The sequence below is a fragment of the Spea bombifrons genome, chromosome 1 (assembly GCF_027358695.1).
Source record: "Spea bombifrons isolate aSpeBom1 chromosome 1, aSpeBom1.2.pri, whole genome shotgun sequence".
NCBI lineage: Eukaryota > Metazoa > Chordata > Amphibia > Anura > Pelobatidae > Spea > Spea bombifrons.
Window position 1 is genome coordinate 2,418,747 of NC_071087.1, and position 72,089 is coordinate 2,490,835.

Genomic DNA, 72,089 nt, shown 5'->3' on the forward strand with positions numbered 1-72,089 from the left:
AAAATGTCCCCACTATGCTAATGGTGGATGTCAGAGCTGGATAATATGAATATAACTAGAATACAAAAGGTACATTCACACAAATTGTGCATTTCTGTATTAAATCATATTATTTAAAATTCAAATAGAATAAAATCATATCCAATCAGAAAACCTCCGTCAATTAAATTTTAAAAAACCATGACATATGCAGAAAAATCAATGATAAATTAAAAGTGCTGAATAACATTTACATCTGAGAAAACGATAAATATTATTAAAGGACATAAAACTGCCGATGAATGAAACTTCCTTCTAAAACTAACCAATACTCTAAAGACATTAAAGTCTGTGTTTGTATATTTCTGTCCATGCAGACAATTACCGGCGCTCTGCGGTTTTCTTATAATTTAAAACCAACATAGAATTGCGATCCCAAAACACAAAGTCCTGCATCTATATTGAGACTCCATTGCAATGAATGAGACCGCACTGTATAAAAAGAGCCGAGATGTTCAGGTTCATTACAATGATATCAGATGCAGCAGATGCCACTGACCCACACGGTGCTCGATTCCACCGAACCCGGCAGACACTCTCTGGCACTCGGCAGGTTACTGGGCTGCATGATGCTGATCGCTGGGTCTCTTCCATTGAAACGTCTCGTTTGTTTGTTGCTCCTGTGTGTGACGCCCTGCAGATCTGAGATCCAGAGCCCAGCACTGGCCTGTCATCTGCAAGTCATCAAACCATTTGAAGACTTTGAGTATTTTAAAGATGGGGACCTTATAATTGGAGGAGTTCTCACGGTGAATAATCAAATGAGGAATTTTTTTTTTTCTGGAAAGGATCATTTTTCCCCCCAAATAGTCTGTGTCACGTAAGTTCCCACAACTAACCATAAAAATAATATCTGCAGAACAAATTCATTTTATAGAGAGCCCAAAACTACTAAGGGAAGTGACTCTGTTAAGCAGTAAATCCAGTTGCTGTCCAGCTGTTTTCATACATTACATTTTTTATTTCCCCCTGCGTGGTATAACTTGCACACATGCTCTAGTGCTATTTTGAGGTAAATATATACATATTTATGACTTTTTTTATTACTTTTTATTAGGCTGTTTTGTGAAATTAACTTTACACAATGTATGATGTGTTTTTTTTTCTTGCAATATTATGAATTTTATGCTATTGACTTGATTGGGAGAGTTTATATCTTTTTGTAAATCTACCCATATAAATTTTAAAAAATATTATGAGGATATTGGAGAAAATACGTATCTGTAAAACAGAGGTCATTGTGTTTTACACTAAGGAGCTGACATCCCCTTTTGAGAACATGATAAATGCATGATAATGGCTACAAAGGTTAACCGAAATGTTGACTATTTTTTATTTTATTAAACCAACTCTTGAAACATTAGGGCTGACACTATGTAGAATTGGCAAGAAAATGAAAACACATTAGGAAAAGAAAAAGAGATTGAGAGTTTGAGGAGGGAACAGACAGAAATAGAGGGACTATACTATGTACCTCCCAAGGATTCCTGTATTTCATAAGATTTTTCTCTTCAGAAGAAGTGTATAAGGTGAATTTTCGATGTCTTTTTTATGTAGATTCGTCTTTAAAAAAAAAAAAAAATAGACATTTTTAATCTGTGAAGAGGGGCCACATGTTGTACTGGGTGGGACCAGACTCAGCCATGACCACCACTCTCCACTGTATTCAGACATTTGCACCCATCTCAGGCAGGACTAGGAATGGGCTTGAGACAAAAATATTTCACAAAGGTCCTTGATTTATCTTCCGGAAGACATGTCCTACATTAAATAAATATGTGAGGGTAATTACGGCACTCACGCTAGTACTCTCTACTGACCTATGGCCTGTTTTGCCATTCGTTTAAATCTAGAACCTTTGCCAGTTGATGGTAACATGGTATTCCTACAAAGTCTTAATAAGTGTTTTTATCTGGCAGACCTCTGACTATGTTCTTCTGCTTTAATCTAATTCTTCTACTTTCACAGCCCAAGCCCCATGTATTACATCAATTTACTGGTCTTTCTTTTCGCCATTGAAACATTGAACAACGACCCAAACATTTTACCAAATATTACCCTGGGTTATCATATATATGACTCCTGTTTAGATGAAAGAAAAGCTGTGAAAAGCATTCTTCAGATTTTGTCTGGCCGCGGCATGACCGTCCCTAATTACTCTTGTGCGAATTCTAACAACGTGGCTGGATTTATTGGCGATCACCATTCTACTACTACCATTCCCATAGCACAGTTACTAGGGGTGTATGGATACGCACAGGTGAGTAACCTGAATGGTCTTCCATGTATTGTCTGACATTAGCATTCAGTTTCATGGTGAGATCACAACCATGTCTGACTCCAAGCTGTTATTAGAAACCTTTACCGCAGAATGTTTACACTTTTCTCTTCCATTTTGTAGATCAGTTATGGAGCGACAGACTATGCGCTGAGTGATAGACGTGTTTATCCGCATTTCTTCCGCTCTGTTCAAAATTATCTTGTCTATAATAAAATTATATTGAAGATTCTAAAACATTTCGGATGGACCTGGGTGGGAATTCTCACGGTTGATGACGACACCGGAGAGACAGAGAGTCAGGCTCTGAGAGCGTATCTGACAAGTTATGGAATTTGTATTTCCTTCACTGTAAAAATTATTTTATCACAAGAACTATCTGAAAATATGAAAATGATGTCAAAAACAGTTTTGATGTCATCGGCTCAAATTATTATACTCTGCGGCTCTTTCAGCACCAGGATTATTGATCTATTAACTCTGTGTCTCAAACATAAAGATATAACATTAATCCTTCCTGCTTCCTGGGCTTCCAATGAATATCTCTCAGATTTCTTTGTAGAACCCCTGAATGGCAGTCTGGCCATAGAACCGCATCCTCTAGCGCTACCGGATACCGGAAGTTTCTTTGATAATATCCATCCTTCAAACCGTCCAGCAGACAAACTTCTCGAAGATATATGGATATTGTATCATAGATGTTTATCAGAAAATTCTGAAAAGAATAGGCTTTATGAAGAGATCTATAAAATCTCTCTGTGTAACTGCAGCGGGACACCTAAATTATTTGTTAAAGCTCATGTGACCGTTGGTGTTTCTTCCCGGGTGTTTATTTCAGTGAGTGCTTTAGCTAAAGCTTTGCATGACATGCACTTATTTTATAACGAGAACGCAAAAGGAAATACAATCCAAAACATCTATAAACACCAGGTATGTATGAAATACAGACTGCTTCACGTGTCAGACGCTGACGGACATACAGGAAGAATTTCTAAGGCTTTATTTAAGAATATGAATTCTGGTCAGCCTTTACACCTCATACCTCCCAACATTTCAAAATGTGAAAGAGGGGCACTTTTTTTTTTTTTTTAAATCTCGTGGAACCAATACAAGCAATCACACTTTAGAATGTCGCGCTCGCATCGCCACTTAAGACACACTTTATTTTTGTCAGCAGTCATGCATATTAAAAATAACCAACACATTGAATTGAATTCCCATAAGGCTCAGCCAGACATACTACTTCCATGATGCTGGCTGAGAGTCATGGGAAGTCAACAGTAAAGCTGCAGATGCTAGCTGTGAACTAAAATTTCCTATGATTCTCAGCCAGCCAGGTGTCCACCATAATGCCGGCTGAGCATTATTGGAAGAGTAGTCCACAGCAGCAGAGATTTTTTTTTAATAAAAAAGGCTAATGTTAGCCTCCCTCCTTTGATTTTGGAATCAAAACATTTGCTACTGCAAACATTTTTAGATGAAAAAGTTCCATTTTATTCAGTGGAACAAAACAGAGATCCCATTATTCTTCACAATATTCTTTTCAAGAAACTTTTATTTCTTTATTAATTCATGTTAGGGCTGCAACAACTAATCGATAAAATCGATAATAATCGATAATGAAATTCGTTGGCAACGAATTTCATTATCGATTAGTTGAATCGATTATTATCGATTATAAAATGAGGGTTTTTTCAGAGCAAACGCTCTGAAAAATCCCCCTCATTATATAATCCGTTTAGTCTGACTCACCGTCTCACAGCAGCAGCTCCTACTTACTCCCCCTCCCTGTAATCACTGTGACAACTGGCCCCGCCCCTTCCTTCTCCAGGCCAGAACCACATGGCTGTGACACTCATCTAACTGTAAGTATATATATATATATATATATATATATATATATATATATATATATGTGTGTGTATATATATATATATATATATATGTATATATGTATGTAATATATATATATATATATATATTTGGGCTACTGAAAGTTAGGGGAGGTGGGGGTTAATTTAGGGGCAGTTATGGTTAGTGGGGTGTTTAGGGTTAATTTAGGGGCAGTTATGGTTAATTGGGTGTTTAGGGTTAATTTAGGGGCAGTTATGTTAATAGGGTGTTTAGGGTTAATTTAGGAGCAGCTGTGGTTAATGGGGTGTTTGGGGTTAATTTGAGGGAGTTGTGGTTAATGGTGTGTTTAGGGTTAATTTAGGGGATGCTGTGGTTGATGGGGTCTTTAGGGTTAATTTAGGGGATGCTGTGGTTAAGGGGGTGTTAAGGGTTAATTTAGGGGCAGTTATGGTTAATGGGGAGTTTAGGGTTAATTTAGGGGAATCTAAATCCTGGGGGCAGTGAAGTGACATATCTGGGGGTATAAGGCATATACAGTATATAAGGCATATGTGGGGAGGGCAGTGTGGCATGTCTGGGGAGGACGGAGTGGTGTATCAGGGTGTATAAGGCATATCTGGGGGTAGAGTGGCATATCTGGGGGTAGAGAAGTGGCATGTCTGGGAGGCAGGGTGGCATGTCTGGGGAGGATGGAGTGGGGTATCAGGGGATATAAGGCGTATCAGGCACAGTGGCAGATGTGGGAGGCAGCGTGGAGTGGCAGATGTGGGAGGCATTGTGGAGTGGCAGATGTGGGAGGCAGCATGGCGTGGCATATGTGGGGAGGGCAGGGTGGCATGTCTGGGGAGGATGGAGTGGTGTTTCAGGGGGTATAAGGCGTATCAGGCACAGTGGCATGTGGGGGGTAGAGTGGAGTGGCATATGTGGGAGGCAGCGTGGCGTGGCATATGTGGGAGGCAGCGTGGAGTGGCAGATGTGGGAGGCAGCGTGGAGTGGCAGATGTGGGAGGCAGCGTGGAGTGGCAGATGTGGGAGGCAGCGTGGAGTGGCATATGTGGGAGGCAGCGTGGAGTGGCAGATGTGGGAGGCAGCGTGGAGTGCTGTGGTAGGCAGCGTGGCATATGTGGGGGGGCAGCATGGCATGTCTGGGAGGCAGCGTGGCAAGCCTGGGCTCAAATGTGCATAAATTGGGGGGCTGGTTGGGAAATAAAGACAAGAAATGTATTATCAAAGTTTTTTTTATTCTGCTGTTTGTATTTAACATCATTTGTTTAGTAAATTATTTTAAATAAATGAAAAATTTACATTCATTTTTTTTATCCGATTAATCGATTAATCGACAAAATAATCGGCCAACTAATCGATTATTAAAATAATCGTTAGTTGCAGCCCTAATTCATGTAAACTATTTTTTTCATATTTAATAAAAGCTATGATTGAGAAATTTTTGTTTTTTTATTTCTTTTTATTTGCCAACCTGCCCCCCCCCAGTTATGTACATCTGCCCCCAGGATTGCCACTCTGCCCCCAGAAATGCCTTATACCCCCCATATGACACTCTGCCTCCCTGATATGCCTTATACCCTTCTATATGCCGCTTTGCCCCATGATATGCCTTTAACCCCCTATATGCCTTATACCCCTATATGCCACTCTGATGAGTCTGATGAGACACCAGGTGCGACATTCAGGTGGCAGGGTCATCATTTGGTGTAAACAACAAGAAAGGCTGGATCCATCCTGCCTTGTATCAACGATTCAGGCTGGGGGTGGTGTAATGGTGCGGGGGACATTTTCTTGGCACACTTGGCATTGTTTAAATGTGACAGTCTACCCCAATATTGCTGCTGACCATGTCCATCCCTTTGTGACCACAGTGTACCCATCTTCTGATGGCTATTTCCAGCAGGATAATGCAAGTAGCAAAGCTATCTTCATAAAAATAGGGCTGCCCCATATCTCTGGAATCTACTTTCACCGAACCTTCAGCATTCACCCTCCCACCATTCAAGAAACTTCTCAAAACCCACTTCCCTGTCACTGATACAACCCCACACTACCTCTCACTCTTTATCTGTGCCTTATGCTTGTTCCACCCCATTCCATCAAGATTGTAAGCTTGCGAGCAGGGCCCTCTCCCCTTTATGTATCAGTTAGTCTGGCAATTCTCGTCTTGTCATACCCCTTGAATATATGTATTAGGACATAAAAGATAATAATAATAATAATAATAATAATAATAATCCTCTCAAACTGGTTTCTTAAGCATGGCCATGAGTTTACTGAACTCCAATGGCCTTCACAGTCATCAGATCTCAATCTAATAGAGCACCTTTGGGATGTGGTGGAACAGGAGGTTTGCATCATGCCTTCATGTGCATATGGACCAAAACCTCTGAGAAATGTTTCCAGTAGGGCTGCAACAACTAATCGATAAAATCGATAATAATCGATAATGAAATTCGTTGGCAACGAATTTCATTATCGATTAGTTGAATCGATTATTATCGATTATAAAATGAGGTTTTTTTCAGAGCAAACGCTCTGAAAAATCCCCCTCATTATATAATCCGTTTAGTCTGACTCACCGTCTCACAGCAGCAGCTCCTACTTACTCCCCCTCCCTGTAATCACTGTGACAACTGGCCCCGCCCCTTCCTTCTCCAGGCCAGAACCACATGGCTGTGACACTCTTCTAACTGTAAGTATATGTATATATATATATATATATATAATATAATATAATATATGTGTGTGTGTGTATATATATATATATATATAATGTGTATGTGTGTATATATATATATATATAATGTGTATGTGTGTGTATATATATATATATATATATAATGTGTATGTGTGTATATATATATATATATATATATATATGTATGTAATATATATATATATATATATATATATATATATATATATTTGGGCTACTGAAAGTTAGGGGAGGTGGGGGTTAATTTAGGGGCAGTTATGGTTAGTGGGGTGTTTAGGGTTAATTTAGGGGCAGTTATGGTTAATTGGGTGTTTAGGGTTAATTTAGGGGCAGTTATGTTAATAGGGTGTTTAGGGTTAATTTAGGAGCAGCTGTGGTTAATGGGGTGTTTGGGGTTAATTTGAGGCAGTTGTGGTTAATGGTGTGTTTAGGGTTAATTTAGGGGATGCTGTGGTTGATGGGGTCTTTAGGGTTAATTTAGGGGATGCTGTGGTTAAGGGGGTGTTAAGGGTTAATTTAGGGGCAGTTATGGTTAATGGGGAGTTTAGGGTTAATTTAGGGGAATCTAAATCCTGGGGGCAGTGAAGTGACATATCTGGGGGTATAAGGCATATACAGTATATATAAGGCATATGTGGGGAGGGCAGTGTGGCATGTCTGGGGAGGACGGAGTGGTGTATCAGGGTGTATAAGGCATATCTGGGGGTAGAGTGGCATATCTGGGGATAGAGAAGTGGCATGTCTGGGAGGCAGGGTGGCATGTCTGGGGAGGATGGAGTGGGGATATAAGGCGTATCAGGCACAGTGGCAGATGTGGGAGGCAGCGTGGAGTGGCAGATGTGGGAGGCAGCGTGGCATATGTGGGAGGCATTGTGGAGTGGCAGATGTGGGAGGCAGCATGGCGTGGCATATGTGGGGAGGGCAGGGTGGCATGTCTGGGGAGGATGGAGTGGTGTTTCAGGGGGTATAAGGCGTATCAGGCACAGTGGCATGTGGGGGGTAGAGTGGCGTGGCAGATGTGGGAGGCAGCGTGGCGTGGCAGATGTGGGAGGCAGCGTGGCGTGGCAGATGTGGGAGGCAGCGTGGAGTGCTGTGGTAGGCAGCGTGGCATATGTGGGGGGGCAGCATGGCATGTCTGGGAGGCAGCGTAGCAAGCTTGGGCTCAAATGTGCATATATTGGGGGGCTGGTTGGGAAATAAAGACAAGAAATGTATTATCAAAGTTTTTTTTATTCTGCTGTTTGTATTTAACATCATTTGTTTAGTAAATTATTTTAAATAAATGAAAAATTTACATTCATTTTTTTTATCCGATTAATCGATTAATCGAAAAAATAATCGGCCAACTAATCGATTATTAAAATAATCGTTAGTTGCAGCCCTAGTTTCCAGCACCTTGTGCAAAGTATGACATGAAGAATTAAGGCAGTTCTTAATGCAAAAGTTGGTCCAACCCAGTACTAGCAAAGAGTGTAGCTAATAAAGAGGCCAGTGAGTGTATATACAGATCAGCCATAACATCATGACCGCCTGCCTAATATTGTGTAGGTCCTGACGGGTCGAGGTCTGCTGTTGTATCTGGCACCAAGACGTTAGCAACGGATCCTTTAGGTCTGTAAGGTGGGGCCTCAATGGATGCATCCTGGTGCTATGTTTTCTCCAGGTAAATGACGCATCCGGCCATCCACCTGATGTAAAAGGAAAACGTGATTCATCAGACCAGGCCGCCTTCTTCCATTTCTTCCAGTTCTCATGCTCATGTGTCTATTTTAGGAGCTCTTGTCTGCAGACCAGTCAGGGTGCCCATCCTGACCCCTCAGCATGGGCACCCTGACTGGTCTGCAGCTACACAGCCCCATATTCAACAAACTTTAGTGCTCTGTGTGTTCTGACACTTTTCTATTAGAACCAACAATAACTTTTTCAGCAATTTGAGCTACAGTAGGGATTTGACCACACGGAGCAGCCTTCGCCCCACACGTGCATCAACGAGCCTTAGCTGCCCATGACCCTGTAGTCTGTTCACTGTTTTTGCTTCATTGGACCACTTTTGATAGGTGCTGACCACTGCAGACCAGGAACACCCCACAAGAGCTGCAGTTTTGGAGATGCCCTGACTCAATTGTCAAGCCATCACAAGTAAGCCCTTGTCAAAGTTGCTCATATCCTTACACTTTTTCCTGCTTCCAACACATCACTTTGATGATGAAAGGTTCACTTGCTGTCTAATACATCCCACCCACTTACAAGCGCCATGATAACAAGATTATCAGTGTCATTCACTTCACCTGTCAGTGGTCATAATGTTATGGCTGATTGGTGTATATGGACAGAGGTCTTTGCTGTGATATGACTTTTACATGTATAATATTATCCATACTAAATGATGAACATCAAAAAGTTAAAAGCAAAACCCACTGTTTTGTAGTTTTACATATTTCTTCCACAAGTTAGGTGTCACTGAAGGGAAAATCTTGCTTTATGATCAGCAGCATCCCTTGAGAATATACAGAGATTTTGGTAATTTTATTAGACAGCAAAATCCTATCTTAAATATTACATTATATTGTTTGCAATTTTTGAACTTTGTCTTGGGACAGAGAGGGTTTTTTTAAAGTTATATCTCTAGCCAAAGTACCTTGTTTGGTACCTATTTTAAAATTTATTAGTATTTAATATTATTACACACATGGTACAGGAAGAGGGGCAATCTTCAAATTGAAAAAGGGCATGAAAAGGCTTAGGGTATTACACATGCAGCATTAAAGAGACGTGAAATAGCATTTAATGTCTATGAGTTCCTTGCAAATGATTGCAACGTATTAAAGGCCTTTATGTTGTATATTGTTGTATATTTTATATAATTGTTACTTGCGGCCTCTTAAGTTATATCGCCATTCCAACACTAATTGCAGCTCACATGCAAAATCCAACGAAGAAAACTCTCCTACATTGTGACTGTGAATGTCCTCTTGTTTTGTTCTAAATCATTTTTAACAGTTGCATCGCTATATAAAAAGGATAACATCTGCATCTCAATTGGGCCGCACATTTTACGATGAACATGGAGAATTTGCATACCATAACTTAATTATAAACTGGGTGTTTTTATCAAATAAGTCTGCATTTAAAAACTATGTGGGTAACTTCACTGAGTGGGCTCCAGATGGTCAGCAGCTAATGATTGACTCGCATTTAGCAATATGGAGGAACAAAGACAACCAGGTAAGAGGGGGATTATTGTTTTTGTTTTCCTACATTAGAATTAAGCTACATTTCTATAAACTTTACCGGCATAGAGTATATTAAAAATAATTTAACAGAAATGATATAAACTCACCAGCACCATACATCCTAAAGATGGTAAAACAAACCCACTTTGACAGTGTAATGGTTCTAACTTAGGAAAAACCCTGTAGCATGAGAGCCATAAACGTCACACTTAAGACTGACCATCCTAAACACCCACTAACCAGACCTCCCAGCCAGACCTCCCAGCCAGGCTCTGGAAAACCTCCCCCAGACAACACACAAATGTCCAGGCAAGTATTTCCTTCCTTACCTCAGGGATACCTCAGGTCTTTTTTAGGGGATCTCCTTGTCCTGGGAGCATAGAGGAAATTCTTCTTTCCACAACAGTCTCTGATCGCCAGGCTCCAGGTTTTAATGCCCAGCACCTATGCCTGATGCAGACCACATAGGAATCATAGACTGGATCCTGCAAAGCTCTAGTCTCTTGGAAAAGCTGTCAGTTAGTGATGTCGGGATCATGAACGAATCGTTCATTTGATCCAGTTCTTTTTAGTGATCCGGATGAATCGGTTCAGTAGACTGAACGATTCATTTGTAGCGGTTCAGTCTGTGAATCATTCAGCTGTAACCTGATCCTAGAGCTGTGACTCATCTGCAGAGCACTCAGACACAGACTCTAGGGTCAGGTTACAGCTCATTCATTCACAGAGGAACGATGACTCATAGAGTCAGAGACTCGTTCAATGATTTGAATGATCCGAAGACTCGAATGATTCAATGATTCAAATGATTCAAATCTTACAGGGATCCGGATCTTACAAGGATCCGAATTTTACAGAGATTCCAATCTTACAGAGAATATTACTGATACCATACTTTTATAAATAAATACATTAATAATGTTCACACTGCCCCCAGGATTTAGATTCCCCTGAGTTTGCCCCCCTTTACCTATAAGTGCACCTACAGTTAACTTTATTAAATTAATTAAATTAACCCTCAGTCATCAGCATAAAATTAACCCTTATACCCCATCAACCATAACTGCCCCTGAAATTAACCGTAAAGATCCCATTAACCATAACAGCCCCTGAAATTAACCCTAAATACTCCATTAACCATAACTGCCCCTAAATTAATTGCATGTACTCCAGAGAAATTATCTAATAGATTGGTATGGTTGATGGGGTCTTTAGTGTTAATTTAGGGGCAGTTATGTTTAATGGGGTGTTTAGGGTTAATTTAGGGGCAGTTATGCTTAATGGGGTCTTTAGTGTTAATTTAGGGGCAGTTATGCTTAATGAGGTGTTTAGGGTTAATTTGGGGGCAGTTATGCTTAATGGGGTGTTTAGGGTTAATTTGGGGGCAGTTATGCTTAATGGGGTCTTTAGTGTTAATTTAGGGGCAGTTATGCTTAATGAGGTGTTTAGGGTTAATTTGGGGGCAGTTATGCTTAATGGGGTGTTTAGGGTTAATTTGAGGGCAGTTATGCTTAATGGGGTGTTTAGGGTTAATTTGGGGGCAGTTATGCTTAATGGGGTGTTTCGGGTTAATTTAGGGGCAGTTATGCTTAATGGGGTGTTTAGGGTTAATTTAGGGGCAGTCATGGTTGATGGGGTGTTTAGGGTTAATTTAATGGTGAGGGTTAATTTAATTAATTTAATAAAGTTAGCTTAAGGTGCAGTTGCAGGTAAAGGGGAATGTAAATCCTGGGGGCAGTGATTATTAATGTATTATTTATAACAGTATGGTGATATTCTCTGACTGATTCGAATCCCAATGAAGGCAGAGAGTCGTTCAAAGATCCGGATCTTACAGTGATCCGGATCTTACAGTGATCCGGATCACTGTAAGATTCGGATCCCTGTAAGATCCAAATCTTTGAACGACTCTCTGCCTTCATTGACATCACTGGAGGCAGGGGGGAGGATTAATAATGAAAGGGGCGGGACCAATCGTTAGTGTGCCTGCACGGAGTTACTGGAAAACAGTAACTCCTGTGAGTCACACTGAGTGATCCGAAGATTCGGATCATGAATCGGATCATTTCAGTGAACGAATCGAAATGATCCGATTCACTTTAATGATCCGAACTTCCCATCACTACTGTCAGTATATACAGTCCTAAAAAAACACAGCAGCAAGCTTTAATGAGGCTTTAACCCCTTCGTGACAAAGGCTGATTTTACTTTTTGTACCCTTCGTGACAATGGCCGTTTTAACATTTCTGCGCTGCTCGTGTTTAGCTGTAATTTTCTTCTTTCCCGTTTACTGAACCCACACACATTAGATATTGTTTTTTTCAGGACAAGAAGGGCTTTCTTTAGATGACATTGTTTTGATTGTATCATATTATTTACTATTAAAAAAAGTATAAAATATGGTGAAACATTTAGAAAAAAATGACTGTTAGTTGAAAAATCTTTTACTCATCTATAAAAGGTAATAAAAAAAACCTGCTAAACAGATTCTACTATTTGTCCTGAGTTTAGAAATACACAATGTTTTTATGTTTTTTTGCTTTTTTCTACACATTATTGGGCAATAAGTACAGGTAGCGTTTTGCTATTTCAAAGCCATTTTTTCCAAATCTGGTAATTCTTCCCCCCCATGTGCCATTTCGGGTATCTTTGAACCCGGCCAATGCAATTTACCCCATCAAATCATATATTTTTGAAAACTAGACAGCCCAGGGTATTCCAAATGCTAGTATTTTAACCCTTTCCAAGCACTAATTCTACCATCAGCCTTTGTCAAACTTTGTGGTAGTCTTTTTTTTTGCATTTTTTTTTCACACACATTTTAGTTCAGGTATGAATTAAAAGGTTCTCGTATATGTCACTATCACAAAACACCCCAATATGTGTTCAGCAACATCTCCTGAGCGCAGTGATACCCCACATGAATGATTTTGCCTGGCTGTTTGGGGGCAAAAGGGCCACATTTGGGGCATGCACATTTTTCAATGTTGAACTTTGGCATTTGGGGATCCACTGCCCATGCCCTATTTGGTACATCTTTGAGCCGGGCCATTTCAGTGTGCCCAATAAACCATATATTTTTGAAAACTAGACACCACAGGGTATTTTAAATGCTGGTATTTTAACTCTTTGCATGCACACATTTTACCACCAGCATTTTTTCAAAGTTTGCACTAGTATTTTTGTGCGTGTATTTTCCCCCCCACACACCTAATTTATGTATGAATTTACAGCTCCTGGTATATGCCGCTGTCACACGACACCCCAATATGTGTTCAGCAACATCTCCTGAGTACAGTGATACCCCACATGGGTTTGTCATTTTTTGGGGGAACTATAAGGCCACATTTGGGACGTGTGCATTTTTCGAATTGGAAATTAGATGTGTGGCCATCCTTCCCCCTGTGTTAATTGGGACCTTGTTGAACCTGGCCAATTCAATTTACCACATCAAATCGTAATTTTTTTAAAAGTAGACACCCCATGGGCATTTAATATGCCAGAATTTTAACTCTTTCCATGCGAGAATTGTTTTAAGCTAATATACTAATTTTAGGACTTGCTCACAAAAATATATTTTTTATATATATTTTATTTTTTTTGCCTTTTTTTAACAATTTTTTTTCAACTTGAAGGTTCCCCTGATAGTGAGATCAGTGGGAAATTATTTTTACATTTTACTGTTTTTTTACTATTTTTTACTAAATATTAATTTTATTTTTACTAATCACACTGTGATTAGAAAGCTGGGCTCCATTGACTTGCATGGTTGAATGCAGTACCTGTATTCAACCTGCAAATGGAGCCAGAGTTCTCTAGAGGGTCTGGAGACCATCTAGCGAACTTTTTCGTCTTTATTGTTTTTTTCCCGGGCCGCCGCCATCTTGCTGATGGCGAAGATCACTAGCAGCTGCGGCTGTGACCGCTCTCCAGAGCGGTCACAGTCCATCCCAAGGTAAGTGTTTGGTGTCGCTGGATGCCTCCTGATCGAGGCATTCCAGCGACACCATTTAAGTTTACGAGGCGATCGTTGATCGCCTCCTAAACGCTTTTAAAACTGGCGTTGACGCCCCGGGTAGGGGCCAGAGATGGCCCCTTTGTGCCGATCATGGCGTTGCTGAATGCCTCGAGGTCGAGCCATTACAGCAACGCCGTTTCGGTGCAGAAAGCGAAAATAGATCTGCACCCGTTTAAAGACGTGCCGGTCCTTGATTTTCCGTGACGTGCCCGGATCGGCAATTGTCATCAAGGGGTTAATGAGGCTTTAATGAGAAAATGAGGCCACACCCTCCCCCGAAAACAATGCAAAACGCAACATTTCTGGGACCACATTCACTCACTCTCTCACGCATGCATTTTCTTCTTCGTCCGCATCTTCGCGGCACCTTCAGGTTTATGATTGCACTTTATGTGGAGCCACCACATGGACAATGTCCACTGCATGTGCACTTATTATACTGTCCTTGGAGAACACTTTCAAATGCTGCTGTTTGCACGGTTATTACATAAATGTATTAGAATAGGGAATACCAGGGGCTTGTGATTTAAGGCAATGAATTATTCTGATCTTGTTGAATGATTTTCTAATTACATAATCATCCAATCATGTTCTACTCTTAATGTATTTTTCAAAACAAAGGAATTACATTTATATTTTTGTAGATATATCTATTATTCTGTGATTGTGCTTCTTTACTCTTTATTAATTTATAAGAGTGGCTCAAACAAGAACTATTTTTTTCTGTTTATAGATTCCAAGGTCTCAGTGTTCAGAGAACTGTTTGCCTGGATATCGAAAAGTCCTGAGACCTGGAACACAAATCTGCTGCTACGACTGTGTCCGGTGCTCAGAGGGAGAGATATCCAATAGATCTGGTATAATAGATTATATAGAATCATACACATAATTTACTCATAGTAGGTGTGTAGGAATGAAAGCCTGCTCCTGGTAAGGTAGAGGGTGGAGTCATGGGCGTAGGAACCCCTAAAAATCTGGAGGGGACAGTATTTTTCCCCATCAGATCCCCACTTTCTCCCCATCTCTCACACTATCTACCTCCTCTCCCCCTTCTCACACTATCTAAGCCCTCTCACACTAACTACCCCCCTGGGGGGGATTTCTTCATTATCGGTCTCCCCCTGCATGAGTTACTGGGGGTTCCTACGCCCATGGGTGGAGTTGGGGGGTATTGAGAGCCACAAGGAGAGGCAGGTGTAGCTATAAGTGATCACAATAATAGACAAACAAGACAGGCATGGGTTGACTAGAGCTGGGCATAACCTCCCCCACCCGGGGGGAGCAGAAAAACTACCTGGCAGCCGACAACCAGCTGTGATACCAAGCACCTTACAGATATTATGAGAAAGACCTTTTTACACAAGCTCCAACCTCCATGCTTCTGCACACAGCTGGTTCACTTTCACAAATGCGCCTCAGTGCACTAAAAAAAACCCATTAAAATGGTTTAACCCCTTAATGACAAAGCCCGTACATGTACGGGCTCAAAATGCATTGTTTTCAATGGGTTTAGGAACTGTACATTTACTCAAGAAATCTACTTATAGTGGGGTTTTGTTTTTGTTCCTTGTTTGGTCTTTGAGCTCCTCCGTTATATTTACTTCCATGTGAGATGAGTGGACCAGATTCTTGGCAAAAGTGGTAGAGGTTAGTGCAGCAAGTGACTTGAAACACGCATGGGATAGGTATATGATTCCTGAAACTAAAACAAGGCGAAGGAAAATTGGGGGGATTAGATTTGGGGCTATTTTTGTTTGTTTTTTTCAGTTCAAATGTAAGAAATGTAAACAAAAAATAATTTAACATTAGTTAATATGGATACACTCAGTGGGAGGGAACTATATACTATAGTAGAGCTGAAACAACGAATCGATAAAATCGATAATAATCGATAACGGAAATCATCGATAACGATTTCCGTTATCGATTAATCGAGTGATCAATTCGTTGTTGGAGCACTCGGCTCCTTTTACTTACCTCCGCGAGCGTTCCCCGCTTCTGCTACACGCTCTGCAGTCTCCGCCTTCTAGCTACGTGACGGATGTGACGCGTTCCGGAGGTAAGTATTCTTCATGTCTATGTGCACGGATCGCACAGAGCCACTCGCACAGAGCGAATCGCTCTGTGCGAATGGAGCCACTCGCACAGAGCGGTTCGCTCTGTGCGAGTGGCTCCACTCGCACAGAGCGGTTCGCTCTGTGCGAGTGGCTCCACTCGCACAGAGCGGTTCGCTCTGTGCGAGTGGCTCCACTCGCACAGAGCGGTTCGCTCTGTGCGAGTGGCTCCATTCGCACAGAGCGGTTCGCTCTGTGCGAGTGGCTCCATTCGCACAGAGCGGTTCGCTCTGTGCGAGTGGCTCCATTCGCACAGAGCGAACCGCTCTGTGCGAGTGGCTCCATTCGCACAGAGCGGTTCGCTCTGTGCGAGTGGCTCCATTCGCACAGAGCGAACCGCTCTGTGCGAGTGGCTCCATTCGCACAGAGCGGTTCGTGAGTGTGGGTGCAGGGCAGAGTGGGGGTGGGGGTGCAGGGCAGAGTGGGGGTGGGGGTGCAGGGCAGAGTGGGGGTGGGGGGTGCAGGGCAGGAGACTGGGTGCAGGGCAGAGTGGGGGTGGGGATGCAGGGTGTGAGTGTGGGTGCAGAGCAGAGTGGGAGACTGGGTGCAGGGCAGAGTGGGGGTGGGGATGCAGGGCAGGGTGTGAGTGTGGGTGCAGGGCAGAGTGGGTGCAGGGCAGAGTGTGAGTGTGGGGGCAGGGCAGAATGTGGGGGCAGGGCTGGGTGCAGGGCAGAGTTAGAGACTGGGTGCAGGGGCACAGTGCAAAGTGCTGGGTGCAAAGTGCCAGTGCTGGGTGCAAAGTGCCAGGGCTGGGTGCAAAGTGCTGGGTGCAAAGTGCCAGGGCTGGGTGCAAAGTGCAAAGTGCTGGTGCAAAGTGCTGAATGCTGGGTGCAAAGTGCTGGATGCAAAGTGCCAGGGCTGGGGCAAAGTGCTGGGTGCAAAGTGCTGGGTGCAAAGTGCCAGGGCTGGGTGCAAAGTGCTGGGTGCAACGTGCTGGGTGCAAAGTGCTGGGTGCAAAGTGCTGGGTGCAAAGTGCAAAGTGCTGGGGCAAAGTTTCTTGAACAGTAATAGTCCACCTCTTTTCAGAATGTTTGGGGTTATTTTGTTTCATAAATATTGTGTTTGGGTTCTTGTACTTTGAAAATATTGTTTTTTATTACATCATAACAAAATAAGAATGTTAATGTAAATTTTAAGTTGTTTTTTAACATCCAGTTCATTAAATTCTTTTAAATAAACGAAAAATTTGCATATTGTTTTTTTTTATCCGATTAATCGATTAATCGAAAAAATAATCGGCCGATTAATCGATTATTAAAATAATCGTTAGTTGCAGCCCTATACTATAGTATATTCTATGTTTAATTTACATATTGAGACATAATGTTACTTTGCGTTATTTTTCAGACAGTGAGAACTGCATTGTTTGCCCAAGTGATAAATGGTCTAATGAGAAAAGGGATCGGTGTATTCCAAAATCGGTGGAGTTTCTATCATATTTGGATGCAGTTGCTGCTGTTTTATCCTTTGTATCAATTCTGTTTTGTCTTGTAACTGTTGTAATATTACTGATCTTCATTCTCTTCAGAGATACCCCAATTGTGAAAGCCAATAACAAGAACCTCAGCTTCCTCCTCTTGGTCTCCATCATGCTGAGCTTTCTCTGCGTGTTTCTGTTCCTCGGTCGTCCTGAGGATGTAACCTGCATGCTGCGCCAAACTGCTTTTGGAGTCCTCTTCTCTTTAGCCGTGTCTTGTATTTTAAGCAAAACAATCATGATCTATATTGTTTTCAGAGCCGCGAAACCCGGCAGCTCCTGGGCAAACTGGGTCAGTGTGAAAGTCTCCAATTCTATAGTACTGCTCTGCTCATCCATTCAAGTTATCATTAATATTTCCTGGTTGGCCATTTCCCCCCCATTCCAGGAGCTGGACATGCGCTCTTATCAGGGAAAGATCATCATTCAGTGTAATGAGGGCTCGGTTATTGCCTTCTACAGTGTCCTGGGTTATATGGGGCTTCTGGCAGCTCTTAGTTTTATTATAGCTTTTTTAGCCAGGACATTACCGGACAGTTTTAATGAGGCCAAGTACATCACCTTCAGCATGCTGGTGTTCTGCAGTGTTTGGATTGCGATGATCCCGGCTTATCTGAGCACCAAAGGGAAGAACATGGTGGCCGTAGAGATTTTTGCCATACTGGCTTCAAGTGCAGGACTTGTAGGATGTATATTTATTCCAAAATGCTATGTAATTCTTTTTAGACAGGAATTGAATACAAAAACATATTTACTTGGAAGCAGAATTAAAGGTTTAACCAAATAGTTATAAGAAACATATTCTGAATTATATGTATTATTATCTTATAACTGTCAATGGTCAATTTTAGAAACTTGAATTAGTTTTCTGGACATCAAAAGACATTTTTGCACACAATACCCGATGTACTTTTAAGAAGCATTTATCTTATTTATAACAGGCAACTATTTTAACCCTTCTATCCTTTATCAGTTGCAAGAAAGGTGAGGTGTCCACATGTTGGAAATCACAGAGATAAACTCAGCAGCACACAAAGCAAGACACACACGACAGGAACCAAATAAACCTCTGTAGACATAGTGTAAACATAATGTTTATGCCCATCGTATCAGTATAAATGAGTTAATGACTGCATTCAGAACAATTAAAAGATTCTCTTATTGGAATTCAGATGATGCAGACTTCATGTATCCATCCCTCAGTCAGACATTAAAGTAAACTGAACACAAATCCCTAAATTGTTTTGTGTTTCATTCTGCACTTGATCATTTGCATACTGATTGTGATGGAACCCTCCATCACTGGGGCCACTGGAGAGGCCTGACTGGCTTTGTAAATACTTCTGTGTCACCCCCAGAAGTATATCACCTCATCACTTGCAGAGGGGATTATCTCTGGCAGACAGCCAGGATCTGCAGCCAGGGAGTGACCACCATTGTTTTAGTTTCATGTCAGCCCCCACCCCCATGGTGCACTACTATGTTGTAGCCCCAGTCAAACCTTGAAACTGATTTCGGCCAGTAATAGATAGTGGAGGTTGGGACCCTATTGTACTGTTAATCCCATTACTGCCCCTGTTGTCTCTGGGAGGCAGATTAAGAGGCGGCTTGTATCCCAATATCTTGATTTATGTTAATATGTGGTTTGCTGGCTATTTCCAGTACTGTGTGTGAAAAATAAAGCAGTCTTCATTTTGCTTATACCCTACACTGAGTCTTGGCTAGTGACTGGGAACCCGGGGAAATTGGGTTGTCACAGGCTAAGGAAGCACAATTCAGCGGAGGTAGTTGGTCGGACCACACAGCTCCGTGACACCAATAGTTGAAAATATTTTAAAGGACAATAATATCTAATATAAAAAATATATTCCAGATCATGTTTTTACAATTTGTCAAATCAAAGCTTGGTTGGGCAGTGAATCCCGTCTGATACTACACTTTATTAGGACATCCTTTTATTTCATGGAATAAATACTGTGACATGAAAGGGATTGTAACCCTTCCAAACATAGTCGCATGATAAACTCATCTATACTAATGTGAAGTTATTTGCTAGTATGACCAGAGCTCAAGCCAACTTGGGATGACATTCGTGCCTACTCACATGGATGACCTAGAACTCCATTCACATTAATGCTGAGTCAACCACCAGATTCTTATGGTAACTTCACTGATAAAGCACTAGGATAGGCAAAAATGCCCCCAACTCTCCCAATTTACGCGGGACAGTCCCGATTTTGGGTCCCTGTCCCGCTGTCCCGCCTATCCCTTCCTCTGTCCCGCTTTGCAGGAGCAGAGGAAGGGTGAGGCAAGATCGGTACTCACCTCAGGTGCAGCTGCCAGGGGCGCACAGCCGCCCGATCAGCAGCTGCAGCCTGCAGACTAGCTGGGAGATCGCAATCACCCTCTAGTCGGTTCAACATTAGGGACACTTCAGACCTCGCTTTACTGCTCCCTAATCACTACGTGCCGGCAAATAATGCCGAGCACGGAGATATTACGTCATCCCTAGGCTCGGCAGCAATAGCCGTCACGTAGTGATGAGGGAGCAGACCTTGCGCTCCCACCGCAGGATACAGGATGGAGGCAGGACGGAAGGATGAAGGAAGACGGATGGAGGAAAAGGTAAGAGATTGGGAGAAAGGGGTGTAATGGCAGTGTATGTGTATGTATGTGTTTGTAAGCTTGTGTGTGTATGGGCCAGTGTGTGTAAGAGCAGTATAGGTATTTGTTAGCTGGTGTGTAAAGCCAGTGTATGTGTATATATGTGTGTGTAAGGGCAGTGCATGTGTGTAAGGGCAGTGCATATGTGTGTAAGGGCAGTGCATATGTGTGTAAGGGGAGTGTATGTGTGTGTAAGGGCAGTGTACATGTGTGTGTGTGTGTGTAAGGGCAGTGTGCATGTATATGTGTAAGGGCAGTGTACGAGTATGTGTGTGTAAAGGAAGTGTATGTGGCAATGCAAGCGCAACATTGTAAAGTGCAATTGCTTGCATCAGTGAGTTCCACGAGAGTTAAAAAAAAATTAAAAATCAAAAAATTAAAATCAAAAATGCCCCCAACTCTCCCAATTTACGCGGGACAGTCCCGATTTTGGGTCCCTGTCCCGCTGTCCCGCCTATCCCTTCCTCTGTCCCGCTTTGCAGGAGCAGAGGAAGGGTGAGGCAAGATCGGTACTCACCTCAGGTGCAGCTGCCAGGGGCGCACAGCCGCCCGATCAGCAGCTGCAGCCTGCAGACTAGCTGGGAGATCGCAATCACCCTCTAGTCGGTTCAACATTAGGGACACTTCAGACCTCGCTTTACTGCTCCCTAATCACTACGTGCCGGCAAATAATGCCGAGCACGGAGATATTACGTCATCCCTAGGCTCGGCAGCAATAGCCGTCACGTAGTGATGAGGGAGCAGACCTTGCGCTCCCACCGCAGGATACAGGATGGAGGCAGGACGGAAGGATGAAGGAAGACGGATGGAGGAAAAGGTAAGAGATTGGGAGAAAGGGGTGTAATGGCAGTGTATGTGTATGTATGTGTTTGTAAGCTTGTGTGTGTATGGGCCAGTGTGTGTAAGAGCAGTATAGGTATTTGTTAGCTGGTGTGTAAAGCCAGTGTATGTGTATATATGTGTGTGTAAGGGCAGTGCATGTGTGTAAGGGCAGTGCATATGTGTGTAAGGGCAGTGCATATGTGTGTAAGGGGAGTGTATGTGTGTGTAAGGGCAGTGTACATGTGTGTGTGTGTGTGTAAGGGCAGTGTGCATGTATATGTGTAAGGGCAGTGTACGAGTATGTGTGTGTAAAGGAAGTGTATGTGGCAATGCAAGCGCAACATTGTAAAGTGCAATTGCTTGCATCAGTGAGTTCCACGAGAGTTAAAAAAAAATTAAAAATAACTTGTGTCCCTTTCACATTTTGAAATGTTGGGACGTATGCTTACTATATGTCTTAACTCTGCCACTCTTGGGTCTATTCATAGAAACTGTGACAAACCCTATAGCCCTATAACCCCTGTCACTTTTAGGGGTCCTAAGCACAGTCCTCTAGGGCAATCAGCATCAGGAACAGCAGCTTTGAACAAAACAGCGCTTTATTTTAACCGCCTAAACCCCAAAAACCAAATCATAAAAATAAAACCTAGCTCACATTTGGAGCCCTCTCTAACTGAACTATGCTGGTCCGGACTGACCAGCCTAATCACCCACTAACTCAACCTTCCAGCCAGACCCAGCTACGCCAGGCTCTGGAAAACCTCCCCAGACAGCACACAAAATGTCCAGGCAGGTATTGCCTCACTTGGCTCAGGGATAGTCTTCTTGTTCAGGGCCTCTCCTTGCCCTGGGAGCGCAGGGAACTTCCTCTTCCCCCAACAGTCTCTCTGATTATCAGGCTCCAGGGGTTTTTAATGCCCAGCACCTGTGCCTGACACCGGCTCCATAGAAATCCTGTACTGGATCCTGCAGACTTTTAGCCTCCTGCAAAAGGCGGCATGGATTTTCCACAGAATGGGGGAATGGAGCATTGGCCCATCCTGCTCTCCAATTGCTCCACCCCAGGGACCCATATTTACATTCTGGATAGCACCTGTACCCAAATGCCAAAATAAGCATCTCCCTGGGGTTTACACCGTCACAAAACATAGAATCTGACAGCATATAAGACCTATTTGGTCTGTTTTTTCCTGATGCATCATTTAGGTCTTGATCAGTTCTTGATCTTGTCTTAGCTTAAGAATAGCTTTGTGTCCCTTGTATGCATGCTTCGTTTACTGCTGGCATGTCCAAAGTCCGGCCCGAGGGCCAATTGCGGCCCACGTTCCAGACTGATAAGGCCCCCCAGATAAGTTGCCCAAATATAGATCTGTTTTTTTTATATTAAAGGCAGAGTGATTTAACACCTTGTTTAGATTTGTCATCCAAGTCACAAAATGAAAAGTATGCCGTTTTCAACAAACTTTGCATAAAATAGTTAATTTGCTTTTAATTTTTTTTATTTTTTTTTATTTTTTATTTTATTTTATAAACATAAAATGCAGATTAATACATAACAATTTAAATTCTAATCGTCTTAGCAGCTTAATATCAAAAATATTATCCTTATAAAAAAAAATAGACAATTATCTCTTCTGCATATAATGGACAACAAAAATATTACTTCACATAAACATACAAAAACTTACAGTTGATTCTATCTGTCTTTACTAAATTTAACAAAGGGGCTCAAAGTGTGATTTTTAGGGAGTTATCTTAAATAAATAATTTTTATTTTATGGATCTAGTTTGCCATCAATCACAAGGTCTATCCATTCCTCCCATGATTTATACCTTTCAGGATTCCAAAAAGATTGGACTAATATTCCTTTTTCCATACGGCATTGATATAATAACTGAGATTTTATTTTGGTCCACAAAATTGGGGCCGAAGATCTCCAATTTCTGGCAAACTCTATTTTAGTTGCCGTTAGTAAATGGAGAAGGAATATTGTATTTTTTTTCTCATTATTTGGCAGATTTAAATGGAGTAACGCTCTTTCGGGCGTTAATTTCCAATGTTTCCCAAAAACATGGGCTAATTTGTATGAAATCTGTTGCCAAAGTTTTCGTATTGGGTTACAATTCCACCAAATGTGAACCATATCTCCCCTATCTGCACCACAACGCCAACAATTTGGGAGATTGGTAGGGAGCATTTTTGCTAAAGTAAAGGGGACCAGATACCACCTGTTCATAATTTTAAATTGTAACTCATTTAAATTTAAACAATGTATATTTTTATAAGTGGTATTTAACGCTTTGTTCCAATCTTCAATTTTAATTTTAATATCTAAATCTCTCTCCCATTTTGCTAGTGCTGGAGGAATACATTCTTTTTTACATAGCCTAATCAGGTTTAGGGCTTTAGTCAGTTGTTTCCTGCTATCCTCTCCTTCTACTACTTGTTTAAACAGGTTATATACTGTTAAATTCATATTTTGAGGTAAGGAGTCTAAAAGATAGCTCTTAACCCTTAAATACCTGAAACAGTCCTCTATTGGGAGATTAAATTCTTGTTGGAGTTGATTAAAGGTCTTAAGTGTATCTCCCTGCATAAGATCTCTTATTGATATTATACCCTTTTGTTTCCAACTGGATAGCTTTAAATTTTCATTCGTGTGTTCTATTATAGATAGTGGGAGACTAGTTATTATCAGATTTGCAAGTCCAAGTTTGGCTTTAACCCAATGCCAATTTCTCACAAGATGTTGAAGAGCTAGGCTAGTTCCTGAATCGGTATATTCAATAGCTTTCATAGAGGAGATCCAGAATAAAGACTGTATTTCTTTATGAGGGTATTTCTTTGGAAATTCTTCTCTATACCATAATTCCTGTTGCGCTTTATTATTTTGTGTCTGCATCGCATGTGTAAACAAGGCCGCTAGGGCATATTCTCTCACTAGGGGGAGTCCTAAGCCACCATTATTCTTCTTTTTAGCCATTATTTGCTGTTTTAACCTAGGTTTTTTTGATCCCCATATGAATTTGTTAATATGTTGCTGAATTAAGTCTAACCAGATTGCAGGAACCATATGCGGGATCATCCTGAATATGTATAAGAATTTAGGCAAAATATATGAATTAGTTACATTTAGTCTGCCCCACCAGGAAATAAAAAGTCCTCGCCAATTTTTAAAAGAAACATTCATGTCTTTAATTAGAGGAAGGAGATTAATCTCCATCCAAAGTTTTGGCGTTTTATTAATTTTTATTCCTAGATAGGTTAGAGAGTCTTCGGCCCATTTAAAACCCAATGATTCAATTTGTTGTTTTTGAGTACTATCAAGGTTATAGGCAAGGGCAATCGATTTATCGATGTTTAGTTTGTAATTAGATACAAAGCTGTACTGGTCTATCCAATTCATAATATGATTAACTGATGTTATTGGGTCTTTAACCGTCAATAATATGTCATCTGCGTATAATTTTATTTTTTGTGTACCCTCTTTTCCACATCCCTTGATGCTTTGGTCTGCTCTAATATCCCTTGCGAGTGGCTCCAAGGATAAAACATAAAGGAGTGGGGAAAGAGGGCAGCCCTGGCGTGTGCCATTAGTGAAAGGAAACCATGACGATTTAATACCCGGACCTACCACTTTACCCGTAGGTTTATTATATAGAGCCATAATTGCCTGATGGATTCTTCCAGAAAACCCAAAAGCCTTGAGTGTTTCAGCCATAAACCTCCAGCTGACCCTGTCGAAGGCTTTCTCAGCATCTAACGACAGGGTCAGTTGGGGTATGGTTGTTGTCAGGTTTTTTTCAAAAATACCGGCTAAGGTTCTTACATGACTAACCGCTGATCGTCCCTTGATGAAACCAACTTGATCCACGTGTATTAATTGTGGGAGGACTACGCTCAATCTTTTCGCAAGTATTCCAGCATAAATCTTTGCGTCTAGATTGAGAAGTGATATGGGCCTATAGCTAGTTAGTTCTTCTGGGTTCTTATTTGTTTTTAAAATTGGAATTATATTTCCACGAAGCAGTTCTTCTGGTAATGCACCTTTTTCTATACATTCGTTAAAAACTCTTACTAAATAAGGCGAAATTTCCTCTATAAAGGTATTATAAAAACTGGCATCAAAGCCATCTGGCCCTGGAGATTTATTTTGTTTTAACCCTCTTATTTCATTCTGGATCTCCTCTAAAGCAATATTATTATTTAAGCTAACTAAAGATTCTTTGGAAAGTTTAGGGAAAGATCTATTTGAAAAATAATCCTGTAAATCTGACTCTGCTATATTATCAGGTAAGTTATATAAAATCCTAAAGGAATTATTAAATACTTGGCCTATTTCATCTGGGGCCATGTAGGTCTTACCATTATGTATTATTTTAGAGATGTTTTTCTTTTCTCTCTTTTTCTTTAACTGATTCGTTAACATTTTATCAGCTTTATTTCCTTTATAATATCTTTTGGACTTTAATGCCATTAGTGCTTTATTAGTCTGTTCAATAAGCTTAATGTTTATCTTCATCCTTAAAACCTCAATTTTCTCTGTGTTACTTTTAGATGGAGTCTGTTTATTAATTTTATTTAACTGAAATAAGGAAATGTACAAATCAGAAAGATTATCTTGTGCTTTTCTTTTAGTCTCTGCACCTAATTTAATAAAGTGCCCCCTTGTCACTGCTTTATAGGTGCACCAAAGATTTGATGCGGACATTCCTTGCACATCATTTTCTGCGAAAAAAAGTTGTGTTAATCTTTTTATATGATTAATATCTGCCAATTTCTTTATCAAATTATGATTTAGTCTCCAGTCATTACTTAATTTCTCTCCTCCTTGTTCTATATCCATAGTAATGAGATTATGATCTGACCATGTAATGTCATGTATTTTAACATTTTTCACTTTGGATACTAAATTGCAGTCTCCCACAATTAAATCTATTCTTGAATATGCCAAGTGTGTCTTTGAAAAACATGTATAATCTCTCTCTGTTGTGTGAAAAATTCTCCATACGTCATAGAGAGAGTGTTTTTTTAATAATGCTTGCAAACGACGTGCTTGAGAAAGAATATTGCGGTCAGTAGTCAATCTTTTACATGTCATTTTATCTAACTGAGGGTCTAAAACACAATTAAAATCCCCCATCCAAATCAGCGGGCCCTGTTTTATTTTTAACGTTTTTTCCAAAAGTTTTGTTAAATAGGTTACTGAACCATTATTAGGTGCGTAAACGTTAAGCAAAGTAAAAGTCTTATTATTTATTTCAGCAATAATTATAATAAACCGACCATCTGGATCTGTTTCTTCGTATTTGAATTTTACTTCTAGGTCTTTAGAAAATAATATAGCCACTCCTTTTTTTTTTGTAATTTCAATGAAGCTTGTAAACATACTGAAAATCTTTGGTTACATACATTAATTTTATCGATTGTTCGCCAGTGAGTCTCTTGTAAAAAGCAGACATTTATCCTATCTTTCCATAATTTATGGAATAATAAAGCCCTTTTTTGAGGAGAATTAAGGCCTTGGGCATTAATTGTGGCAAATTTAATCAGACCCATTTAGTTTTATAGCTATCATCCTCTAAATCACACATCGAGTTTAACATATATAGGGAAGACTTAGAATCAACATAAAAATAGACATTAACATACATAACAAAAAAAACATATACATGCAGGTAGGGTATCACCAGATAACTCTGCCTGCTTCCACAATCGATCCCCATATTATTATTGTGGAATAATTTTGCCATCTATCAATGTGTTCTATGATTAATATGTGAAATTCTCATATGTCTTGAATGGTGATGCATTATTGTGAAATTAATCCCCCTAGGGTATATCTGTCATAAGTGTTCTATGATTAATATGTGAAATTATGTGATTCCTATTAATTAGGAATTATTAAGTCTAATGTGAGAAGTAAAAGTGTTTTTAATCACATGAAGTGAGTTAATATTCTCATAAGAAAAAAGTGTATTTGTGCTATGTTACCGTGAATAACATCAGCTAAAGTGTGTGAAAATATTTAGTAATTGATACAGGAAAGAGGGAGAAACCCCCCCCCACCTCAGATCTGGTTTGAAGCAGTTCTTTGTATATTATGGTCTTGTAGCCAATTTCTCAAGGTCTCAGGCGTTTCAAAGGTCCATGTTTTAAACTCATAAGTCAAAGTAATTTTCACCGGAAAAGTCCATCTATACCGGATACCATTTTGTCTTAGGATTTCAGTTGATTGCGCAAATTGCCGTCTTTTCATTCGAGTATAATATGATAAGTCCGGAAAAATTTTTATTTTGTTAAATTGTTCTTGCGGTGTTACTTCTCTATATGCTCTCAATATTTTTTCTTTTATATTTAAATCTCTGCAATGAATAAGGACATCCCGGGGAATCTCTGAGGATAAATTGGCTGCTTTTGCTGTCCTATAGCAGCGTTCCCACATAGAAGCGTGTTCTTCTTGTATTATTCCAATACTTGCTAGGTATTCTTTAAGGTATTTTTCCAAATTTTCTTTAGAGGCCGATTCTGTGATCCCCCTTATTCTTTGATTCCGATTTCTTGAGTGATCTTCTAAGTCTGCCAATTTTTGCTCTAATATTTGAAGTTTTGTGTTATTTTGTTTGATGTTATCTTGATGATTTAAATCCATCATAGTTAAATTTTCAATTTTTTCTTCATTAGATTTTACGCGAGTAGCCACCGCTAGAAGGTCGGTTTTCAGATCTGAAATCTGTATGTGAATTTCTTGCTTTATTCTTTCAAATTGTGTATCAAGCGCTATTTTCAGCTGTTCTTGAATTTGCAATGAAAGATCTACAGCTGATGAACTTCTAGTATGTTGTTCCTCTTCTCCCGAACTGGATCTGTTCAAGAAGGGGTCTAAATCTTGTCTCTCCATTTCAGGTTTAGAGGTTTGGGGAGAGAAGAAAGACAATCTTTTATCTGATCTATCCTTCTTTTCGTCTCTCTTTTCTCTCTTCGAAGCTTTTTCAGTTACTCTTTTTGTTGCCATTGTTATTTCTTCTTGGAAAAAAAATCTGTTATACTTTAACTTCCGTTGCTTCAAGATAAATTTATTTAATGTATATTTAAAATGTAAATTATTACAGAACTTGTTAATTACAAAGAGAGCATCACACTCTTGTGGTCCTTAAGTATTTATGACAATAGGGCTGAAGAATGTGTACTTATGTCCGTATAATTAGACAAAAATATATGAATAGTGTTGTAGAAAAAAAAAAAAAAAAAAAAAAAAAAAAAAAGATTTACTTATTCTGAAAGTCCGTATAAATGTGTTACTGCCACATGGTGACTTTATCCTTGAATACGCTTAAAGTACATATAGATTTATATTAAAGTGTCTTTTTGGTATGACACAAAAACCAGATTCATAAAAAATTAGAGCATATAGGTTTAAATTAGAAGATCCTCCTGATACAAAATTCAAAAAAAAATATATGACAAAATGAGTATCAGCGAATTTAATATGCACATATATCCGTTGGTTGTACTCCCGTGTAGTAAGTATAATCTTAAACAGTCTTGCAGTTTGAGCATATAGGTTTATAATAGAAGTATCTTCTTAAAGATCAAATTCATAAAATAATTTTACAAAAGTGTGTATCAAAGGAAAAAAATTTTGTATGTGTATATATCCGGTTGGTTATACTGCCATGTAATGTTTAACAAAAAATTAAGAAAGAAGAAAAAAAGAAAAAAAAACTTATCTGGAATAATATATCGCCTCAGCAGTCAGCAGTCAACAGCAGTCAAAAATCCGGCTGTGTTTGATTTGATGCACAAATTATCTCTTTGAGACACCATCAGCGTCTTTCTCTTTCCATTTTCAGCATTTTTCAGCATTGAATATATATATTAAGCCGTCACCTCCGGGTGTCAGCGGCTTTTCATCTCTCTGGGGGCCGCCGTCAATCAAAATAAAGCTCTTTAAACAGCCCCTCAGGCCTTCAAAACGTGTCAGGCCTCCAGAGACGCTAATCTCCTGGCGGTATATGCCGGCATGTACCACCGCGGTATTTACCGCCGGCGAAACCTCAACGGAGGTAAATCTTATGGCTGCCGGTTCTCGGCCTCGCTGCCTTGCCGCCTCACCACCTCGCAGCCTCGCCGCCTCATCGCCTTGCCGCCTTGCCACCTCACAGCCTCACCGCCTCTCTGTCTCTCTGCTTGACCGACTCACCGCCTCGCCGCCCGAATGTATCCGGCGTGCTGATTCGGCGTTGGCAGTACCGGGAGGACCAGGGGAGCTCGCTGAGGTAGGAATGGGTCCCATGCCCCGGGCTCCACGACGCCGCGCGCGTGCACGCTTACGTGCTACGTCATCGCTCCACCCCCCTGAGAATTTGCTTTTAATTTTAATGGTTCAAAGAATGTCAGGCAAAATGGTCGGCCCTCGCACATGTTCACTTCATCAAATCTGGCACGCTTCGAAAAAAGTTTGGACATGCCTGGTTTACTGTATCGGCCTCTACCACTGGTAGTGAAGTACATTAGAAGAATAATGCACTTGGCATATACATTTTAACTGTTTTCCAACTACCTACCAGTAGTGAAGTACCCCACCTGCAATTAAAAACCCTCCACTGCAGGGGACCTGAATCCTCCTCTCTGGCAGCCGGTGAACGGCTGTGCGATGCGCACAGACAACCTCCACTCCTGCACTCCACTTTCGCCGGGGCTTATATGATGGAGCCTGACACTAATTCATTGTGTCAGGCTCCAAACAGGCTGTGGAGCGGCTTCCTTTTAGTTCCCCCAGTCTCGCTAGAGTTCCCCCAGTCTCGCTGTGCTTCTGATTCCTTGATTCCAGTTCTGCTCTTCGCTTCAGCTCTGCTTCCTTTATAAGGTGTGGGGCACCCGTTATGTTTGTCTCAGTTTACAGATTCAGGTCCAGAAACAGACATGCTTCATAACAGGCACAAGAGCTGACAGAACACCGAAACCAAAAAACGGCTGACGAGTCGAAAGCATCTCCGCTACTGCGAATAACTCCTGAACACCATCTCTGGGTCATTACAGTCGTCTTTATGGACCCAGCTCCTGACACATTGTGTTTGGCAGAAATAAAAGGTTGTGTGACTTGCATCTGTGAAAATTACTGGTGGGTAGGTTGTGTCATGAATGTAGTGTCACAGAAGGTTTTAATCACTTTCCTACCTCCCAATGGTCCCCCCCTATCCTATGTGTACCCTCACCAGCCAGACATATTGAATAAAAATTACACATTAACTTCTGCGGACTATCAAAGCTCAGAAGAAAAGCTACAGGGGAAGACACTAACTTGTTATGGTTGTAAGTTTTCCTCAAAGTTATATGACATCACATATTTGATTATACCATCATTTACATTAACAAGTGGCAAGGTATTTCATTGCGTGTGAGATTTTTCACTCCTGTTCCCAAAGCCCAAACTAATACCAAAGGAAGAATGCATTTAACTATATAACATATTTTTTACCCAGAATATTAAAAACACACTTTTTTTTGAGATTCAAGGTCAAGGGTCACATCATTTGATACTTAGCTTCTACCTCAATTAGAAGAAAAGGTTGCTGGGGAAAGTGTATTTTTTTCCACATTGGCAACCCTACTGCAGAATCATACCTGCCCGGCATGCCCAGAAGTTTGCCGGGTGAAGCTCCGCTAAGAAAAATATGGCCATATAGTGTTACAGAATCTCCAATATACGGAAAACACAGTCCAAGGGCAGCCGAGTGAGCTACACGGAAACAAAGTTATGGATCCTTCCTCTGACTGCTGGAGTTAGGTAAATACGGATCTGCCCATGAATCCTATCCTACTCTGATGTGGAAGAAAGGAATGGTCCCCAAGAAACAAACAATGGCAGGCTAACGAGATGAAGCTACTGAGATAAGACACAATCCTCAGAAAAACAAACAAGGGATGAAGCTTCACCTACCCAGGTTAGGGCAGAAAAAAACACTGAAGATAAACGGGAGGTTCTGGGACGTTTGTAATTTCTTGTCCTACCTGGATAGGCGAAGCTCTCACCTATATATCCTACTGAGAATGACTTGAAACCCTGCTTTGTAACTTCTTGCAGTAGGTATGGTTACTTTTTTCTTTTCTGTAACCATTTTGTACACACATTCTTTCCTACATTGACCGTTTTGTTACCCTATAGATATACAGGTACAGACACAAAAGGTGAAGCAAGATTAGGAAATACCTGTAAGACTTGATTTTTCATTACTCTCAAACCCCTCAATTCAGATATTTTAAAATGCTACCCTATAGGGTACTATTTGAGGATGGATGTAGCCCACTAGAATATGAAAAAAATATCTATGTGGGGTGTAATAATGGAATGTTCCTGAACATTAATCCGGTCATTGTTTAGCTGTGGCATCTACTGTGACGAAGTGCTAAAAATAAAAAAAAATAAAATGAGTAAAGGTTTTGTTTTTTAACATACTAGCACCCAAAATTATTATCTTTTGCATGTTTCGTTGGTTTCAAACAAAGGCCCTATTTTTTCGGAACAAAAGTGATGCATAGTTTGTGTGGGAATATCTAACATGGGACTCTTGATAAAACCAACAAATAGTAGAAACGTCACAAGCTGTATGGAACGTGCGCTACTAAAAAGCCTCGGTAAGGTAAAGGTAGTGCTGCTCTCACACTGCAGAAACACTTTCCTTATTCCAGACAGTGATGATAAATGACCTGGCAATAGGCGTTGAAAATTTCTGTGTTTGCAGATGACACTGAACTAGGTAAAGTAATATTACTGTGCTGCAGAGAGATTTAGACAGACTGGGGGACTGGGCACACAAATGGCAGATTAAATTTTATGTAGATAAATGTAAAGTTATGCACTTCGGGGTAGGGAATGCACAAGCAACCTACATCCTAAACGGTAGTGAATTAGGGATAAAGACAAATGAGAAAGATTTGGGAATTGTTATAGACAACAAACTAGGCAACAATGTGCGATGTCAGTCAGCAGCCGCTAAAGCCAGTAAGGTATTGTCGTGTATAAAAAGGGGCATCAATTTGCGGGATAAAAATATAATTTTGCCCCTTTATAAATCAATGGTAAGGCCACACCTTGAATATGCTGTGCAATTTTGGGCACCTTTTCTAAAGCAGGATATCATAGCACTAGAAAGGGTTCAGAGGCGGGCTGCAAAATTAATAAAAGGAATGGAGCACTATAGTTATGAAGAAAGGGATATGATAGCATTATGATAATATATAATATATATGATAATATATTCAGGGCCAATACAAACCATTGTGTGGAAATCTGTTCATAAACAGGACTATGCTTAAGACGCTGGGTCACGTGTTTAGACTGGAAGAAAGGAGATTTAATATAAAGCAGAAGAAAGGGTTTTTTACAGTAAGGACAGTAAGGATGTGGAATTCTCTGCCTGCAGAGGTAGTTTTATCAGAGTCTGTACAGACGTTTAAACAGCAACTGGACGAATACTTGGAAAAACATAATACTTGGGGATAAAATCTTTAATTATGGGGAAACCGCGTATTGATCCAAGGAGAAATCTGAATGCCATTTTGGGGTCAAGAAGGAATTTTTTTATATATATATATATATATATATATATATATATATAACTATGACACAATATGGCATGGGGGCAGGAGGTCCCGCTGACATCGCAGGATGACACCAATGTTGGAGGTGAAGTAGGTGGGGAGCACCGCACCGCCGGCGGCAGAACCCAGTGAAATAGCATCCTCTGGATAGTTTTTTTTCCGGAGCATTTGCTTATTTATACGTTCAAACGGGTCACATCCCCACTTCACATATTACCCTATAAATGCATTCAGGAATATTATAGCATTTATATATTATCAGCTATAATATGAGGCCCTGATAGCCTCACAAGCTATCGGCCAATAAAGGTATCACCTATACTAAATTTACTTTACATACAGATATAGATTTATATACATTATAGTGCTTCCCACAGTAATATACAGGTATAGAGTTATATACATCAGAGTTTTATATACCTGAGATAGTAATATTCAGATATTGATTTATATACTGATATAGAATTATATCACTGTTATATAGAGTTATATACATAAGAGATTCATATACTGATACATAGTTATATACTGCTAAAGCTTACTGATATATATATATATATATATATATACATATATATATATATAGTTCTATACATTATATAGTTATATTCCTAATATTTAGAGTTATATACATTAGATAATTATATACTGATATCTAGATTAGAGAATTATATACTGATACATAGAGTTATATACATTAGAGAATTATATACTCATAAATACAGTTATATACTAATAAAGTACTCACAGCACTTCAATTGCTGGTGTCCTGAATACAGGTAACTTGGGAAGAGTTTTAAACATCTGGGGCCCTAAACAGCATTTATTTTTCCTGAAGTAAAATCTCAGACCCCTCACAGCTGTGTACAATGTATGCAGCTCCCGCCATTTTCTCACTCACTTTTACTGCTGCTTCTGCTGATGGGCCCCTCAGCCACTGCCAGAACTCAAAATGGAGGAGCTACATGCAGGTCCTGTGATCAGCTGCACCAATCAGGTGACAGTGAGGCATTGCATGGGTGTATATTGATGGATGTGGGAGGCTGGAGGGCAGAGTATGAGAGGGAAGCAGGAAGCTCCATGGTGACAGAGCTCAGGACTAGGCCCAAAGTGACTCCTGATTAGATTTCTGTGCTCTCCCTGTGAGAGACTGTGTTGGGGAAGATGGAGCGTCCTCCTAAGCAGAGAGGAGCTGGTGAGGCCACTGCAGCTTCACAGTCCATTAAACCCCAGAGTACCCTGTGTCTGCAGAGTGAGTGCTGTGTCCTGCGCATGCTGAGCTCTGCTGGAGGGAAGGCTCCTCATGTCTGCTGAGAATGAAGCTGCCGGTGAGTCTGACAGAGAGGGTCCAGTAGGTGGCCATTACCCATACACCAGTTGTGCTGCAGGCAGGGGCCTGTGAGGTACCTGTGTGCTGCTTGACTGACATTTAAAGGGACAGCGCTATCTAAAAGGGCCCACGTGTAGCTCCGCTCTCCAGGAACTGTGTGGTGAGGGGGTTGTTTAGAAGGGGTATTGGGATAGTCGGGTAGTCAGATATGATATTCCTATTACTGCTGCTGATATTAATACTCGTGGGTATCTGATGCCCTGTCCCCTGTATCTGACATTAATACTGTAAAGCTCCTGTTAAAGAGACAGTTTAAAATCCACTCACTACTTTACATTGTAACAGAGAGTCTTTTCCTCAGTGTTGTCACATAAAAAATATAATAAAATATTTACAAAAATGTTAGGGATGTACTCACTTTTGTGAGATACTGTGTGTGTATATATAGATATATATATTATATACTCACACACATTATATGACCAAAGGTATGTGGGCACCTGTCCATCCTCTTTTAAGAAGCCTTTCCACAAGATTTTAAAGTGTGTCTGTGGGAATTGGTTTCTGTCACTCTTTATTGGAACTAGGGGGCCTAAATCCTGAAATAAATATCTTCAGATCATTATGCCTTCTCCACCAAACGAGTAGGCACTATGCATTCCAGTAGGTAACGTTCTCCTGACATCCGATAAACCCAGATTCATTCATCAGACTTCCAGATAGAGAAGCATGATTCATCATTCATCCAAGTCCTGTGGTATTCCTTTATTGAACAATAAAAACTAGACTTGGGCACCAGGGGGTCTTCGTGTTCGTCTTCGTGCTTGTCTTCGGCAAAAAAAAAAACTTCGTATTCCGCGAATATTCGCCTGGTCTTGTCTTCTCTTCGGGCGAATATTCGCGGACATTCTTCGTGCTCGGGTTTTCTCCGTTTTCCCCGGTTAAGGGGTTAAAACGGGGTTAAAGCCGCTCTGGCGCCAGGAGTTTAAATGTCCGTATGAGCAACTCTATTGGTCGTCAGCAGGGGGCTCGTCTGCCATTGGTTGATGGCAGACGAGCCCCCTGCTGGCGACCAATAGGGTCGCTCGTACAGAATGTTATACTCCTGGTGCCGTAATTGTTCGGCAGATCCCGCTGGTCTCCCTGTTCTATCATTTATTAACTGATCGAACAGGGAGACCAGTGGGATGTGCCGGGTAAGTTGCAGCATTGGGATTTTAAAAGTCTGTACGAGCGACTCTGTTGGTCGCTCGTACAGACTTTTAGGCTCCTGGTGCTGTAACTTACCCTGCACATCCCACTGGTCTCCCTGTTCTATCAGTTAAATGTCCGTACGAGCGACCAATAAAGTCGCTCGTACGGACATTTAACTGATAGAACAGGGAGACCAGTGGGATGTGCCGGGTAAGTTACAGCATTGGGGTTTTAAAAGTCTGCACGAGCGACTCTGTTGGTCGCTCGTGCAGACTTTTGAAACCCCAATGCTGCAACTTACCCGGCACATCCCACTGGTCTCCCTCCCTGTTCAATTAATTAAATGTCCGTACGAGCGAACAATAAAGTCGCTCGTATGGACATTTAACTCTGTACAGGGAGGGAGACCAGTGGCATCGGCAGGGTAAGTTGCAGCATTGGGGTTTTAAAACCCCAATGCTGCAACTTGCCCTGCCGATGCCACTGGTCTTTAACTAATTGAACAGGGAGGGAGACCGATGCCACTGGTCTCCCTCCCTGTTCAATTAGTTAGTCTGTGCCGGGTTAAATGTCCGTACGAGCGACCAATAAAGTCGCTCGTACGGACATTTAACTCTGTACAGGGAGGGAGACCAGTGGCATCGGCAGGGTAAGTTGCAGCATTGAGGTTTTAAAACCCCAATGCTGCAACTTGCCCTGCTGATGCCACTGGTCTTTAACTAATTGAACAGGGAGGGAGATCGATGCCACTGGTCTCCCTCCCTGTTCAATTAGTTAGTCTGTGCCGGGTTAAATGTCCGTAGGAGCGACCAATAAAGTCGCTCGTACGGACATTTAACTCTGTACAGGGAGGGAGACCAGTGGCATCGGCAGGGTAAGTTGCAGCATTGAGGTTTTAAAACCCCAATGCTGCAACTTGCCCTGCCGATGCCACTGGTCTTTAACTAATTGAACAGGGAGGGAGACCGATGCCACTGGTCTCCCTCCCTGTTCAATTAGTTAGTCATTGCCGGGTTAAATGTCCGTACGAGCGACCAATAAAGTCGCTCGTACGGACAATTAACTAATTGAACAGGGAGGGAGACCAGTGGCATCGGCACTGCCGATGCCACTGGTCTCCCTCCCTGTTCAATTAGTTAGGGGTTAACTTTTTTTTTAAAGGGTTAAGGGGCCGTGCAAGTGAGCCTATTGGTCGCTTGCACGGCCCTTTAACCTATGGATTTCCGCTCCCGTTAACCCCTTCGATGCTGTGTTAGATAACGCAGCATCGAAGGGGTTAACGGGAGCGGAAATCCATAGGTTCGCTGTCAGGGGCTACAAAGACCGTGCGAGTGAGCCTATTGGTCACCTGCAGGGTCTTTCTCTGGCATCAACCAATTGGTTGATGCCAGAGGAGGTCCCTGTAGGCGACCAATAGGCTCATTCGCACTGCCCTGTAACCCGTGACGGCGAACCTGCGGATTTCCGCTTCCGGGAACTGCCGCGAAGACAAGACAAGACAAGGTAAGATGAAAGGGGGGAATGGTAGACGAAGGCGAAGACAATCACGAAGGTCTTCGTGGTGTGTGTCTTCGTCTTCGCCTACGTTTTACCGCCGCCGTCTTCTCTTCGGCGTGTGTTCGGAACGAACACGAAAACGCACTCTTTGTGTTCGTTTCCATGTTCGCCCGAAGACGAATGCACAAGTCTAACAAAAACACACAACACAGTGCAGCTCACGATCAAGATAACGAGGTTAACTGAAACACCACCTATACCTCAAGTGGAATCAACATATGGAAAAATACTAAAACAATTGTATCAGTCCTCAGTAAACCACAATGACATTTGGAAATAGCAGTTTAGGGAAATAAGAAAAATCTAGAAATATGTGACCGTATAAAAACCACTTTTAATAAAATCACAACTGTCAGTCTGAAAAACCACAGGGCCCTTGTGGCTAGACTCAGTTGCTTGATTACCACAAAAATAATAGACCGAAAAAAATACCAAAAAATAGTAAAACATATAATAATATAACACTCCTGATCAATATTGGTACACGGTTCAGGCTTAATGAAAAACCTATAAAAAATTGTATCTAACTAAAAAAGAATTTGTAGTAATTGTCCTGCAACATGAATTTGTATCAACACTGAATACTTCAAAAACTCGTGCTGATAACAAAATATCTGTAGAAAGATGTCCTCAAACATTCAGTATGGTATGGATCCCTTGGGGTAGGCAGTAAGCACTATGTCTTTATAGAATCACTGGCCGGTGCCTTATTTGGTAAAACAGATGCTCTTTTTCTTAACAGATCATAAAAAGATGGTACACTGTACCGCTCACCATCTGATGTTAGACCAGATTTTTGTCGCTAGCAGATCTTTTCCCAGTGCAACGCTCCAACTGGGAGATATGGCTCTGGATGGAAAGTAGCCTCTCACACAGGCGAGCGCACTGGCAATCACCGGCGTCTGACGTAGCAGTCAGATGATCAGTCAGTTGTTAACTGTGTGCAGGACGTTACGGCCGAAATCGCAAACACAGACCAACTTAGTAATGGTGTTCGCTGGGTGTTCGCATGGATTCCGCAGTCAATCAGCATATAGGCAAAAAGTGCAAATACTGCCTCCCAAACTTCCACAATTGCCGCCGGCTTAGCGGCCAGTGTCTGAACAGTGTCCAATATAGTAGTAGTGTGTTTAAACACAAGCTAAACGCGTTTCGGGTATAGTAGCTATTAGAGCAGTCCCCTTCCTCAGTAGCTGTAAGTTTAGAGGTATCTGACCTATCTTTTATACTGACCATAAAAGTCACATGACAACAATAGAATAAAGGTGGAAATGCTTAAAAGACAAAAAGAAAAAACATGGAAAGAGTACTCGAGATTCCATATTTAATTGCTATTTGGGCATTCGTTCTCTTTATCTACATGAAACTAAAGAGTAAAATAAATAAACAAATAAATAATAAAAATATAAACGATAAATAAAATAGAAAATAAAAAAATACAAAATAAAAAATGAAAATAAGATACAAGAAACCTTTCATGAAAATATCAGTAGATGATAGGATCCCTCCCGGGGGCCACTGTACCAATTGTTCCAGAGTGGGTCACGGGTAGGGAGCCCATCTTTCTACATAAAACCAAAAAGTTCTATACTTGAATTCAAACCATATGGTTCCAAACTTTGGAATTCATAGATCTTTTTGGTTTTTGCCCTCGACATCTGAATAAGGTAACTGCCCCCTCGCCAGTTTCTTTCGATTTTTTTTTTTTTTTTTTAGACCTATAAAACTCAGTTTTAACGGATTTTTATTGTGGATGTGAGCAAAATGAACAGATAATGGATGTTTTAAGTTCCCTTTTTTGATATTATAGACATGTTCTGCCACTCTTGTCTTCGACGATCTCTTTGTACCCCCTACATATTGTTTATGACAACTACATTGTAATATATATATAACTCCTTTAGTGTTACAAGTGATTAATTCTCCAATTTCCCACTTAAAATCATTGACTGTAGTCTTAACCATAACTGTTTTTTCTCAGGACAGACAGGCAATTTGAACAAGACCCACATCGAAAAAACCCTTTGTGGAGAGCCATGACTGGCTTACTTCGTTCGGTGGGGGCCTTTTAATAGATGGAGCCACCATAATGCGTAGATTTGGTGCTTTAGTGTAAATTATTCTTGGGAGAGATGGTATAGATCCTCCTATCACTTTGTCCTGTTTTAATAAATACCAGTGTCTCTTTATTATCTGTTCCACCTTTTTATAATCTCTGTTAACCCCTTCAGGACCGGGATTTTTAAACTAGGGTGTCGCTAAAGGACCGGAGCCGTTTTTATGTTTTTGCCTTGTCTTTCTTCAACTGTAATTTCTCTCTTATCAATTGGTGCACCCACACAAATCATATATTGTTTTTTTTCAGAACAAGTAGGGCTTTCATTTGAAACCATATTAAGCTGGGTAGTACATTGTTTTGTTTGAAATAAACTGGAAAAAGTGGGGGGAAAATGAAAAAAAACAATTTTTTTTACAGTTTTGTATACATATAAATTGTACACACATTGAACCAATGGGAAAAAAATATCCCAAATATATTCATTAAGTTATCCTGATTTGGAAACCACCCAACATGGCCAGGATTTTCATCTATTTTTGACCAGTATAGGGCAAATATTGCAAGGCATGCATCACGTTATTGAAATGTAATTTTTTTCAAATTTGGCATGGTAGTCTAATAACTGCAAAAGTTATCACAGATACTGATTATCCCCCCAAAATTATATGTTTATGAACAGTAGATAAGTCAAGGTGTACAACTACGGTCATTTTGACACTTTTCAAATTGTGTTCACGAACATCCCCCGGTTCCAACAAGGCCTCACTTGCATGGTTCATGGATTTTTTGAGGAAGCTATGAGGGCAAATCTGGAACATGGGCATTTTACTTTTCAAATTTGGAATTTTCAGAAATTGGTTTCCTGGGCCCATATCCCATTTGGGACATTTTGGAAGCCCCCCCCCCACTGTAAATTACCCCATAAAAGTATATATTTATGAACAGTAGACAAGTCAAGGTGTTCAACTAGGGTAGTTTTGACAGTTTTCAGCCAGCCATTTCTTCACTGATGTCTGCCAAACTTCACAGGGAAATTATTTTATTGCGTTTTTAACGCATAAATTTCAATGTTGCAATTTATTTCTTGCACAGCATAAGTGTAACACTGGAAGAAAACACCACATTTTGTTCACCAACATCCACCGGTTCCAACAAGGCCTCACATGCATGGTTCATGCATTTTTTGAGGAAGCTATGAGGGCAAAACTGGAACATGTGCATTTACATTTTTTAAAATATTTTTTTTATCAGATTGCTTGTAAGTGACAGGTTTAGGCCGCTGACATCAATCAGGGAGACCGATCAATAATCAGCGACTTAAAATGTCACCGACAAGTGATCAGGTAATAATTATGATTTTTTCATTTATTAATAATTTGTGTTTTTTCATAATTACCCTAGATGACCCCTCTCTCTTTGTAGAGCAGGGTCATCCATGGGCTGCCATAATGATCCAATCACTCCTATTGGCCAGGAGCGATCTGATCAGCCCAGCCCAGCATTTGACCTGGAAGCACCCTGGACTTTCAGGTCAGTGCTGTTATTTTTTTTTTATTATTATTTTTTTAAATTTATTTTAACTCTTTCAATGCTGATGCTCCATTGAAGCACAGCATTGACTGATATTTAGTCCCCACTAGCTTGTGGGCACATATTTGAACCCCTGCAATGCTGCGATGGGGGTCATACACAATCGCAGCTTTGAAGGGGTTAATTGAGGAAGAGGGGGGTAGGGGTTAACTGAGGAAGGGAGGGGGTGGGGGGGCTGTTCTCCACACTCATGTGGAGACCAAAGAACCCTGTCTCCCTGTCCCTGAAGCTGCCTCTGGCAGCTGGGACACAATCTTCAATAGACTTGTAGAGGGAGGAGTCTCTTTGATCAGTCCAACAGGACTGATCAGAGGACTTCTGGGGGTCGTTTTTGCTGTTGACCACCAGCAGCAGAGCCCCCTACAAAACAGGAATTGAACAGGAACATTGAATGCCACGATCGCGGCATTGAAGGGATTAACGCTGCACTGACGCTCTCATGGAGTGATCAGGCAGCAGGGGGTGTTGGGTCAGGTCCCCACACTTGTGTGGGGACCCATTCAACACACCACCCCCTTCCCTGAAGCTGCCTGTGGTGATTTTTCTGCAATCGCGGTTTCTGCCTACAAAATCACTCCGTGGGAGTGATCGTAGGCTCCGTGGGAGTGATCGTAGGCTTAGACAGGCTGTGCTGGTCTGTCCAGACTCCTGGGCAGGCAGCAGCGCCCCCACGATCACCACGATTGTGGTGATGTGGGGGGCGGTTTTTGGAGGAGACTGTTGCGCTTACCGGCTCCGTCGCTGTCCCGCGACGGTCGATCGCGGGTGGGCGGCGCGCTCGCGTCTACAGACGCACGCCCTCTCCGAGTGACGTGTGTACTACACGCACACGGAGGGGCGTGTGTATAGACGCAGCGCACTCACGGCAGTCGCATTCGTCTATGCGAACCGCCGTGAGTCGCTCACAAGACTCTGTTGCGGGAGCTGCCGCGACATGCCGGCAGCACTCGCAGAGTAATAAGCGAGGTGCTGCGGCACGCTCGCGGCGCTCCCGATCTACTAAGTAGTGCGAGACCCGCGATACTCGCGGGTTTAGCACTCATTTTGTTTGTTTTTTCCGGCGCCATTATTTGGCGCCGGACGCAGTGACGTCACTCATCTCCCTTTGGTCCCCTGTCCGCTTTGTCCCGCCTTGTTCTTATTTAAAATTTCCCCTGGCTTCTATCTATGCCCGTTCAATGAGCTCTATATGTATTCTGGGTGTGTTTACTGTGCCTTGCCTTTTCGTGTACCCGACCTTGGATTGTTTACTGGACTTCGCTACCGTGCTGCCTGCCTCGACCTTGAATTGTTTACTTGACTTCGCTACCGTGCTGCCTGCCCCGACCTTGGATTGTTTACTGGACTTCGCTACCGTGCTGCCTGCCCCGACCTTGGATTGTTTACTGGACCTCGCTACCGTGCTGCCTGCCCCGACCTTGGATTGTTTACTGGACTTTGCTCCTGTGCTGCCTGCCGCGTCCTTGGACTGTATAGTGCTGTACCCAGCCCGTCTCTGCATTGTGGGTCCGCTACTGGTATTGTCTGGTCCCGACCTAACAGAGACGTACCTGGTACGTCCCGGTCTACCGGTGACTGGTAACCAGGAAGTACCAGGTACGTCCCGGACCTGAAGGGGTTAAGACCTAAATTTCATATCTGTGTTAACCTTTATTATATCTACAGATTGTTATTTCTGCTACAAAACAATTGTGTTTTTGAGTTATTTTCGGGTCTAAATATAATTATATAACATTTTGGAATAAATATACATCCTAAAAGTCCAGCACTTGAAGCCAGTATGGCAAAAATCTCTACGGCCACCATGTTCTTCCCTTTGGTGCTCAGATAGGCCGGGATCATCGCAATCCAAACGCTGCAGAACACCAGCATGCTGAAGGTTATGTACTTGGCCTCATTAAAACTGTCCGGTAATGTCCTGGCTAAAAAAGCTATAATAAAACTAACAGCTGCCAGAAGCCCCAAATAACCCAGGACACAGTAGAAGGCGATAACCGAGCCCTCATTACACTGAATGATGATCTTTCCCTGATAAGAGTGCATGTCCAGCTCCTGGAATGGGGGGGAAATGGACAACCAAAAAATAATAATTATGACTTGGACAGATGAGCCCAACAAGACAACAGAACCAGACAGTTTGATTCCGAGACATTTTCTCCAGACACTGCCAGGTTTGATGGCTTTAAAAGCAACAAAAATCATGATAGTCTTGGCCAGCACAGAAGACACGGCTAATGAGAAGGCAACTCCAAAGACAGTTTGGCGCAGTATGCAGGTTATATCCAAAGGACGACCAAAGAACAGAAAGACACAAAGGAAGCTCATCATGATGGAGACCAGGAGGATCAGGCTGAGGCTCCAGTTATTGGCTTTTACAATTGGGGTATTTTTATATGAAACAAAAATCCCTGATACTGTAACAGTTAAAAGACAAAATAAAATTGAGATTGATGTAAATGCTATAGCAACAGCATCATTATAAGACAAAAACTCTTCCATTTTGGGAACACACAGATCCTTCTTCTCATTGGGCCATTCATTATGTGCGCATTTTATGCAGTTCTCGCTGTCTGTAAAAAATAAAAAATACACAATCTTGAATTTCATGAAACAGATGTAATTAATAAAAAATCATCAAAAAATTAAAAAATGGCTGGATCCAGAAATAACCTCAGACAGATTACTGACATTTATTCTGCAGTACGGTTAATGGGAACAAAATAACCACCCATAGTCAGGATTATACTGCAGGTATTTGTCTTTCTAATGGTTGTCCGCCTGCTCTTGTAATATCTCCGTGCTCTTGTGTCTGGGTGTCAGTGTACGGGGCTGTGGTTTCAATCTGTGATGGGAATGGGAGTAATATAGAGTCGGCTGATTTGTTCAGAACATGCTGTGGATTTCGGGGCTTTCTCTCTATTAATCAGTCAGACGTAAACATTATTTTTTTGGTAAGAATATCAGAGTATCAGGTGGGATATACCGGTCATATTGGAGATTTCTCCCTCTGAGCACAGGACGCAGTCATAGCAGCAGGAATGGATCTCAGACCCCGGGGCTTTCCTGTAACCCGGCAAACAATTTTCTGAGCACTGAGATTTTGGAATCTGAATAAGAGACATATTTTTTAGTTTTTTTTAGGCTGATTATTTTGTAAAGCTCCTAGAACTCAATCTTGACTTCAAATGGCAATCTACCAAGTTACACTATCCGGCATATCTGTAATCTCTTATTGGTTATAGTATAAAACAAATGTGAAAACCAGTGTCTACCCGTGTATGAAGTAAAATATAATATAAGCAAAAGGAGGGATACTACCCTTCTTAACGGCAACGCAGCTGCAACCCTGTAAAACACTCTCCAGGTGTTGTAACTTCTCAAGCAAATTCCACTTAATGCGCTCGTGTAAACCGACCATGAAACAAATCAAAAACAAAAAAAGTGATAAAATATTGACCAATTGGTTCTCTCTATGCACTCACAATTTTTTTTTTTTTTTTTTTAAGTTTTAGTATTTCTTGACAGGCCTTTATCGCAACTTGCTTCAGTTGTTTGCTTGTGGGTCTTTCTTTTTTTCTTAGAATGTACCAAACTGTTGATTTCACCACTCCTAATGTCCCTGCTAGCTCTCTGATGTCTGACCAGCTTCCAAATGTGAATGCCACACCTCGAATCAACTCCAGACCTGTTACCTGCATAATTGATGAAAAAAATAACAAAGGAATGGCCCGCACCTGTCCATGAAGCAGCTTTTGAGTCAATTGTCCGTTTACTTTTGGACCCTTGAAAAAGGGGGAACACCGTAGTAAAGCTGTAATTCCTTAACCCTTCATCCAATTTGGATGTGAATATCGTCACATTAAAGCTGAGACGCTGCATTTTAAGCCCATATTCATTATTTAACTGTAACCCGAAGTGATTTTGGCAAACAGCCAAAATAACAAACTTGTGTCAGTGACCAAATATTTCCAGATATAACTTTATTCAGTTCCTATACGATTTAATATAGCAAATATATTCTTATAACAAAGAATGAAAAGTCTTCTCACCTGGTTGGCTTCGTTCTTCCAGGTTATTAGACCGGGTTTGATGTTAAGCTGCTGATCATCCGGAGCCCACGGATCAAAGATACCGACCACATCAAAGGATTTATCTTCTTCCTTATTTCCAACCCAGTTCCGAATTATGTGTGGGGTAACATACTCTCCATTTTCATCAAGATATAGATGAGAGGTTTGGTCCCCGGCTTTCAGATTTCTTATGTAATGGTGCAACTTTTATGAAAAATACAAAAGTACTGAAATATCATCAGCTGTTTTACATTTTCTGAATAAGTAAATTGTAATGTATCCTTCAACATATGTGTCTGCCATTGACACGCCATGACAAGAAATCTCTCTCATTCCACAGGTTTTATCTCCCAGTCTTTTCTGTTGTTTGTTCTCTCTCTCTCTCTCTCTCTCTCTCAGAACAGGGGGGACAGGGAGGATCAGTGAGAAGTTGGAGGGGCAGGTCAGAGCAGAAGGGACTATAGGTGAAGTGGATCAGCAGGGAAGGCACGAAGGGGCTGGGAGGATCAGCGGGGAGCTGGAGAGTCAGAGCAGAGAGAGCAGGAACGGCAGGTCAGATCAGAGTCAAATGGGAGGACAGGTCAAAGCAAAGAGAGGCCCTGGAAGGAATCGGTCAGAGTAAATATTGCATGAAAGGGCTGGAAGGGTCAGAGGAGAGCTGGAGACAGCAGGGAGAGGCAGATGGGAACAGAGGGCAGAAGAGGATACTAGTCCTAATGGGAATTTAAAAGCTAATTGTGCCATCTGATTGGCCCTTAACATCATGCACAGATTGACCAACAATTCCCACTGTAACAAGGCTATTATATATATATTAGGTACTGCTGCAGAGTTATTGGTTTTACGTAAATAGCAGAACTGTTCCTACCGCTAGATTTACTATTACTGCTAACTACACGGCTACCGCTGATGCCCCGGAATCACTCTCTTTTCATGATTCCCGACTTACCCGATGTTTGTAATTAGTTATTTTGATTTTATTTCCATAAACATTTTTTTCCTGAAATATGTACATATTGTGTAGGGCTTTAGCCATCACAAGCACTGCATTATTCACTCGAGAAGCATCACCGTTGTTGATAAAGCTAGCAATGTCTTTCAAGCGTTCTCTCCCAGTACAGTTATGAAGCGAGAGCCCAAAATGAATTTCATAATACTGGTTTTTATAGGGATCTGGAGACAAGCATTTAAAAGCTGTTATCCACAAATCTTCCAGTAACTTGTCATTTGGGTAGCTCTTTGGGTGAAATTTCTCAAGGAAGAATGAAAGTTTTGGAACATGGTCGCTGTAATACGGTTTCAGAGTCAGAGTCCCGTTAAATACATCAGAGAAAGAATGGAACAAAAATTTGTTTGAAGACCACGTTGTGCCAAGAATTACAGATTTATTGATTAACAAATGTTTTGTTTCCCTAATAATAAACATAAAAGCTTCAGAAACGGAACCACAAAATATGATAACTTGAGATGTTGATCTTTCTATTGTTTTGAAAGCGTATTCAAAAGTTTGATCCATGTTTTGAAAATAATGTATTTTTATTACATATTCAGCACAAATTCCATCCTCTTTCATATACTTTGTCAGTACTTGGCTTTCGTTTTCTCCACTTTCATCATCGGTGGTTAAAATGCCGACCCAGTTCCAGCCAAAGTATTTCAGCAGCTTGGATAAAATATAATCACTGACATGGTCATTTTGAACTGTTCGGAAAAACGTCGGATAAACTCGTCTGTCGCTGAGCACGGAATGCGTTGCGCCATAACTGATCTACACGAAAACAAATGGATTATAACAGATGCTACAACCACCCTCTCGGACATTGAAGACCAAGACCTAGTTAAACAAAAACGTTTACCCTTATGAACAAAGACCGTCTTACATCTTTTTACTGTGAATGAGTGAATCCTTTACAGCACTTTTGTTCAATTGTAATTTCCCTTTTTCACATTTATTTATGCGAACAACAATATACATTATTTATTACAGGACAAGCAGAGCTTTCTTTTGAAACCACATTAGTGCATAGCACGGTTTATTGATGTCTAAATGAGCCTCTGCTCCAAGAGCCTGACTGGCCCTGTATAATGCGTATTTCATTCAGAGAGATTTCTACAAGAATTATGAAATGAAATACATTTATCTTAGCTGGATGGGAGTGTTGGGAACATGTATAAGTACTGCTGTGCTCCTGCTTCTCTTCAGGGCTTGAAGCTTAGTCTATGGAAACCAATGAAGTTGATCCACACACCTCATAAGTGAAGCTCTTATGACTACAAAAGGGGCTTCTTACTGACTGATCCTGTCACATGACAGGAAGTGGTAGGCGTACTGTGCCATTAATGACAGTACTGTAGGAGTGGAGTCGGCTTGTGTTTCTATGAATACCCCTGCTACAAGAAAGGGACTAAATGCACCAAGTAGGCCCCAATATCCACAGGTGCAGTTTCATGACAACGCAGGAGCTTCTGGAAGCGTCTAGCCTGGAATTTGTACAATGACTGCTGAAAACTGACTGGAAAAACAGAAAGACAAGAAATTACCCAGTATGTATAGACAGAATCCATTACACGCCACATAATATAGACGCTCGCTGAACACAAGGGTGCTTAAATGCCACGAGAAGTGCGCCTAGGGCTGATGGTTTGGAGTGCAGGGTTTGAGGTAACTAACATCTATTGAAGAGATTTAAACGATTGTACTAACGGTGCATATTCTGCTCACCTGTGCGTACCCATACAGCCCTAGGATTTGTGCCATGGGTATAGTGGTGTCGGAAAGTTCATCCCCAATAAAACCAGCCAGGGTCCCTCGTTTAGTACAGGAGTAATTAGGGACGGTCTTTCCTGGTCCAGATAAAATCTGAAGGACGCTTTTTACAGTCTTTTTTTCATTAGAACATGAATCAAATAAATGATATCCTAGAGTGATATTTGGTAAAATTTCCGGATCACTGTTGATCTCCCCAATAGCAAACATAAAGGTCAAAAGATTTTTGTAGAAACCTGGAATAGGCCTGTGGAAGTAGTACAAATGTGCTTTATTTTAGATTATTTGATATTATTTGATTTGCAGCTGTAGGAATGTATATACTTTGTTAAGAAAACGGTAAAGATATTCAAAACGAAAGGCAAAGAAAAACCCATTCAACATATATGGAGACTTTGTGGAAAGTAACGTGATGCTTAGACTCTAAACTGATTGTAGTGAGGTGATCACTAGCCCCGCTGGTAGGTTTTCACCTGTATCAGCCGCTATTCCCCTGAGGTTGAACTTCAGTGAACTCAAATGGCTGCAAGATTTATCCATACAAAGTCTTTTACTTCTAACGCTCCCTGAGTCAACTAAAGCTCTGGCTCACATACTTGTCACCTGCCATCTTACCTACTGCAGTCATAGCTGGTCTCCACAATACATCTTTTGCTCCTTTACAATTAATCCTGATTCCTGCCGCCAGGGGATCTTCCTCGCCTGACGATTTATTAACACATCTTACAGTTACATTGTAGTAAAGCAAGGACCTCCACGGGTATTTTTCTGTAAGCCCACATTGTTATGTGTCTCGTTCAACCATTATATGAGACAAAACATGACTGCCCCCTAATACGCATATAAAATAAAGAGGAAAAGTCATAGAAGTCCAGATCCCTTTACTGGTGTGTAAGTAGACCATGTGTCTAGTGAACATACATGCACATTTCTACCCCCTCCACACCCTTACAGCATTCAAAACAAGCTAGGACTACCTAGGCTAACAATAATCACAGGAAAAGTAAAAATAAAAGCCAACTTATTGGATCTGTGGACTCTTCTACAAAGAAGAAGTTTACAGGGTATACAGAGAATATGTTCTAACATTTCTGCTCTTCTGGAATAAACTCCTCTCCTGTACTTTCTTAAATCACTTTATGCATTTAAATGTTTCTTTCTCCTCCCTCATCATGTTAATTATCTAAACCATTCGTGATTTCTGTATTGTAAAGTTTTTCTACTTACTTCATACAAGCCATCATAGTTATGATTCCATCTTCACGATAATCATTCATTAAGTTATTTACTCTGAACACTCCTCCAATAATAATGTCTCCGTCTTGAACATATTCGTAGTCCTCGATACATCTTCTGATCTCCAGATGACAGGCTGGAGGTGAGCTCTGGGAGCCAGATCTACACGGAGTCACACACAGGAATATCACAAACAGGGAAACTTTACATGCTGAAGATCTCAATATTTCCTCTCCACGTGACAAAATGTTCCACAATGTAACACAGAAAGACCTCGGGCATCCATAGCACTCAGCAGTATAAAGCCCCACGCAGGGTGATGCCATCGGCTGCATGCGTGAACTAATGTAATGCAAGTGAAGCATCTCTCCTTTTATACACTTCAGTCTAATGCAAGTCAATGGAGTCTGAAATTAGCTCTATGCCTATGAGGTTTAAAGCCAGAGCCGTGACTTGTTATTAAAATGTATAAATTACACATGTAATTAAACTTAAAAGTAAATGTAACTTTAAAATAGTTGGACACAAACAATATCTAAGTTTTGCCTTAACATGCAATATAGCATTATTTAAGGTAGATAGAACCAAAAATCAATGCTTTGAAAATATTGCACAATCACCTAAATCATCTGTTTTATGCGCCAGTTAAAATGTTACAAATATTCAATTATTAAGAATACAAATGAGTTTCTTGCTGGGATGCACAAGAAGCACAAGATCATTATTTCAAATAATTGTAAATATGCCTTACAGTAACTAAAATAAGCTCTCTTCCAAAGCAGTTATATATTTTTTTCACCCAGTTACCCAAAGTAGTTCTAGAATTTTAAAAAGTATTTAATCTTACTTTTTCTTTTAAAGAACAAGTTCCTGTTTCCTGTTCTTCATTAAAAGCGAGTTATTTGTGTAATATCTAATTTTCAGCAGAGCTAGAATGCCAGTTAGCTGGAGATGCTTTCCAGTTCGCTCCCAGTAAAGCTCATGTGAGTTGGCTAAATACGTAATTCGGCTACATGATGCTGGTGATACACAAGTGCTCCAGGTTGCAGGAATTGTGGTATGACAGATGGGGCACAGGATGGCGAAACTTCTGGATGGTATTGAGCAACGAGTATTGAGTAGCAAGAAAGTGCTCTTGATTTAGAATTGGACCATGCTGCCTTGAGTCTGATGGGATCGATGACTCGTTCATGTGAGATAAAGCTTTGGACTTGCTGTTTTTGGACACAGGTCTATAGATGATATGGAGGTGAAATCTAGAAAATAACAGAGCCCACCATGACTGGCAAAGGCGTAGTCGTTTGGCTAAACAGAAATATTCTAGGTTCCTGTGATCTGTATACCCTGTAACATGGTGTGTTGCTCGCCTAAGCCTATGTCTCCATTCTTACAGAGCACTTTCTCACCCAAATCATAGTTTCATCCAGAGGGGGTGAGCTTGCAGGAGTGTAATGGGTGTGGCAATTGTTTCTCAGTGAACTCCTGGGACAGGACAGCTCCTATGTAGTTATTGGAGGCATCTGTCTCCACATAGAAGGGATGCTTCCATTTACCATATGCAGCAAAGCAGGGTGTGCTTCTTGTTGGGGTAGGTTGGCAAAAAAGAAAAACTGTCTGCGCTTCTTACCCTAATAAAGTTGGCAACAAATATATAAACATAAATGAGAAGTTTTGGTTATATGAATTGGCCAAAGCATAATTAAGCTCACCCGCCACGTCAAGGCACACTCTCAATAGGGTGAGAACCTACTCTCACCTCCTACATAGTGGACACACAAAGCAGTTTATATGGCTACCAAAACCTTATTAATGTGTTGGGGGAGGTGCAATTAAACCTCCTCCCCATTAACCCCTGGACAGCAAGCTGCAACCAGACTGTTGAGGAGCCAACAACCTCAAATATGTGCAAACAGGGAAAAGAAAAAATGTCGGTGCGCTAAGCTAGTCACAGGCTCAAATAATATAAATGTATAATACGAGGCGTAACCAAACAGGTGTAAGCATGCAGCAAGAAACAGTGTATTGGCTGTACAATGTATACAAAAAACAAAAACTGTCTGCGCTTCTTACCCTAATAAAGTTGGCAACAAATATATAAACATAATATAAATGGGGTAGGTTGGCAGCCAGAATGGAGTCAAGAAGGCAACAGCTGGTGCCGAAGTCTAGGATGGCTGTTAGTTCAGTCCTTTTGTCATCCTGCTGCAAGGTAATGGAGATAGCGAGATGAGAGGCTGAAGATCCATTGATCAGGCCTCTCGGAGTACGTCCGCAATAGGGCAGAGTATAGCATATCTCCCGATTAGAGGAACAACTTTTCTTCATTGGTTGACACCAGGGTAGGCCGCTGCCGGACCTTGAAGTCCTGGCACGAAGTCAATGGTCTTCTCTGAGATATACCTTGCCCTGCCCTTTACCAGTGGGACTCAAATCCAAGTTCCTCCCAAGCCAGGTTGCTCAGAGTTGATTAAGGGAAAGCTAGCACTCATATTTAATGTTCTTCCTACATTCCAGGACCAACTGATCCAAAAGGGTGTATGACTGGCAGTGGAAAAGTGAAAAGCTGTCCAAGGAGAAAGAAGTGCAGTGGGAGGAGGAGATGATATTGTCTGCTACTCCTAGCAGCAGAATCAGTAGCAGTGCCACAAGCAGCGGAACACAGCTGAGTGGAGCAGCTTTATTTTGTGAAGAGGCACTTGGGAGTATAGCGGGACAGAGCTAGCAGCAGAGAGGAAAGTAGTGTTGGTGAAATGGTCAGACTTTACCTCTGTGAAGTTCCTTTGACACCTAATGTTGACCCAGTTAGGTACTGGGGAAAAAGGGGTGGCCTGCACTCATGGATTGCACAGCAGCTGCTATCATGTCTACCAACCACTGTTCAAAGTGAATGCGTGTTTTCTTAATATCTATCTGCCCAAGTTGGGGTACCCATCTCTGAACTTGGAGAGTTAATTTTCTTAAAAGTAAACCAAAAAAATGGTAAAGGTAGCCCCCTCTGGGTGCGTCTGTTTGCGATGCGGCAACCCCTGGTATCTCCTCCAGATTAGCCTTCTAGAGCTAGGGCCTAGTGTTTGAGCTCTGGAAATCCGCTCCCAAACATCTGACTGAGTGTTTGCATTTCTAAAATGTCACGCCCAATGGTAACGGTAGTTTCTCTCCCCTGACTACAGCTGTTTGCGGTGTGGCAACGTCTGCTACCTGCGCCAGGGCAGCCAGCTAAAGCTAAGCGTTGGTATTTGAGCCCTGAAAGTCTGCTCCCAGATGTCAAGAACTGACAGATTGAGGAATGGTTTGCCCTGTGGATCAAAATGTTGAGCAGGTTGCCAACTGTCCATTCATTTTCCTGTTCCATTTTCATTTACGTTTTCCTTTACTATTTCTTTCCAAATCTTGCTTTTTCCTATTCTTTTTTTTTTGCTTATGATTCAAACAACCAAACAAACAAAACACACACACAAAAACAATAATTATTATTATTAGGTAATATAAATTTATAAGCTAAGCTTAAGGGTAGAATTCAAAGAAAACGTATGCATCATAGCCACTGCATCATAACAGCCCCTCCCAACCATCTGTCCAACTTCTCCACAATATGCAGTACCCAAGCATTCTGGGCCTTGGCGGCAGATTACCCAATCTACTTTCCTAATGATTGAGTCCCCTGCCAGAAAAGGTCTAAACTTCCTAGCATTGTCTTCCCTAATCTGCATTAGAGAGGCTACTCACCTGGCTGCTAGGTGAATCAGCCTGCCCTATTAATGCCAGATCTGAACTAATCTCCTCGGCATCCTTGCACGAATAGGATCCCTTAACTCAACACACCATACCTCCCAACATTTCAAAATGTGAAAGAGGGACACTTTTTTTTTTAATCACACTTAAAATGTGTATACACATACACTGCCCTTAAACACACACATACACGTACACTGCCCTTACACTGCTTTCTCCCCATCTCTTTATTATTATTATTATCTTTTACCTCATCCTTCATCCTCCATCCGCCATCCTGTGGTGGGAGCGCGACGTCTGTCACTTCAAACCTCGCTTTACTTCTCCCTCATCACTACGCGCCGGCTATTGATGCAGAGTACGGGGTACAACGTCATATCCCAGTGCTCGGGACAGACCTCACTTTCCCTAATGTTGAGCCAACTAAAGGGCCATTGTGATCCCCCAACTAGTCCTGCAGCTGCTGATTGGGCGGCTGTGCACCCCCTTGTAGCTGCACCCGAGGTGCGTACCGCTCTCGCCTCACCCTTCCTCCGCCCTTGCAAAGCAGGACAGAGGTAGTGATAGGCGGGACAACGGGGCAGAGTCCCAAAATCGGGAGTGTTCCGCTCAAATCAGGACAGTTGGGGGGCATTTTGCACCTACTTCCCCTCCAGCTTCTTATCCAGCTCTATGTTTTAGAAACCTCCTCTGTTCCATGCTCCCCTAAAGTGCTTGCTCCTCAGTAAGGAGTAGGCTCCTTTCTAAATTGTTAATGTCCCTCAATGTTGCCAGTTACTCTCTGATCCACTATCTTGCATTCCAAATAGGCTACTTGCTCACTTTTATCACAAAAATATAACGATTTCAGTTATTAATCAATAAACAGAGGGACAATTAATAAGATTATGCAGAAACCCTTGCGGTGGGATAAGGGGACTTACAGGAGGGTTGTCTCCTCTCTACGGGAAGGAGGACGACCAATTGGTGAAGCTCAACGCTGATCCTGAGACACTTCCTCCACTCCTGGAAAACAGCACTCCCACTCCCATCATGCCTCCCTTATCCATCACAAATACGTTTAACCCCCTTTCCGAGTGCACCTATAATGCATTACATTGAGTCCGGTTTTTGGTTGTGTGTGGACTTTTAAAATTAAAGTTATTTATTATTACTCCCAAAATTATTTTATTTGGCATTTTAGGGAAATAATTGTTGGGAAATGTTTTTTCTTTTCCGGTATATAATGTGATCTGATGCACTGTTTCAGGAATCAACTCTCTATCAAAAAATAGGTTTCACTAAAGCTAAAATACTTTACAAGATTGTCTCCTGGCAGTATAACTATCTGCCCCGGCATCGTCCTCCAGTGATGACGTCATCTGACAACTTTATTAACAACTGACAATTGTCAGTTAAAGCGGTATTGGGGCATGCTGCTTAGATGCCTGTATACACTCCCCTAACATATACCATTGTAAAAAAAGAATACAAAACATTAAGTTAAAAAAGTAAAAATGTAAAAAAAAATGTAATAAAAAATTATTTGGGGGGTCTCTAGAGGCAGATAAATAAAGATCAAACTTGCCTAGAGATTTAAAATTAAATTATCTAAAAATAAACTAGTCCTAAACGTTTAAAACGTGAGCTGCAGCTAAATGCTCAAAATTGCCTTAGTACCAGGGTGGGAAATGGCTTAGCAGCGAAGGGGTTAAGTCTCCCATTAGGTTCCTTATGCCTCCTGATGAGCCCCAGCAAGAACTTTATGCCAAACTCCATTATTATGAATTGCAGAACAGCCCCAGATAGTATAAGCCTTTCAATAATCCTTATGGCTCTCTGCTGCCCCCCGCAGGCACTCACTCTTTACAAAGGTACTCGGCTAGTTGTCACATTATGTCCGTGGAATGCAACGTTATGTGATTTAGACACACGTGAACACCGCATGCAGAATGTACATCCGCAAAGTCCGTTTCGTAATATCTCCCCCATATAGGCTTACGGGTCCGGGGAAGTAAATTCGGCAGCTGTAGTGGGTTTAGGTTATTAAAACTGTAGCTCACTGTATAGTTCAAATGCTTTATATTCCCCTAGTTAATGATTGTTTGATGTTTTATTATCTGTGATAAAAAACATATTTTCAATATACCGTATTGGCTCGAATATAGGCCGCACTTTTTTCCCCCACTTTAAGTTTTTAAAGTGGGGGTGCGGCCTATATTCGGGCTCTAGCGCCCGACGCCCGGGACATGCAGTCCCGGGCGCCGGGCAGGCAGCGGGGTTAAGATACAGGTCCCCCGCAGCGGTGCAGGGGACCTGCATCCTTCTCCCCGATACGCTCAGACAGCCTCCCCTGCCAGCACTTCCCACGGGGGGGGGGTGCCGGCACGGGAGGTTATCTAAGCGCTTTACCTCTGCCCACCCCCGACTTACCGGAGCAGACTCCCGGGTGTCTTGCGGGGCCGGCGGGAGACATTTACGCAATACGCGCATGCAACTTCCGGTACCGGTACCGGAAGTTGCATACGCGTATTGCGTAGATGTCCCTCGCCGGCCCCGCAAGACACCGGGAGTCTGCGCCGGTAAGTCGAGGAGGGGGGGGCAGAGGAGGACAGCGGCAGCGTGTCGCGGGGAGGGAGGACAGCGGCAGCGTGTCGCGGGGAGGGAGGACAGCGGCAGCGTATCGCGGGGAGGGAGGACAGCGGCAGCGTATCGCCGGGAGGGAGGACAGCGGCAGCGTATCGCCGGGAGGGAGGACAGCGGCAGCGTATCGCGGGGAGGGAGGACAGCGGCAGCATATCTCGGGGAGGGAGGACAGTGGCAGCATATCTCGGGGGGGGGGACAGAGTGGCAACATGTTTTTTTTGGTGCTTTTTTAAAGAAAAAAAACTTTTTCTTTAAAAAAGCACCAAACTTTTAGGGTGCGGCCTATATACGGGGGCGGCCTATATCCGAGCCAATACGGTATATATATATTGAAATTAATGTAAGCTGACTCTTTAGTTTAAAACATAAAAGGGTCAGCTTTACTAACATAACCAGACTGGACTGGCCCACCGGGAAACTGAGAGATTTCCCAGTGGGCCGGCACACACACGAGATACTCTAGCAGCCAATGCAGCTGTGGGTTGTCGTAACAGGGATATAATCTTTAATTATGGGGAAACAGCTTATTGATCCAAGGAGAAATCTGACTGCCATTTTGGGGTCAAGAAGGATTTTTTTTCCCCTGGTTAGTGCAAAATTGGAAAGAGCGAAACCGGGGGGGGGGGGGTTATGCCTTCTTTTGGATCAACAGCAACAAATTAACAGATATAGGAAAGGCTGAACTTGATGGACGCAGGTCTTTTTTCAGCCTATATCACTATGTAACTATGTAAGACCACCTCCGCTGGCCGCTAAAATCATTAAGCAGCCGGCGGAGGCAGTCTTACGGCCACTTTAAAACTCGCTGCTGCATCGGTTGCTATGGTATCTCGGCGTGCTGGTCCACAGACCCGCATCCTGCCATCTTGTTTGTCCAGCCCCTTTGTAGACGCATTGTGACGCTCAAGGGGGCAGGGTCACGCGGAACAGCATGTCGTGACAGGGAGGCCGTCATGTTGGAGGAGAGACGCCTGTAGGGGAAGGAAGCTGGCAAAATGTAAGTATTTGAAAAAAAAAATAGTTGGAGTGATAGGTGGAAGGGGACCCGTGTTTCAAGGGGAGGGATGCCTTGGAACAGCAATTAAATACAAAAGGGGGGTATAAGTACACAACAGGGTGGTTGGGGCATTGTATATAAATCGATTAGCTAAAGGGGGGGTAGCTGGGGGCAATACACATGGGTACATAAACCAGTACCAAATGGGTTATCAATGTGGGGGGAATACATTAAAACCAAAGGGAGGGCTTGCCGGGGGGGGCAATACACAAGGGGGAAACACACTTACAACAAACCAGTGTGGAAAGTTACATAGTTACATAGTTACATAGGCTGAAAAAAGACATGCGTCCATCAAGTTCAGCCTTTCCTATATCTGTTAATTTGTTGCTGTTGATCCAAAAGAAGGCAAAAAACCCCGGCTTCGCTCTTTCCAATTTTGCACTAACCAGGGAAAAAAATTCCTTCTTGACCCCAAAATGGCAGTCAGATTTGTCCTTGGATCAATAAGCTGTTTCCCCATAATTAAAGATTATATCCCCGAATATTATGTTTTTCCAGGTATCCATCCAGTTGCAGTTTAAACGTCTGTACAGACTCTGATAAAACTACCTCTGCAGGCAGAGAATTCCACATCCTTATTGTCCTTACTGTAAAAAAGTGTTTATGCCTTGTGTAGTTGAACCCTTCCTGATGCGGGTATCGGTGTGGCAGAGCCTGTCCTGGTGTGTGTGTGTGTGTGTGGTTGGGTGTCGGTGTGGCAGAGCCTGTCCTGTTGTGTGTGTTTGGGTGTCGGTGTGGTACAGCCTATGCTTGTGTGTGTGTTTGTGTGTCGGTGTGGCAGAGCCTGTCCTGGTGTGTGTGTTTGGGTGTCGGTGTGGCAGAGCCTGTCCTGGTGTGTGTGTTTGGGTGTCGGTGTGGCAGAGCCTGTCCTGGTGTTTATTTGGTTATTTGAAGCTTTAGAGGAAAAAACATCCTAGGCCCAGAAATCAGTGAGATGAAAAGTAAAGGTAAAGAAAACTTAAATGTTGGTTCTTCAGAGTCTGTGAAACCTACTCCTGATCTCATTATACAGGGGGCTACTCCCCTTTGGTTTCATAGTCATTCCCGGTAACCTTTTACACACGCAGTGACAGGCCAACTCGTATTCAACTCACTATGTGTTTGTTTATCTGATATTCATTGGGTGATGGAGTGTTAGGATGATTGAGTGGTATTAATTTGTCAAATATTAATTTGTAATCTAATCTAAAAATGTTTTTTGCAGTAGCAAATAGTGGAACTCAGGTATGTATACGGGGTGTGGGTACAAGAGCTCGACCATGAGATACAATATATGAGGCTGGTTTTCAGCCCTGGACATAACCCAAAAATGTCTAATAATAATTATTATTGTTATTTTTATTATTAATTTGGAGGTATCCTGTATCATAGTGTTATGTGAATGGCTTTATTTACAATAATAAAATATAATAGTAAGATGTTTATTATTACTATTATTAATTTAGCGGTATCCTGTATCATAGTGTAATAGGAACTTTATTCATTACATGTAAAGAGCTGCACTTTGTTTGTGACGAGCAGATGGTTAACAGCAAAGCTCAGCGTCAATTTCCAGAGGGAACGGCTGAGACTTTGTTCTTTTCTCTGCTGTAAGAAAGTTCCTGGTTATTTCATCATCTGATTTCCTCTGACTGTAATTCCCGGGTCGCCCCTGTAATTACATATCTGGCCGAGACGCGTTTATTCAGAGATCTGTGTGTCAAGCCAAAAAAAAGTCCGAGAAACTTTTCAATGACAAACAATCTGATTTCTAAGCAAATCCACGGAGAACGCATTTACAGAACTGACATCATCTCCCGCTGGGAACAAGTGTGTGACTGCGATGTCGTTTCTACTGTGCAAAAGAAATGGCCAAGTTTAATGAATTTAATATTATAATAAAATCAAATCACTTTATAATATTATTGACATTGGACTTTATAATATTGCTGATAATTTAATTTGCTTACTAAGGAAATAACACGGAACTGAATGTTTTAAATATTGCCAATATTCAAACACCTCTTGAATCCATTATAGCAGATATTGATATCTATAGGGAAATATAAAAAAATAACTTGAAATGAAAGGTGGTCATAAATTTAATAATAATCATAATAATAATAATAGTAATTTATCATATATAATACTGTAATATGGACAACAGTATTTTTTATGATAAATATGATTTAATTGTCGGTATCCTATATCATAGTGTGATAGGTACAATTTAATTTATAATAGTGAAGAATAATTCATAATATTCATAATAATAAAAGTGCTATTTTTTATTAATTTGACAGTATCCTGTATCATAGTGTTATATGTACAACTTTATAATTACAAAATATAATAGTAATATAGTATTAATATTTATCTGAGGGTATCGTGTTTCATATGTACAATTTTATTTATAATAATAAAATATAATAGTAATATATTATTATTATTATTATGATTATTACTATTATTCATCTGGAGGTATCCTGTATCATAGTGTTATGTGAATGGCTTTATTTACAATAATAAAATATAATAGTAATATAGCATTATTATTTATCTGAGGGTATCCTGTATCATATGTACAATTTTATTTATAATAATAAAATATAATAGTGATATATTATTATTATTATTATTATTATTATTACTATTATTCATCTGGAGGTGTCCTGTATCATAGTGTTATGTGAATGGCTTTATTTACAATAATAAAATATAATAGTAATATGTTTATTATTATTATTATTATTATTATTAATTTGCAGGTGTCCTGTATCATAGTGTTATGTGAATGGCTTTATTTACAATAATAAAATATAATAGTAATATTATTATTATTACTATTATTAATTTGCGGGTATCCTGTATCATAGTGTTATGTGAACAGCTTTATTCATTACATGTAAAGAGCTGCACTTTGTTTGTGACGAGCAGATGGTTAACAGCAAAGTTCAGCATCAATTTCCAGAGGGAACGGCTGAGACTTTGTTCTTTTCTCTGCTGTAAGAAAGTTCCTGGTTATTTCATCATCTGATTTCCTCTGACTGTAATTCCCGGGTCGCCCCTGTAATTACATATCTGGCCGAGACGCGTTTATTCAGAGATCTGTGTGTGAAGCCAAAAAAAAGTCCGAGAAACTTTTCAATGACAAACAATCTGATTTCTAAGCAAATCCACGGAGAACGCATTTACAGAACTGACATCATCTCCCGCTGGGAACAAGTGTGTGACTGCGATGTCGTTTTTACTGTGCAAAAGAAATGGCCAAGTTTAATGAATTAAATGTTATAATAAAATCAAATCACTTTATAATATTATTGATAAACATAGATTTGAATATATAAAATATTACCAGTTTTAAAGGATGTATAAACCCATTATAGAAGAATCTTTAATATGGGGATATAGATAAAAATAATAATAATAATCCACATTTCTAAAATGTATGTTTTTTATTTTATTATTATTAGAGGATCTCCTATATCATATTGTAATGGGTGCAACATTATTATTAATAATAATAATAATAAAATATGTTAACAAATAGAATAAGAAATTCATTTAAATTTGTATAGGTTTAGCCCTTAATTTTTTTTCTATTAATGGCTCATTTTTCTTTTGTTTAATGTAATTTTGGGGATTTACCCTGTCCATGGGTTGAAAATGAGGATTCAAGGACATCGTATAACGAAGCTGGAGAAGACCCTACACTTCCTTATTTTACATTTCACCATTACGTGTGGGGAAGAAGAACAGACACTTGCTGACTCTTCACTAGTTAACAGCGTCCTTAGCATCCCTACCATGTATTAAAATGTATTTAATAATATTGCTTATTGGGGTTTATTGGGGTAACTTGGTAACCATGAGATAAACATTTTTGTCAACTTGCATGAAGCTTACAGATTTTCAACTCTCTTCAAAAATAAACCTGCTCCATATAGTTATTATCCGCGCTTAAAATGAATGACATCATGTTATGTTGTGTTCAATTTTTACCAAGAAAGGTATAAAAACAGACAAATCCATATGGCTCGATGCCCTAACATGATGCTGGCAGTCATGTTTAACTAGTCACTAGCGGCATGAGTAGTTCCAGAAGACTGGAAGTTACTAACTGCAATACCACTTCACAAAAAACCATAGCAGCGAAGATTCAGCTAACTACAGGCCAGTAAGTCTTAAATCGGTAGATGCCAAGTTAAGGGAAACCGTGCTGAAGGAGAGGATTATTAAATATCTGGAAGCAGCATATAGTAGATTATAGCATTATGCACACTGTTCTGTCAGAAACACCAGAAGAGAGCAGACAATGCAATAAAGCATCAGAAAATGCAAGAAGGGGGCTGGGTTGTAAAGCCAGAGGCGTTGGTAGCAGGGAGAGGGAAGGAGCTTCTGCCACAGATCTCTGGACAGAACTCACCTACAGTATTGTACTATTTCCACAGGCCTATTCCACATTTCTATAAAAATCTTTTGACCTTTATGTTTGCCATTGAGGAGGTCAACAGTGATCCGGGAATCTTACCAAATATCATTCTAGGATATCATTTATTTGATTCATGTTCCAGTGAAAAAAAGTGTCCTTCAGATTTTATCCGGACCAGGAAAGACCGTCCCTAATTACTCCTGTACTAAACGAGGGACCCTGGCTGAACTTTCTGACACCACCATACCCATGGCACAAATCCTAAGCATGTATGGGTACGCACAGGTGAGCAGAATATGCACCGTTAGTACAATTGTTTAATATCTTTGATGTTAGTTACCTTGATTTACAAGTAGACAGTTACCCACTGCTTCAAGAGACCAGAGATGGTCAAGGGCTGTTGACAAGACCCTGCGATAGTAGGAGTGCAAGTGGAGTGAAGGCTGAAGAAGTGACGCAAGAGGGACATGAACAAGCGAACTCCACTATGGATGGAAATAGGGGAAGAGAAGGAGGGGATAAGAGAGAAGGACATGGTGAGAGAGAAAGAGGAGGGGAAGGTGACATTTTCGACCCATGGGTTATGCAAAAAAACTACAATAAAAAGCTCAATTGGGTTTATTTACTAAAGGTAGAGTTGGAAGGAATGTTTGGAGGAAAGTTTATTAACCTCTTTGTGACCCTAAGGACCCTCAGGGCAAATTACCAACTATATTTTAGGGTTTACTTTCGCATTTCCCATTTATACTAGCTGCTTATAGAATTTATGTACCAATGTTTTTAAATTGTATTAAACTTATACAAATAATAATAAGAAAAAGGGAAATAACGGTTTGAGAAAAAAATAGCAAAAACATAAAAATCTCTCCGGCCCTGTAGTGTATCAGCTCTGGTCCTTAAGAAGTTAACACTTAGGACTGTACATGGAATATCATTAACATATGCAGAGCAAGGGGTTCTGGTCAGTGGGTATGAACAGGAAACTAGTGACAGGGGAGGAGCTTGTGAGCAGGTTATGAAAGGAAGAGATTCACCACTTTCCAATCATTTTGGAAGAGAATGCTCCTGCACAGGGCAGATTGTATCCGACGGGAAGATTCTCTTAGCGTGCTTTATGCTCCCCTGTGATTATGGTAATATTTAACCCGTTTGCTGCTGGTGTGGAGAGATGTAAAGCTGGGTAACAGTATTCCTTTCGGTTTCCATAGTTACAGGGGTGATTTAAAGTGACAGGCCTAATGTCTCATGTTTAGATTATACTATTTGTCCTGCGTTTAGAAATACCTAATGTTTTCATGGTTTTTATTTTTGCTTTTTTCGACAAGTTATTGGGCAAAAAGTAAAAGTAGGATTTTGCTATTTCAAAACCAGTTTGTTTCCAAATCTAGTAATTCTTCCCTCATGTTCTATTTTGGGTATCTTTGAAGCCGGCCAATGCAATTTACCCAATCACACCAGATATTTTTGAAAACTAGACACCTCAAGGTATTTCAAATGCCAGTACTGTAACCCCTTCCATGCATGAGATTCTACCACCAGCCTTTGCCAAAGTTTGTGGTATTAATTTGTTTGTATTTTTTCACACAAATTACACTATAGGTATAAATTTATAGCTCCAGGTATACGTTATTATCAAACAACACCTCAATATGTGTTCAGCAACATTTCCCGAGAACAGTGATACCACCCATGTATGGGTTTGCCTGGTGTTTGGGAGCGAAAAGGCCACATTTGGGAAGTGCACTTTTCCCCCCATTTTGGTCAGTCTGTGCCTACACCCTATCTTTGAACCCAACCACTCCAATTTACCCCTTGGGTATCTGAAATGCTTTTACTTTAGCTGGGCTCCATTGACTTGGACATCTTATCCACTTTCTGTCCTCAAACTCTCTGCTCGACCCCCTGCAATCCGGTTTCTGCCCACAGCACTCAATCGAAACTGTTCTCACCAAAATCACGAATGACCTTCTATTTGCTAGAAACAATGGCTACTACTCTAGCTTAATCTTACTTGACCTCTCTGCTGTTTTTGACACAGTCGACCACCCCCTCCAACTACAAACTCTCAGCTTTCTTGGTGTCCGTGACACTGCTCTCTCCTGGATTAACTCATATCTTTCCAACAGGTCCTCCTCTGTGTCTTTTGCTGACGACTCCTCCTCCTCCTCTATGCCTCTCTCTGTTGGAGTACCTCAGGGCTCTGTCCTGGGTCCTCGACTGTTCTCCATCTATACTTCCTCACTTGGAAAACTCATCGACAGCTATGGATTCAAATACCACCTCTATGCTGATGACACACAAATCTATCTCTCCACCCCCAATCTATCTGCATCTGTGCTCTCTCAGATCAGCAGCTGCCTATCTGGCATCTCTTCCTAGATGGCCTCTCACCACCTCAAAATAAATATGTCTAAGACTGAGCTCCTTCTAATTCCTCCCTCTAACTCTATTCCCCTATCTGACCTTTCTATCACTGTTGACGGTGCCATCACCACACGTCCGCTGCCTCGGAGGGACCCTAGACTCTAACCTATCTTTCATCCCTCACATCAAATCACTCTCTAAATCTTGCCACTTCCATCTGCGTAACATTTCCAAAATTCCTCATTTCCTGACTGTCAGCACCACAAACAACTAATCCACTCCATCGTAATCTCTCATCTGCCAGGCTATTCTAACTCACCCGACGCTGTGCATCTGCCACACCTCTCTGCGAGTGCCACCACTGGCTCCCCATCTATAGCAGAATTAAATTCAAAATACTCACTCTATCCTACAAAGCTCTCACTAACACCGCTCCCCTCTACCTATCCTCCCTCATCAGCAAATATACACCAGCCCGCCCGCTAAAATCCAACAATGACCTGCTCCTTGCATCTTCACTCATCGCCTCCTCCCATGCCCACCTACAGGACTTCTCTTGCGCAGCACCAACCCTCTGGAACTCTCGTCCCCGTGCTACCAACTCTAACCTCCTTCAAACGCTCCCTAAAAACTTTTCTCTTCAGGGATGCCTACCACTGACATGAACATCAAAACCTCTCTCTCACCCACTTACAAACCTTATCTCGCCCCACAATAACATCATTCACTACCACGCAGTCCTCACCTCCTGTTTCTCACCCCTTATCCATCTAGAACGTAAATTCCTACAGGAACAGGGCCCTCCATTCCTCTTGTATGTGTATGTCAAATGATTGTCATTTTGTACTTGTCGTTATCTGTAAAATTTTTACCTTGTACAGCGCTGCAGAATCTGTTGGCGCTTTATAAATAAAGTATAATAATAATAATGTATATGGGGTATTCCTGTACACGAGAGGTGTTTCTGAAGACAAATCACAAGTTGTTTCAGTAATTTTATGTAACCAGGGTAAAACATACTGAAATACTGTGTTTGGATAGAATGGGTTTGTTAAAAATGAAAAAAATAAATGTTACTGCAATGTTTAGGACGGACTGGCACTAAAATGGTTAAATAAAAAGTGTTAAAATGCCCCAAGTAAAATACTTTGGGATGTCGTCTTTCAAAAAATATATACTTTTGTTGAGCAGTTTCTCTTTTTCTGGACGCTATTGGGGCGCAACTCTCCCAGAAACAGCAATGCGAGTCATTCATATTTAACCCTGTAAGTGCCAAAATAAATGAAAATATGAGGTGTTTCCAAAAACTGATTGTGTCTGGCCGCAACGTCCCTAATTACTCTTGTGTGAATGATAATAAGGTGGATGGATTTATTAGTGATCACCAATCAGGTGCTACCATTCCCATAGCACAGTTATGACTCACTGCCATCTCAAGTGAGTCGTTTTTCCAGAGAAGTTGTACAAAGGCTCCAGCTTCACTCATCTGGAGAAGACCCAGAACACGATCCTAACTGCTAAATTCTTATAGCAACTCAAGTTATCAATTTGCTTACATTGCAAACTTGAGTCTTAATTGAAAGACACGTCTGAAGTGCTGTATGTGATGGCTGTTTGATGTTTTGCCCAAAGATATTTCTGGAAACAGCTTCACAAAGTAAACAACCTCTAGAGCTATAGGCTTGTGCTCAGTCTTCTGATATAATGCAGGGAGAGTCCAGGAACTGGGTTATTACTTCCTGGGGATTAAAGGAAGTGACGGACATTTTATAAAAAAAATGTCCCCGCTATGCTAATGGTGGATGTCAGAGCTGGATAATATGAATATAACTAGAATACAAAAGGTACATTAACACAAATTGTGCATTTCTGTATTAAATCATATTATTTAAAATTCAAATAGAATAAAATCAGATCCAATCAGAAAACCTCCGTGAATTAAATTTAAAAAAACCATGACATATGCAGAAAAATCAATGATAAATTAAAAGTGCTGAATAACATTTACATCTGAGAAAACGATAAATATTATTAAAGGGAATAAAACTGCCCATGAATGAAACTTCCTTCTAAAACTAACTAATACTCTAAAGACATTAAAGTCTGCGTTTGTACATTTCTGTCCATGCAGACAATTACCGGCGCTCTGCGGTTTTCTTATAATTTAAAACCAACATAGAATTGCGATCCCAAAACACAAAGTCCTGCATCTATATTGAGACTCCATTGCAATGAATGAGACCGCACTGTATAAAAAGAGCCGAGATGTTCAGGTTCATTACAATGATATCAGATGCAGCAGATGCCACTGACCCACACGGTGCTCGACTCCACCGAACCCGGCAGACACTCTCTGGCACTCGGCTGGTTACTGGGCTGCATGATGCTGATCGCTGGGTCTCTTCCATTGAAACGTCTCGTTTGTTTGTTGCTCCTGTGTGTGACGCCCTGCAGATCTGAGATCCAGAGCCCAGCACCGGCCTGTCATCTGCAAGTCATCAAACCATTTGAAGACTTTGAGTATTTTAAAGATGGGGACCTTATAATTGGAGGAGTTCTCACGGTGAATAATCAAATGAGGAATTTTTTTTTTTCTGGAAAGGATCATTTTTCCCCCCAAATAGTCTGTGTCACGTAAGTTCCCACAACTAACCATAAAAATAATATCTGCAGAACAAATTCATTTTATAGAGAGCCCAAAACTACTAAGTGAAGTGACTATGTTAAGCAGTAAATCCAGTTGCTGTCCAGCTGTTTTCACACATGTTTTATTTCCCCCTGCGTGGTATAACTTGCACACATGCTCTAGTGCTATTTTGAGGTAAATATATACATATTTATGACATTTTTTATTACTTTTTATTAGGCTGTTTTGTGAAATTAACGTTACACAATGTAAGATGTAAGTTTTTTTCTTGCAATATTATGGATTTTATGCTATTGACTTGATTGGGAGAGTTTATATCTTTTTGTAAATCTACCCATATAGATTAAAAACTATTATGAGGATATTGGAGAAAATACGTATCTGTAAAACAGAGGTCATTGTGTTTTACACTAAGGAGCTGACATCCCCTTTTGAGAACATGATAAATGCATGATAATGGCTACAAAGGTTAACCGAAATGTTGACTATTTTTTATTTTATTAAACCAACTCTTGAAACATTAGGACTGAGACTATGTAGAATTGGCAAGAAAATTAAAACACATTAGGATGCACAAAAGAAAAAGAGATTGAGAGTTTGAGGAGGGAACAGACAGAAATAGAGGGACTATACTATGTACCTCCCAAGGATTCCTATATTTCATAAGATTTTTCTCTTCAGAAGAAGTGTATAAGGTGAATTTTCAATGTCTTTTTTATGTAGATTCGTCTTTAAAAAAAAAAAATAGACATTTTCAATCTGTGAAGAGGGGCCACATGTTGTACTGCGTGGGACCAGACTCAGCCATGACCACCACTGTCCACTGTATTCAGACATTTGCAACCATCTCAGGCAGGGCTAGGAATGGGCTTGAGACAAAAATATTTCACAAAGGTCCTTGATTTGTCTTCCGCAAGACATGCCCTACATTAAATAAATATGTGAGGGTAATTACGGCACTCACGCTAGCACTCTCTACTGACCCATGACCTGTTTTGCCATTCGTTTAAATCTAGAACCTTTGCCAGTTGATGGTAACATGGTATTCCTACAAAAAGTCTTAATAAGTGTTTTTATCTGGCAGACCTCTGACTATGTTCTTCTGCTTTAATCTAATTCTTCTACCTTTACAGCCCAAGCCCCATGGATTACATCAATTTACTGGTCTTTCTTTTCGCCATTGAAACATTGAACAACGACCCAAACATTTTACCAAATATTACCCTGGGTTATCATATATATGACTCCTGTTTAGATGAAAGAAAAGCTGTGAAAAGCATTCTTCAGATTTTGTCTGGCCGCGGCATGACCGTCCCTAATTACTCTTGTGCCAATTCTAACAACGTGGCTGGATTTATTGGCGATCACCATTCTACTACTACCATTCCCATAGCACAGTTACTAGGGGTGTACGGATACGCACAGGTGAGTAACCTGAATGGTCTTCCATGTATTGTCTGACATTAGCATTCAGTTTCATGGTGAGATCACAACCATGTCTGACTCCAAGCGGTTATTAGAAACCTTTACTGCAGAATGTTTACACTTTTCTCTTCCATTATGTAGATCAGTTATGGAGCGACAGACTATGCGCTGCGTGATAGACGTGTTTATCCACATTTCTTCCGCTCTGTTCAAAATTATCTTGTCTATCATAAAATTATATTGAAGATTCTAAAACATTTCGGATGGACCTGGGTGGGAATACTCGCGGTTGATGATGACACCGGAGAGACAGAGAGTCAGGCTCTGAGAGCGTATCTGACAAGTTATGGAATTTGTATTTCCTTTACTGTAAAAATTACTTTATCACAAGAACTCTCTGAAAATATGAAAATGATGTCAGAAACTGTTTTAATGTCATCGGCTCGAATTATTATACTCTGCGGCTCTTTCAGCACCAGAATTATTGACATTTTAGCTCTGTGTCTCAAACATAAAGATATAACATTAATCCTTCCTCCTGCCTGGGCTTCCAATGAATATTTCACAGATTACTTTGTAGAACCCCTGAATGGCAGTCTGGCCGTAGAACCGCATCCTGTAGCGCTGCCGGATACCGGTAGTTTCTTTGATAATATCCATCCTTCAAACCGTCCAGCAGACAAGCTTCTCGACGATATATGGACATTGTATCATAGATGTTTATCAGAAAATTCTGAAAAGAATAGGCTTTATGAAGAGATCTATAAAATCTCTCTGTGTAACTGCAGTGGGACACCTAAATTAATTGCTAAAACTCATTTCACGGTTGGTGTTTCTTCCCGGGTGTTTATTTCAGTGAGTGCTTTAGCTAAAGCTTTACATGACATGCACTTATTTTATAACGAGAAGGCAAAAGGAAATACAATCCAAAACATCTATAAACACCAGGTATGTATGAAATACAGACTGCTTCACGTGTCAGACGCTGACGGACATACAGGAAGAATTTCTAAGGCTTTATTTAAGAATATGAATTCTGGTCAGCCTTTACACCTCATACCTCCCAACATTTCAAAATGTGAAAGAGGGGCACTTTTTAAAAAAAATCTCGCGGAACCAATACAAGCAATCGCGCTTAAAACACGCTTTATTTTTGTCAGCACAGTCATGCGTATTAAAAATAACAAACACATTGAATTCAATTCCCATAAGGCTCAGCCAGACATACTACTTCCATGATGCTGGCTGAGCGTCATAGGGCCCAACATTCAAGAAACATCTCAAAACCCACTTCCCTGTCACTGATGCAACCCCACACTACCTCTCACTCTTTGTCTATGCCTTATGCTTGTTCTCATCCCATTCCATCAAGATTGTAAGCAGGGCCCTCTCCCCTTAATGTATCAGTTTGTCTGTCAATTCTCGTCTTGTCATACCCCTTGAATATATGTATTTTATTAGGTGCTGCATAAATTGTTGGAAATAAAAGATAATAATAATAATCCTCTCAGACTGGTTTCTTAAACATGGCCATGAGTTTACTGAACTCCAATGGCCTCCACAGTCACCAGATCTCAATCTAATAGAGCACCTTTGGGATGTGGTGGAACAGGAGGTTTGCATCATGCCTTCATGTGCATATGGACCAAAACCTCTGAGAAATGTTTCCAGCACCATGTGCAAAGTATGACATGAAGAATTAAGGCAGTTCTTAATGCAAAAGGTGGTCCAACCCAGTACTAGCAAAGAGTGTAGCTAATAAAGTGGCCATTGAGTGTATATACAGATCAGCCATAACATTACGACCGCCTGCCTAAAATTGTGTAGGTCCTGACGGGTCGAGGCGTGGACTCCACTACACTGAAAGTCTGCTGTTGTATCTGGCACCAAGACGTTAGCAACAGAGCCTTTAGGTCTGTTAGATGGGGCCTCAATGGATGCATCCTGGTGCTATGTTTTCTCCAGGTAAATGATCCCTCAGCATGGGCACCCTGACTATTCTGTAGCTACACAGCCCCATATTCAACAAACTTTAGTACTCTGTGTGTTCTGACACTTTTCAATTAGAACCAGAGCCGGCCTTAAGTGTTCCGGCGCCCTGTGCGGACTACTCCTGTGGCGCCCCCCCATCCCAAAAAAGGAAAGGAAAAAAATCTTGTCACAAAACTCCCCTTTCTCACTATCTACCACCTCTGCCCCATCTCACTGCCTCCCCCCTGCCCCTTCTCACTGCCTCCCCCCCTCTGCCCCTTCTCACTGCCTCCTCCCTGCCCCTTCTCACTGCCTCCCCCCCTGCCCCTTCTCACTGCCTCCCCCCCTGCCCCTTCTCATTGCCTTCCGCCCTGCCCCTTCTCACTGCCTTCCCCCCCTCTCAATATCCTTTCTTAGCTTGTTGAGTCCTGCGGTGAGAGCGGGAGGTGTCCGTCTTCTCGCTCTGCCGCTCTGGATGTTAAATAAAGTTAAAACAAAAAAACCCCCGATGGTTTAATCTAAGTCCCGGGCAGGGACGCCGAGCAGTTGCCCGTGAAGATTTCAGCAACTGCTCGGCGCCCCTCACTCTCCGTGACTCCGTCGCGGTGCCGGCGTTTACAGCTGAGTGACATCATATGACATCATATTTCGGTGCTCAGCATGAAACGCAGGTTAAAGTTTTGTAGTTTTACATATTTCTTCCACAAGTTAGGTGTCACTGAAGGGAAAATCTTGCTTTATGATCAGCAGCATCCCTTGAGAATGCAATTTTTGAACTTTGTCTTGGGACAGAGAGGGTTTTTTAAATGATATCTCTAGCGAAAGTACCTTGTTTGGTACCTATTTTAACATTTATTAGTATTTAATATTATCACACACATGGTACAGGAAGAAGGGCAATCTTCAAATTAAAAAAGGGCATGAAAAGGCTTAGGGTATTACACATGCCTCATTAAAGAGAAGTGAAATAGCATTTAATGTCTATGAGTTCCTTGCAAATGATTGCAACGTATTAGAAGCCTTTATGTTGTATATTGTTGTATATTTTATATAATTGTTACTTGCTACCTCTTAAGTTATATCGCCATTCCAACACTAATTGCAGCTCACATGCAAAATCCAATGTTGTTATTTACCAAAAAACAATATTTTCTTCTAAATTGTGCCTTCATGGTGACCCTGGTGCTGTTGGTTCTAACGATGTGCTGTAGACTGATGAAGGGTTGATGCTAGTTAATGATATGAAGTTCTAGTAGATGAATAATAGAGATCAGGTATTGGTCTATTTTAGTTGAGTGTCTGGGTGGGTTCTGTTGTAAAATGGGAGGTATTTTTATTTTCTTGATTAATGACGTAGAAGAAAACTCTCCTACATTGTGACTGTGAATGTCCTCTTGTTTTGTTCTAAATCATTTTTAACAGTTGCATCGCTATATAAAAAGGATAATAATCTCATCTCAGTTGGGCCGCACATTTTACGATGAACATGGAGAATTTGCATACCATTACTTAATTATAAATTGGGTGTTTTTATCAAATAAGTCTGCACTTAGAAACGTTGTGGGTAACTTCACTGAGTGGGCTCCAGATGGTCAGCAGCTAATCATTGACTCGCATTTAACAATATGGAGGAACAAAGACAACCAGGTAAGGGGGGGATTATTGTTTCTGTTTTCCTACATTAAAATTAAGCTACATTTCTATAAACCTTACAGGCATAGAGTATATTAAAAATAATTTAACAGAAATACCGTATTTTTCGCTCTATAAGACGCACCTGCTGATAAGACGCACCTAGATTTTAGAGGAGAAAAAAAAGGAAAAAATATTTTGAGCTAAAAAATGGGCTAAAATATTTATTACAATAACTGAATAAGCTATGAACACAGTAAGACACACACAGTAAGACACACACAGACACAGTGAGACACACACAGACACAGTGAGACACACACAGACACAGTGAGACACACACAGACACAGTAAGACACACACACACACACACAGTAAGACACACACACACACAGTAAGACACACACACACAGTAAGACCTCCCTCCCTAACCCCCCTTCTCAGTATCTCCCCTCTAACTCCCTAACCCCCCCTTCTCAGGATCTCCCGTCTAACTCCCTAACCCCCCTTCTCAGGATCTCCCCCCCCCGCCCCGGTCACTTACCTTAAACTCCTGTGTTGGAAGCGTGAGGCGTTTGTCTCGGGTGCCGGCGCTTCACTGCTGAGCGCCGGCGTCTGACGTCATATGCCGGCGCCCAGCGTAAAGCGCCGGCACCCGAGACAAACGCTTCCAACACAGGAGTTGAAGCGCTGAGGCAGGCGGCGGCGGCGGCGGCCAGCAAAGGATTCCTGTATATCTGTCAGGCAGGGGGGCCCGAGAGTTGCCGAGCGGTTGCTGAAGACAACCGCTCGGCACCCCTTGGGCCCCCCTGACTGGCAGAAATCCAGGACTCCTCTGCTGGCGGCCGCCGCCGCCGCTGCCTGCCTCAGTTGCGACCCCGGATTTATCGGCGTATAACACGCAGGTAGGGTTTAAGCTCCGGATTTTAGTTAAAAAAGTGCGTGTTATACGCCGATAAATACGGTATATGGTTGCCCCCCCCCCTCCCTGCCTGCATCTTCGCTCCATAAGACGCGGCTGATTTTTCATCCTACTTTGGGAGGAAAAAAACTGCGTCTTATGGAGCGAAAAATACGGTAATATAAACTCACCAGCACCATACATCCTAAAGATGGTAAAACAAAACCACTTTGACGCTGTAATGGTTCTAACTTGTGAAAAACCCTGTAGCACGAGAGCCATAAACGTCACACTTAAGACTGACCATCCTAAACACCCACTAACCAGACCTCCCAGCCAGACCTCGCTTAGCCAGGCTCTGGAAAATCTCCCCCAGACAACACACAAATGTCCAGGCAAGTATTTCCTCCCTTACCTCAGGGATACCTCAGGTCTTTTTTAGGGGATCTCCTTGCCCTGGGGGCTCCAGGTTTTAATGCCCAGCACCTATGCCTGATGCAGAGCACATAGGAATCATAGACTGGATACTGCAAAGCTCTAGACTCTTGCAAAAGCCTGCACGGATCCAAACTGTCAGTATATATAGTCCTAAAAAAACACAGCAGCAAGCTTTAATGAGGCTTTAATGAGAAAATAAGGCAAGACCCTCCCCGAAAACAATGCAAAACGCAACATTTCTGGGACCACATT

The 72,089-nt window shown here is 41.2% G+C and overlaps 3 protein-coding genes across 3 annotated transcripts in view; 2 read left to right on the plus strand and 1 right to left on the minus strand.

Moving 5' to 3' along the window:
• Positions 1–2,179: 2,179 nt before the first annotated feature.
• On the plus strand, positions 2,180–18,629 carry LOC128467855 (vomeronasal type-2 receptor 26-like). The gene is made up of 3 exons (XM_053449590.1): positions 2,180–2,299; positions 14,880–15,003; positions 17,608–18,629. Exons 1-3 carry the CDS (start codon positions 2,180–2,182, stop codon positions 18,522–18,524), a joined length of 1,161 nt encoding a protein of 386 aa, XP_053305565.1. The 3' UTR covers positions 18,525–18,629.
• Positions 18,630–42,217: 23,588 nt separating this feature from the next.
• On the minus strand, positions 42,218–43,680 carry LOC128467865 (vomeronasal type-2 receptor 26-like). Its single transcript, XM_053449601.1, has 2 exons — positions 43,542–43,680; positions 42,218–43,128 (listed from the first exon to the last, which is right to left on the minus strand). The coding sequence occupies exons 1-2, from the start codon at positions 43,678–43,680 to the stop codon at positions 42,218–42,220; spliced, it is 1,050 nt and encodes a 349-aa protein (XP_053305576.1).
• Positions 43,681–66,775: 23,095 nt separating this feature from the next.
• LOC128467874 (vomeronasal type-2 receptor 26-like) overlaps positions 66,776–72,089 on the plus strand; it is a 7,524-nt gene continuing 2,210 nt past the window's right edge. The window contains exon 1 of the mRNA XM_053449613.1: positions 66,776–66,895. Coding sequence (XP_053305588.1) covers positions 66,776–66,895 — 120 coding nt within the window. The remainder of the gene's footprint in view (positions 66,896–72,089) is intronic.

Coding starts and splice junctions, on each gene's coding strand:
- LOC128467855 (XM_053449590.1), top strand. CDS start 2,180: ATGACCGTCCCTAATTACTCTTGTGCGAATTCTAACAACGTGGCTGGA. Junction 2,300..14,879: donor GGGTGTATGGATACGCACAG/GTGAGTAACCTG, acceptor TTCTGTTTATAG/ATTCCAAGGTCTCAGTGTTC. Junction 15,004..17,607: donor AGAGATATCCAATAGATCTG/GTATAATAGATT, acceptor GTTATTTTTCAG/ACAGTGAGAACTGCATTGTT.
- LOC128467865 (XM_053449601.1), bottom strand. CDS start 43,680: ATGTCTCTTATTCAGATTCCAAAATCTCAGTGCTCAGAAAATTGTTTG. Junction 43,129..43,541: donor AGAAATCTCCAATATGACCG/GTATATCCCACC, acceptor TATTTTTTACAG/ACAGCGAGAACTGCATAAAA.